Source organism: Conger conger, chromosome 10 (genome assembly GCF_963514075.1).
Source record: "Conger conger chromosome 10, fConCon1.1, whole genome shotgun sequence".
NCBI classification, from domain to species: domain Eukaryota; kingdom Metazoa; phylum Chordata; class Actinopteri; order Anguilliformes; family Congridae; genus Conger; species Conger conger.
Genome location: NC_083769.1, coordinates 2,665,511 through 2,726,458, shown reverse-complemented (window position 1 = coordinate 2,726,458; position 60,948 = coordinate 2,665,511). Strand labels below are relative to the sequence as shown.

The window sequence follows — 60,948 nt, the reverse complement described above, 5'->3', positions numbered from 1 at the left end:
CTACAGTTGTTATTAAAATTGATATTTTGAGAACGAGGCCCCGTTGAAAATGAATGGTGAAAAGTTTGCTTGTCTGTTAGCCAGTGACTCTATAATGTAAGGCATTGCGCAACAGCGAGCCACGCGCCTCACGGAACATACGGATTATACATTGTCAGAGCCATATGGAGCCAAAATGGTGCCTCTTGACATCCAGGAGTGTGAATAGCAGGCAGTGTGTTCTTGGCTATTGTTGGTTGCAACTCACATACGCTAATTCAGTGTTAGTGAATGAAAAAAACAATCGATCACAATGAAAAAAAGTCTTCCTTGTTTTTTTAACTTCGGGCAATGTTGCAGTGGCAAGCTGGAAAGAAAAAATGTAATATGCTCATGCAACCCTACAGCAACCCTTTCACCACATGCAGTGCCATGTAATTCCAATGGAGGGAAGAAGGGTGAAACTGATGTAGGATTAGATGGATGCATTTTAAAATATGGCGGCTGGTCTTAATTTTTCTTTAAGATTCTACATGGAGCACCTGTTAAGATGTGATCATGAACACCACTACGTACCAACATATTTAAATAACTAAACAATGAGCTTACAAGATTTCCATTTTCATCTAAAAATGTAACTTTTGAATGCAATTCACTTATGATTATCTGCTTATATAAGTCCACATAACATATAATGAAATATTAACTGTTTATCGACAGGTTTATACAGCATTTTTAATCATGAAAAAATGGGTTTAAGCAGGTTCATTCCTATGAAAATAATCTATTTGGTTTTTGATTCAAAGAGAATATTTGATTGAATCCTCAGCAGCCTGCCCAGTGGTACATGTTGTTTGAAGTAGACCACCATAGTTACAGTACCCATAGCAGGTATTAATGTATTGTGCGTTGGAAGCCTTGTCAGTGCATTGGTCAATATACTGTTCTTGGTGCTTCTGTGAATTTCCTATCTTTTTCAGCTTTTGCCAATCATTATCTCTCCTTTAAAACATAGTTTTTGGATTTAATTTCCAGTATTTTTTGGCTTTTGCCAACCATTATGACATTATATCTCACTTTAAACATAGTTTTTGTGTTGAATACATTTGGGGTTGAGATAAAAAGATTCAGAATTTCAGCTTTTATTTCCTGCTATTCACACCTAGATGTGTTAAACTACTTAGAACATAGCACCTTTGGTATCAGACCACCCGATGTTTAGGTAGGCAAAAGTATTGGAACAGAGAGTATTTAAATAAATAAGTAAACAACACTTCATATTTGGTAGTATATTCCTTGCTTGCAATAACTGCATCAAGCTGCGACTTATTGACCATCACCAAACTGTTGCATTCTTCTTTTGTCATGGCAGGCTTTTACTGCAGCCTCTTTCAGTTGTAGTTTGTTTCGGGGAGTTTTTGCCTTCAATCTCCTCTTCAGGAGGTGAAATGCATTCTCAAATAGGTTAAGGTCTGGTGATTGACTTGGCCAATCTAAAACCTTCCAGTTTTTCTCCTTAATGAAGTCGATGTTGTGTTGGCAGTGTTTTGAGTCATTGTCTTGCTGATTGTTCCTCCCAATCAGTTTGGACGCATTTCTCTGTAAATTAGCACATAATTTCCCTTTAAACTAATCATTATTCCCAACCTGTTTTCTTTCATTTTCATTGATTGACAAGCAAATTGGAAATCAACATGCAGCTTCTTCACATCATGTCAATGATGAATACAATTTAGAAACATCCGCTTTAATCACTAAACAGTGGCAAAGACTTCCCCTGATTTTCCTTGAGTACCAATTCAAAGATTAATTCATAAAATACTCAGTGACAGTGAATTCAAGCCAGGTGGACCTAGGTGTAGGAATTAAGTCTGTATTTTTATGATTTGAACACTAAATTAGATAATAAAAATGTCATTTGAAATTTGAAGTTGAGATGATTTTAATCTGCTCTATTTTGGAAGTCTAAAAAAACATAGAAATATTGTTATAGATAATCTTTTCAGTTTTCTTCCAAAATAAAACTGTTATTTGTGTATGTATTATCACTTTATTTATGGTATTTGTATTTGTAGTTTTTGTTGTTTTCTTTTTTTACAGTACAGTAGTTGATTGCAGTGCTAACTGTTATGTAATTTGGTAACTGTTGTTCTGTATCCACAGATACCACGTTAATGTTTTTTATTTGTTATTAAAAACACTGTTTTAGATTATTTGTCCTTAACACCAAATGCAGATTGAAAAGGGAGCATTTGTAAAACCTATATGCTTAGTTGTGCTCTGATATATTGTTACATTATGTAAATAAATGAAGATGCAGAAATTAGATGCCAATAGAGCACATTTAGGATGTGGTGGAAACGGGACCAGCTCCGAGCTCGATGGTTTAGCTGGTTGACCAATTCAGACCAGCTCCAAGCTTGATGGTTTAGCTGGTTGACCAGTTCAGACCAGCTCCAAGCTTGATGGTTTAGCTGGTTGACCAGTTCAGACCAGCTCCAAGCTCGATGGTTTAGCTGGTTGACCAATTCAGACCAGCTCCAAGCTTGATGGTTTAGCTGGTTTACCAGTTCAGACCAGCTCCAAGCTCGATGGTTTAGCTGGTTGACCAATTCAGACCAGCTCCAAGCTCGATGGTTTAGCTGGTTGACCAGTTCAGACCAGCTCCAAGCTTGATGGTAACTGGTCAACCAGCTCCAAGCTCGATGGTTTAGCTGGTTGACCAGTTCAGACCAGCTCCGAGCTCGATGGTTTAGCTGGTTGACCAGTTCAGACCAGCTCCGAGCTCGATGGTTTAGCTGGTTGACCAGTTCAGACCAGCTCCAAGCTTGACATGGTTTGAGCAGCTGAAGCTATGTTTTGAAAGTGCTGAGTGACCAGCTCATACCCAGCTACTGTAGACCCGCTTATGACCAGCTCAGTTTTGAAGCTGGTAAAGCTGGCATAGTTGGATTTTACAGCAGGGTAAAAAGTGGTCACCAAGTGTAAATACACTGTGTGCGTAATCTTGGCGTACCCATTCCTTCCATAATTGTGAATGCCTAATGAGGGTGACCCCTGCGACCCTTTCAGGAGTGTTGACATCTCCAGTTCTCCGAAACACATGATGTTGCCAACCGGCTAGCTAAGCTTACACAGAGTCAGAAGGAAACACTTCATAGCTTTGTCAAGCAGACCACATACCTGACCACCAGGGGGCACTAATTCTATAAAAAGTCTACAAACATCGATTTTTATAAGTTTATTCACAATGAAAAAATCCACTTGTAAAATACTTACTTTTATTCAGTGTGTACAGCACCAGACAGATCAACACAGAAAAAACAGTTACCAAACAAAGAGCATTTTGTTCTTTCCCATGGGTTGACATATATGCTCCCTTATGAAAAGGGAATATGCTGAAAGTATATGAATCAAGATACAAATATATTATCAGTATAATTCAAGACTTAGAAATTATGGCCATTTTCAGACAATGCAATGTTTTTTCATAAATAAACTGCCATGAGAAATATTTATGCTTTTATACTGATAATATATTTATAAAATGATCATTTTTACATTTCTGTAACGGATCACAATTTGGACACTACTAAACCATTTTGCTGCATTGTTCACTGGTGAAATAAATTTCACTCTTTGGCTTCTGAAAACCATAACACTAATAACCGTAATACTAAACAACAACAACAGCCATAATAACTCAAAAACAACGACAGCAACATACTAATAATAATATTAATAATACAATAATAATAATAATAATAATAATAATAATAATAACAATAATAAAAATAACAATTCACATTTTCTATTCAAGTTTTCAGCTAAAACATTGCCCATACACTGTTTCCAAAGTGACAGTACATAAAGGGGAGAAGAACATAGGTCAAGTGAGGGTTAGTTTTGGTTCAGGTTTTGGCTTAGCATCTGTCAGGTTTTGGCTTAGTATCTCTCAGGTTTTGGCTTAGCATCTGTCAGGTTTTAGTCAGGTTAGAGCAATCTTTCCTGTGATGTTGGAGCAGGTGGATTTTATTTAGGTTGTGGTTTAGGTTGTGGTTTAGAGGGTACAATCACCCTCTGTTCGAACATTGTTTTCATGGTTCTCTCCACCTGTTTGAGGAAGATCTGGGGAATTCGGCCACACAAGGTGTTAACTGTGTCCAGGAACTTTGATTGCAGTGGTTCAAACAGAGCGTGTGCCATGTTGTCTTCAAAAGGATACTGAAAATAGAGAAATGTGAGTGTCAGCAAGAGGCTCCACAAGTATGCACATGTATTCCAGACCCTAATAGTAAGTACACCTGTTTCAGACCCTGCCAGTATGTGGATTTGTTTCAGACCCTGCCAGTATGTGGATTTGTTCTTTTTTTGACCTCTGCCTGTTTTGACCTACCTGTATTATAAAAAGCCTGACATTTCTCTCCGTTCCTGAGTCTGCACTTCTGTCCTGCAAACCCTGACACTAGTCTGGTTAGAAAAAAAATGGTAAAATGGTAGAAAAAAAAATACATAAATGGTTAAACTTAGCACTGTAAGGGCAATAATAAAAACTTGGAATGGATGCAAACTTCCCAGGAAGAGGACGCAAGTGCACGTTGTCCTCACAGACAGTGAGGAAGGAAGTAACCCAAGGATCACAGTTTAAGAATTGGTTGTGTCATGGGTTCACCGAGTCTCTAAAAGAACCATGAAATGGCATACCAACAAACTCTTTCTCTTTGTTGATGTGGTGCAAAGGTGGTGCAAAGACAGCTCACACTGAGCACAATAAACAAAACCAAGCATCTGGAGTTTGCCAAACCTCATCGGAATTATGACTGGAAGAGAGTGCAATGGTCAGATGAGACCAAAATTGAATGTGTTGTGTGCTATACACACCATCAAAATGAGCAAAAGAGGAATGCATACAAGGAGAAGCTCCTCATATCTACTAATGTTCTAATGTTCACATCAACCATCAGAATGGGGAAAAAATGTGATCTAAGTGACTTTCACCGTGGACAGTGCAGTGGTAGAAAATGGTAGTGGTAGAAAAATGCCTCCATTGCCTCCAATAATTCTGTATGTAAATTATTATGTTTATTGTGGCAGTGGGCTAGATTTGCTCCTTGAGTAAATCATACACTGTGCAAACAGACTATGTTGCTCTGGATAAGATCACCTAACATTACTGCTACTGCTGCTACAACTACCATTACTATTAATATTATTACTATTCTTACTGAAATTATGATTATTACAATTATTTCAGTATTTTATGATAATATGATTTGCTAGATATGAGAAATTCATGTGACATAGCACATGAGAACCTGGCTGGTTTGGAATGACACCCTCCAGTCAGTACTACTGTATGTGTGTGGCTGTACTTTACTCCATCTGAGTGCTCACCTTGTGTACCACTTCATAAATGGCCTTGAAGGCGGGGTGTGTGTCATGGTGGTAAACTCTGCCGATGCCATGGAGGATGGAGACCCCTTCATCCTCCGCTCCCTTGCAGTTGCTGCCGTATGTGCAATGCTCCGGGCGGTAGTTCCACTGGCACGGCACGCTGTAAAGGCACTCTGGAAAACAGTCCCACGCGGGCGCACATCACCGTGACAACCTGGAATTCCAAAACCCTGCCTGAGCAAGAACACTTAATGAAGAGTGACTGAGCTCTAAAGAGATTAGTACTGTCTTCACTTCACTGGGGGAGTTATTGCAGACAATGGACAGAACAGTATAAACTCCTCTGTAAATAAAAAAAGAGAAGTAAAGCAGAGAATAGTATCCAGGAGGGGCTTACATGAACATTAACATTCCAGCATCAATAGAGTCATGTTTAATAATGATGGACAGGCCAGGTTCCATATTATTACTGATAGCATGGTAAGAGGGGTGGCTGATTGGGTATGCAAACATTGACCAAGATGGCTGAGCAACATGAGTACACATGCAGGTGTACTTACTATGTACGTATGACCCTCATATAGTCCTGGCATGGTTTGGGTGAGCTTATAGAAGGCAAGATCAGTACCAATCAGTTGCCTACCAATGCGACTGAGTGATCATATTCACCCCATGTTATTACTTTTTTTAAAGAGAAGGCCTTCTTTTTCAAGATGACCATGCATTTATCCACAGAGCATGAAGTAAACTATGCACCCAGAATTCAGTTCAATCAAGCATCAATGGAATGTTCAGGAATTAGTCTTATTTCAAAAGCATTTTCCACACCTCCATATATGTGTAAATTGATGATTCCCATCTACGCATTCCCATCATGCTTTAAAGTGGTATCAAAGCACTGATATTGTAGTATAATCATTGTCTTTTATATTAACCACCAGCTGTAGTATTTGGTATGTTTTTTAACCAAAGCCAAACCAATGAATTTCAAAATATTTACATCTTCGGATTGCTTCAAAAGTAGTTTTGGTAAAATATAATGTATGAAGTGTACATGAGATGCAATTAATGTTCCAAACAGTACATGGCTGGTCGAACCTGGTCATTAATGGCTCAACAATCAAAACCAGAAATGTATTTCAATCATATTATTTGGATATCAAAGGATTTGACTTCAAAAGGCTCAGAAATTTTTTATGTTTAAAGACACTAATATAGTAAAAAATAAATGATTAGGGGATAACAGCTATAAGTATACCCGGGGTATAACAGCCCCAAAGAGCCAGTCAGATAACCTCCAGCAGACCCTGTACCTGGGTTGTAGTGGAAGATGATGTTGAGAAGGTCCTGGTCTCCCCAGGCAATGAGATCCTTGTACTTCTGGTATAGTGGCTGAAGAAGGTCCTCCCATGACAGCCCAACAGGAGTCATACTGCTCTGTAGGATCAGAAACACAGCTCAAGAGAAGTCATAATGCTCTGTAGGATCAGTAACACAGGCTAGTGAGAGTCATACTGCCCTGTAGGATCAGGAATACAGGCTAGTGAGAGTCATACTGCATTGGAGGATCAGGAACACAGGCTAGTGAGAGTCATACTGCCTTGTAGGATCAGGAACACAGGTTAATGAGAGTCATACTGCTCTGTAGGAACAGTAATAAAGACTAGCAGGAGTCATACTGCTCTGTAGGATCAGTAAAAAAGGTTAGTGAGAGTCAGACTCCTCTGTATGATCATTATCACAGGCTAGTGAGAGTCATACTGCTCTGTAGGATCAGAAACACAGCTCAAGAGAAGTCATAATGCTCTCTAGGATCAGTAACACAGGCTAGTGAGAGTCATACTCCTCTGTAGGATCAGTAACACAGGCTAGTGAGAGTCATTGCATTCAAGCAGTCAACAACAAAAGATGGAGACCAGACAAGGAAAATAGATTTAAAGAGTTTTATTTGCAATAATACGTCTCTGTTTGAATGCGTGTCAGAGTGAATAAGTTTAGGGGTGTTTGAGTGTAAGTGCAAGTGGAGTGTAGAAATCCAAAATAACAAAAGAAAGACCAAGTCCTCACAACCAACAACCAACATCAAAGGCCCAAAGCCACTTATCAAGGGTCATACCCAGGTGCAAACACCCAGGAAAATAGATTCTAATCAACTAATTATCTAATCAACAATACCAGGGGAAGGGAGGGATGGCACGCAACACTGCCACCTGTTGGACAACAAGTACAACCTCAGCTGAGGAAGACTGGGCGTGGTCGTCCCCCTCCCCAACACCAAAACCACAGACCAACGCTGCACCACAGTTCAGACCACACAACCCTGCAACACACTACAGACCACACCTAGGCTACCATGTACTAAACTCCTAGTCAAGCTCTCAACATCCAGACCAGTGGTCACCAACCCCCCCCCCCCCCCCCCCCCGAGGGAGAGAGCAAGAGGGACAGACCGACAGACGAGATGGGAGCTTCAGAGATAGGATCTGCCACTTAATATGAGACACCTGCAGGTTAAAACTCTGCATGGAGTGCAGAAAGGTCAGGGGATTGTGGTCTGTAAACACCACAATCGGCGCTGTACTTGCCCCCACATACATCTCAAAATGTTGTAATGCCCAAATGAGCGCTAATACTTATTTTTCAATGACAGAATAGTTGCCTTGGTAAGAATTGAATTTCCTGGAGAAGTAGGACACTGAGAGGTCAAGCCCGTGCTCATTCTCCTGTAATAACACAGCGGCAGCTCCAATGCCGCTTGCATCAACCTGGATTTTGAAAGGCTTACCAAAACGAGGAGCAGCGAGCACAGGAGCGCTAAAGATGAAAGACTTTACATTTTCAAAACCTTCTTGACAGAGGGGCGACCTATCAAACACCTTGTGTTTTCCAAGGAGATCAGTCAGAGGGGCAACCCCTGTGGAAAGATTTGGGCTAAAGCTGCAATAATAGCCAATCATTACATTACATTATTGGCATTTGGCAGATGGCAGATGCTCTTACCCAGAGCAACATATAGTTGATTAGACTAAGCAGGAGACAATCCTCCTCTGGAGCAATGCAGGGTTAAGGGCCTTGCTCAAGGGCCCAATGGCTGTGCGGATCTTATTGTGGCTACACCGGGATTAGAACCACCAACCTTGGGTGTCCCAGTCATTTACCTTAACCACTACGCTACAGCCTATAATCATTCCTAGGAAATGCATCAGCTCTTTTTGGAAGTCTTTAGCCTACACAGGACGAACTTCACCCAGGCTGACTGTTCGTCCCAGATATGCAACAGTGCAAACTCACACTTCGCAAGATTCACACAACATCCTTTTCCCAGCTGTCACTATAAATTACAACGTCATCAAGGTAAACTGCACAACCTCCCAACCATTCATCAACCATTGGAAGGTAGCTGGAGCATTACAAAGGCCAAAAGCCATCACGGAATAAGAAAATAAACCATCAGCCGTAATAAAAGCACCAATCTCCGTAGCACGGCAATAACCTTTTAATAGATCTAGCTTGGTTACAAAGGTAGCACCATCCAGTTGATAAATACAATCCTCCATCCTAGGTAGGGGATAGCGGGTTTAGTCACTGAGTTTTCCTTCCGGTAATCAGTGCAAAAACGAAAGGATCCATCAGGTTTATTGACAAGTAAGCATGGACTCGCCCAGGGAGACGAAACATGCTCTGCGATTCCATTTTCCAACATATAATTAATTTCACCGGTTAGAGGTTTCCGTTTTCCGTATGGTACTTGGTAAAATCGTTGCTTAATTGGAGCAGTATCTCCCACGTCTATATCATGCATAAGGACAGTGGTTCTAGACCGGGTATCTGATAACAAAGATGGGTGCTAATGAATTGCTTGAAGAACGTCGGAACGCTGAGCAGGAAATAAGTGACTCAACTGAGAACTAAGGGTCTGCAACATTTCCCAATTATTCAACCGACCTTGGAAGACACTTGGAAATCCTCATTTGGAAATCCTCCTCTATGGCAGGCTCAAACACCCCATTTCCAACTTCCTGGTCAGAAACAGAGACAGTTGTGAGCACAGATTTACATTCAACCGTTTTTAAAGTCTCCTCCCCAACCTTCTTTCCTGCCACCACAGGAGAAGAATAATAGAGTTTTAAAAGATTAATGTGACAAAGCTGCACGCGCTTTTTACTACCAGGGGTCTGAATCAAATAGTTTAAATCAGTAAGGCATTTTTCCACCGTATAAGGACCACTAAACTTTGCCTTAAAGGGAGATCCCAAAACAGGCAAGAGTGCCAAAACTTGATCCCCGGCCGAAACCTGGCAGTTTTCAGTGTGCCGATCAAATAAATGCTTCATTTTATCTTGTGAGACAGTAAGATTTTTCTTAGCCAAGACACAGGCTCAATAAAGCCTCAGCTTGAAACCACTCACATAGTCAAGCACATTCGGGGAATGTTCAGCTGTTTTCCAACTATCAGCCAACACCGTTAAAGGGCCACGATTTGGAGAAAAGCCTGGGCCACTTCCCTAATTGCCAAGAGCAACCATGGTAACCCCTCTTCCCAGTCACTTGCCAACTCTACACAATAAGCCCGCAACATAGATGAGATTTAAAATCTTTCCAAGGACCCCTGACTCTCAGGATGGTAAGCTGACCAGATGTTATGTTTGATGTTTAACTGTTTCAAAACATAAGCAAACGTACCAGACATAAAATTAGTACCCTGACAATCTCAGGAATCCCAAAGATAGAAATTAAGTTATTTAAGGCTCGCAACACTGGCTTAGCTCTGATAGAGCGTAGAGGATAAACCATCGGATAACGGGTTCTTTGACACATCAGGGTCAACAAATACTTGCTACCACGACAAGAGAGAGGAAGAGGGCCTACATAGTCCACAAGGAGATGCAAGAATGGCTTTTCCACTACTGGAATAGGGTATAGTGGAGCGGGACGTATTTTATGAGCGGGCTTGCCTGCCAACTGGCAAACCGGACATGTTTACTACAAAAAAATTCCGTAAGATGCGATTTTTTCACACCGAAATGGCCAGCAATATTCTCATGTGAGGTCCCAGCACCATGTCTCTGAACTTTGTAGGGACTACAATTTGATCGATAACTTCCTCTTCCAAGACACTTAACTGAAATTCCCACCTTCTCATTAACAAGCTGTTTTTGATGTAATACCCCAAGGTGCATTCTCTAACTCAGCCACTGGACAGACCATGCTGAACAATGGTTTTAAGGTAATATCACTCTTTTGCTCTGTCATGACCTCCTCTCTGGCAACAGTGTCAGTGGTTCAGAAAACTTAACCTCCTCAGCTTTTAGAGGGGTAGGAGAAGAAACACTGACTGTAACTTTTTTAGCTCCCCTCGCTCCTCTGGCAAAGGTGGAGGGTTAGCCTCGGTGTTCAAATCCACCTTTCACTGTCGCCTGTCACAGCCGACACCAAGCTACGCGAGCTTTGAACTGCAGTCCTTCGAACTGAATCTGTCGTCTGTTGTCTTCTGCGCCGTGATATACCGCCCGCCCAAATACAATAAGGATTTCATAAATGACTTTATGGACTTCCTCTCTGGATTAATGGTGCGATATGATTATATCCTTATATGCGGTGACTTTAATATCCACGTATGCTGCCAATCACACCCACTGTCTCGAGACTTCCTAAACCTCATTGAATCACTCAATTTCACCCAATCCGTTATGGCCCCGACGCACGAAAAAGGACACACTCTCGACCTCGTATTATCTTTTGGATTATCCGTCAATATAACTGATATATGTGCTGCTGGTATTTCTGATCATTCACCTATTGTGTTTTCAACTACAACTCCCTGCCCTGCTGTTTCCTCTCATGTACCCATGCAACGGTCACGCGTGATTACCCCCGACACTGCTGTCCAGTTCTCTGATGCTTTTGCCAGTTTCCCAATCTGTGCGATGGATGCAAACTGTATCACCAATGTAGACGATTTTCTCTCCAAGTTTAATGAGTCATGCACTGATATTTTAAATATTATTGCACCTCTTAAGTCTACACGCAAGAAAACCCTCCCGACACCCTGGCTAAATGATTCCATTTAGCTCTTAGATGCGCATGCAGACGTGCTGAGAGAAAGTGGAGGAAGGATAGGCTGCACGTCTCCCTTCAAATTCTGCGCAACGCTCTGTCCACCTACCAAACAGCTGTCAAAAGTGCAAAAACAACTTACATCTCCAACTTAGTCACAATTAATTGCAATAAACCCCAGGTTCTGTTTAAAGTCCTTAACTCCCTTATCAACCCCTGTGAAACCCCCTCTGTTGTGCCTTCACCTGCCCTATGTGAAAGCTTTCTCAACTTCTTTATTAGTAAAGTCTCTGCCCTCAGACCCCCCTCTCTCTCGCCCCCCCCACCCCCTCCTCTCCCCCCTCACCCCCTACCTGCTGTCTTTGATCAGTTTGTGCCGGTCTCCCTCTCCTCTCTCTCTGATGTCATTAAACACCTGCGACCCACTACCTGCCCCTCTGATGCTCTCCCCTCACGCCTTCTCAAGGAAGTCCCTGACTCTGTCCTCCCTGTCATACTACTGCTGCTAAATGCCTGTCTCAGCATTGGCTGTGTCCCAGCTACCTTCAAGCATGCTGTGGTCCAGCCCCGAATAAAAAAGCCTAGTCTCGACCCCTCTGTCCTTGCAAATTTCAGACCCATCTCCCAATTACCATTTCTCTCAAAAGTCCTGGAGCGCATAGTTCACTCACAACTACAGTCTTTTCTTGAACAACAAAACCTACATGATAAATTCCAGTCTGGCTTTAAACCACGACATAGCACTGAAACAGCCCTTCTCCGTGTCTTCAATGACCTTATCCTGGCCGCCGATGCAGGCAACCCCTCTATCTTGCTGCTCCTTGACCTTACAGCAGCATTCGACACCGTAGACCACACGGTTCTCCTAGCTCGGCTTGAGCATTATGTAGGCATCAGGGGTGTCGCCCTTGACTGGTTTCGGTCATACCTAAATGGCCGGTCTTTCTCCATTGAGATTGGTGACCTCTCCTCCTCTGTGGCCCCCCTCACCTGTGGGGTGCCCCAAGGATCAATTATGGGCCCCGCTCTCTTCTTACTGTACATGTTGCCTCTAGGTCAGATCCTAGCAAAATACAACATCTCTTTTCATTGCTTCGCTGATGATGTGCAGGTCTACCTCCCACTAAAGAAACTCCAAGGGAAAACCTCAATACAGCTCTTACTAGACTGTCTGGCCGACATAAAGTGCTGGATGTCCAATAATTTCCTGACCCTAAATGAGAAAAAAACAGAGGTTATTGTTTTTAACAGTGTCCTCCCGGCCCCCCTCATCGATGCTCTTGGCCCCCTGAGTTCTAATCTCTCGACCTCGGTCAGAAACCTTGGAGTCATTTTTGACAGTGCTTTTAAATTAGAAAAGCAGGTTAGCACTGTCGTAAAAAACAGTTTTTATCACCTCAGACTCCTGGCCAAGACTAAAGCCTACCTCTCCCAGAAAGACCTGGAGAGGGTGATACACGCTTTCGTCACCACCCGCCTTGATTATTGTAATGCACTTTATGCAGGGATCGACCAGTCCCAGCTCCGCCGCTTACACCTAGTGCAAAATGCAGCTGCGCGCCTCCTTACGAGGACAAAGAAACGTGACCACATCAGCCCAGTTCTGTCTGCATTACACTGGCTGCCCGTGCGTTTCCGCATTGATTTTAAATTAGCCTTGACCACTTTTAAAGCGCTGCATGGAACGGCCCCTCTCTATCTCTCTGAGATCCTGCACCACCACACCCCCTCCAGATCCCTTAGATCAGCAGACCAGCTACTGTTGGTGGTGCCCAGAACTAGGCTGAAAACTAGGGGAGACAGAGCTTTCGCGGCTGCTGCGCCCAAGTTGTGGAATAGCCTCCCCCTCCAAGTACGGGCCGCTCAGACCCTAGAGGTTTTTAAATCCCTTTTGAAAACCCACCTGTTCTCCCTGGCCTTCCCCCCCACGTAGCCATCCTTCTTTACTACTTTGTCCTCGTTCGGTCCCTGGCTTCTGTTGTTTTACTGTTTATTGTTTTTAATTGCTTTTAGCCCTTTTATTTTCTCTCCTTTTTAAATTATTATCATATATTGTTTTATATTGTATTCTATTTGGTACTGTTGCACTTTTATCTGCATTTATGCTCCTTATTTTTATTTTCCTCAATCTGTAAAGCACTTTGGTTTCAGCTGTTGCTGCATGTAAATGTGCTATACAAATAAAGTTGACTTGACTTGACTTGACTTGACTATTGAGCCATGAGGCCGAGCAGTGCTTTGCCTGAGCAGTACTAAGCTCCAATTTTGACTCTAGCTGGGTGCGGTCTAGAGCCATAACGCACGTCACTGCACACACACAGAAATCACTGAAGGGTGCTGTTTAGCGAGTTCATTTAACTCCCCAGAAGAAACTGGGTCCAGTATAACAACCACAGGTTGAACGTTTTTCCAGACCTTCCACTCCTTCCACAGGCAAGGAGGGCCGGACAGCAACCACCACATCGTCCCTCACCAGATCAGAGTCCAAATGAATCCTGTGCAGAGGTATACTCATGGGAATTAGAACATGAACATGAAGACAAATAAATAATTATCCATCAAACCAAACCCGACCGCTGCCACCATTTTTGTTACGACCGGCATTCAAGCAGTCAACAACAAAACATGGAGACCAGATAAGGAAAATAGATTTAAAGAATTTGATTTGCAATAATGTGTTTCTGTCTCAATGCGTGTCAGAGTGAATCAGTTTCGGGGTGTTTGAGTGTGAGTGCAAGCAGAGTGTAGAAATGCAAAATAACAAAAGGAAGACCAAGTCCTCACAACCAACAGTCAACGTCAAAGGCCCAGTACAGACTGAGAAATCAATCTCCTGAGCATTTGGGCAAAGCCACTTATCAAGGGTCGTACCCAGGTGCGAACACCCAGGAAAATTGGTTCTAATCAACAATACCAGGGGAAGGGAGGTATGGCATGCAGCACCGCCACCTGCTGGACAACAAGTACAACCTCAGCTGAGGAAGACTGGGCATGGTCGTCACAGTCAGACTCCTCTGTAGGATCAGTCACACTGGCTAGTGAGAGCCATACGGCTCTGTAGGATCAGTCACACAGGTTAATGAGAGTCATACTGCTCTGTAGGATCAGTCACACAGGCTAGTGAGAGTCACACTGCTCTGTAGGATCAGTCACACTGGCCAGTGAGAGTCAGACTCCTCTGTATGATCAGTAACACAGGCTAGTGAGAATCATACTGCTCTAGAGACTAGTGTGCATGAAAACCCCAGTAGATCAGTAATTTCTGATCTCCACCCTGTCTCTTTTTTCCCCATTCTAACGGTTGATGTGAAGATTAACTGAAGCTCCTAACCTGTATCTACATGATTCTATGCATTGCACTGCTGCCACATGATTGGCTGATTAGACAATTGCATGAATAAGTAGGTGTAATAAAGTAAAAATGTTCATAATACCTAATAAAGCGCTTGGTGAGTGTATATCCATTGTTTTTTAGGAAAATGAAAAGTCTTTTACATTTTTAATGACATTTTAACAAAAACTGTTTTTGAACATAATAGATTGGGCCATCTTTTTTCATTGGTTTGAAACTGGGCCTCTATTTGACCTTAGTTGGTCATTAGTGTGTGCAAAGTACGTTGGTCACTTGAGGGTTCCAAAATGGAATGTTATCAATATTACAAATTAACTCATACTAATGGTGATGTTAACGAAAATGTCACTAATAATAATTATTTAATCATGATTCTAAAGCAGTTTCAGAGCAGCTTACAAGAATCTGCTGGTGGACCACTCAAAGATGAATACTTCTGGTATAACTGACATGGCAAAACTGACATGCTTTGTTTTCGTTATGCGTGATCTCTGCTTCTGGTGTAATTCCAGCCATTCATACCAGGAACCAGTTTAGTTGCTGGAGCACTTCTCCTCAGCTGCTTCCCTGAAATGCCCTCACCTTGAAGAGTGTGCCTCTTATCCGGGTCAGATTCATCAGCATAACCCCCGAGTTCAGTCCCGCCGCTCCGAAGAACGGGTGCCGTGCGAAGCGGTTATACCAGCCGCTTTTGGGAATCTCATGGTCTGGAGCCAGGCCGGCCAGCTGAGTGTTGTTGAAGTCTTTCAGGATGCTCCATATGTGGTCCATGGGCCGCAGGAACAGCACATCTGTATCCACGTACAGGAGTGAATCCACATCCTTCAGCAAAACCTGCATTGCAGTATTTAAAACAATTAGCAAGAAAATAATGAACTTAAATACACACACCAAGGAAGTGGTTAATTCAGTTTTCATTTCAGCCTATTCACAAAATTCAATGCAGTTCATGAATTGAATAGAGCACTTAGAACATCACAGGCAGTGGTACACAATCTGCGTACTTTGAACCACTTTGAAGTAATACGCCCCTTCTCGGGGGTAAATATTTTGCCTGAATTATCTAAATTTTTTGTCAACAAAATCCAATGTTTTTTTAATTACATGTCCGACAAGCTTAAAGTATTTTTAGCATTTCCATACGAAGTTGACCTTTTTACGATGAGTATTTTTGAGAACGAGAGCTTTGTTTGATACTCGTGCCAGTCCCCATCTGCACCTGCGCCAAATCCGGCGGTACAGTGACGTAACGTTAAATCACTTCATCGTAAAAGGTCAACTTGGTATGGAAATGCTCAAAATACTTTCAGCTAGTCGGAAATATCATTTTTTTTTAAAACATCGGATTTTGTTGTCAAAATATATAGCTAATTTAGATAAAATATTCTATTCCCGCAATGTTATACTTACCCCTGAGAAGGGGCGTGGATGTGGATGTGACGTGTTGAGGGTCTGGTCTATTGTTTCTTAACAATGAAAAACGACATTTATGCCATAATCAGTTATTTACAACTTCGGATTATTTTTTATTCAGTTTGGTTGTGGAAAGAAATGTAGTTCTGGAGGAGAATGGGGGAGGGGGAATGATTATTTATAGCATCGTAGGCAAGAAATATTGTGACATTCAGCTTAGCTTTACATAGATTTTAGTTTTGTACAATGGACAGGTTGCACACATTAACACTTAAAGGTACAAAATGTTTTTTCGTTAAAACATTGCAAATGCCTTCCTATCATTGAAAAAGGCTCCCTGACATGTTGACTCACCCTCTGCCTGTGTTTATCGTCCTTAAATTCGGGTTTCAAAGTGTACATTTGTAGGGCTGTCAAATGTATCAAAACATTGTACAGCTTTATAGCAATTCAAGCTCATTGGTTGAAAATTGGTTCATTGGTTCCAACTGCCACAGCCAATTGCATGGGGCTTATTCTGAATGTTCGTGTTGCTGTCTAAATTGCACTCCAGACAAGCAATCATTGAAACTCTGTGTACTATTGCTCATTATCCAAGAGAAGACTACATATCTAGTTATAAAACAATACCAGTTATCGGTAGCAACAAGCAAATTAGCTAGAGTTAGCTTGAACAATTTACAAATATCCACTTACGAGAAAATATAGGCATCGCAATTGCACATACGTTGTGCTTCAGGTGTCACGTTTTATGTTTGTCATGTCATGTTCCATGTTTAGTTATTGTCTTAGTTATTTTATTGTCATGTCACGTATTATGTCAGTATAGTGTCGCCACGTTTTTATGTTTTATTCATTTTTACGTTTCATTTTTATGTCATGTTACATTTCATGTTCAGTTCGTGTTACGATGTATTTTCTAGTCTTGTCATGTCATGTTATATTGTTTATTCATGCCAGAGTTTGTTTCTTGTTTTGTCAGTTTAAGTTTGATTCATGTTATGTTTTCTTGTTCATTGTTTAACATACACTTTTTCGTGTCTTTCTGCAAACCTTGCGTTCATGCTTTCTCTCTCTCCCTTGCTGTCGCTCACGCTTCCCTAATTGTTTCATTTTCCTGTGTCTACTTACTAATCTACTAACATTAGACCAGGATTGGGTAATACTAGCCTATTCTAACCATGTGTTCATGTTTACCTTAAGTTTCTTGTGCATGTCATTTTCTAATTTACTAACACTAGGGCAGGATAGGTTTATTACTAACCATTACTAATTAAGTAGTTAACTTGTCAATCCTCCACACCTGATTTCTATTCGCATGCTGTTCTCAAGCTAATTGTCTGCACCTGTCTACACCTGCATATAAACTCAGTGTTCATGTCATGTCTTTGCGAAATTGTTGCCTCCTGTTTGTCAATGCACTTTTTTTTTTTTTATAGATATTTTTTAGGCCTTTTTCAGCTTTATTGGACAGTATATAGTATAGAGAGACAGGAAGAGTGGGAGCGAGAGAGAGGGGAAGACATGCGACAAATGTCAGACGGTCGGATTCGAACCGCCGACGTCGCGGCTCGCAATGAGCATGCGGTCAGTGCTCTACAGGCTGCGCCACCGTTTTGTTGACCACTGCCTGCCTGTACCACAAACTCTTGCCTGCTGTCTTTCACCCTGCGGAGTGGACTACGGTCTGTACTTTGGTTTTGGCTGGATTTACTGTGTATGAACATTGAACAATCCCTTAATAAAGCCCTGACAGGACTTTATAACATCTTTCTTTGTCTGAGTTGTGCATTTTGGGTCTAACCCCCATCAGGTGGATATTTGTACATTCGGGAAACTAACTAGTAATCGCTAATTTGCTTGTTAAAGCAAACTGGTATTGTTTTCTAACTAGATAAGCATAAGCAATAGTATACAGAGTTTCAGAGATCGCTTGTCTGGAGTGCAATTTGGGCAGCTACATGTTCCTGTTGTCTCTTTACGTGTTCAATCATCCGTAAACCTTTATTTCTCTCGAACTGATTTTTCAGTTGCATCGTTTGTGTCATATCTTAGCTATATCACCAGCTAGTTACGCAGCCAAATAACTTGCTTGCTCACAATATAGTTGGTTAGCTGAAGTGAACTATAAATAGTGTTGTGTAGCACACCTAAGTCAAGATCTCATAATGTCACCTGTTCGGTGAACATTTTCTTACTAGAACACTACGAAACGACGGCAGGCTCTGTTGCATTTGTCACTGTCAGCTTTCCAAAACAGTGCACGAGAACACTGAACTGTATTATAATTATTTGTATTATGCTTTATATTCATAGACTGTGGGAAGCATAAACAGTGTTGTGATTTGAGGGTGTCTGCTGCAATTCCTCTCTTTACCATTAGGAGTCTGAAATTACCTATTGTACCTTCAACATGCAAATTCGATGTTGTGCAATTTCTTGCTACAATCCATTTCTGTGCATCTTTTTTCATAAATGGTTTGTGTGTATGCAGAAGCTGTGTTCAGGCAGAATTGAGAATTTTTTCATACAGCCAAAATGCAGAGAAATAAATATACTGCATTCTATTAACGCAGATATTCAGAGGTTTTTTTTTTTTTTTTAAGGTAATACAATTGACTTGTTTTCTGTACAATAACTTACCATCTTGTAAGATAACAGGTTATTCATGTTTGTCTTTGTAGGTCTTTTAAAGTATTTCTATTGCTGACTATTTTCTTATTATTTTCTTGCCTATTTTTATCAGAACACAAGTGAATTTGTGTAAATCGCACATACCCTGCTTTTGCAAAACGCAATATTGTCTACTGTGGCCACTGGTGTGTTTGTATGTCTGTATACCTGTTCCCTGTGAAAATAATTTTTATTCTGCTTTTAATAGAGTAATGTTTTTGTGCGCTCCAATCCATTTCAATACATATTTTTTTGATAAATGATGCCTGTCTAATTGAAATGAGCCTATATCTGCTTGATAATGATTTGACAGGCTTGTGTGCAATATGGGGCAAATCTCACTGATGGCATAATCATAATGTGTTTATGGGCCATGTGTATGTTTTCCCAGTGGTCACAGATTTATATATGCAAAGGTATACAGTATATATATGATTAAAGTGTCTGTTAGTCCAAGAGGTGTTAATTTCCTCCGCTGAATCTTTAATTGCAGTTAATCTGCAATCAATTTATTGACCTTGACTCTGGATTCCACTTATGCAGGTGTTGCTATGGTGGAACAAGGATGTCTCCACCTCACCAATTAACAAGAGAAGTGTGTGGATCACTGGAGCGATCAGCATATTGCCTTGCTATTGAATCAACGGTGGAGGTTTAGGTCCAAACTTTCATATGCTATAAATTCTAATAAGATGCCATTAGAGCATATGATTGTAGACTTTTCTCTTATTTAAGATACATATAGTAAATAACATGGGGAAGGGAGAGAATTCTCACTGGGAGAAAGAGACGCTGGGCCGCACATGGTTTGAAAAGGCTCTTCCATTCCTCAGCATTCTCTGCAGAGAATGTGAGGGGATATATGTTGTACTGAAACCTGGGGGAGAGAAACCGGGGCCATCTTTTTAGCTGAAAAAGACAATACACAATGTTACAACTCATCACTCACAGACCCAGGTAGAACCCATCACTCACAGACCCAGTTACAACCCATCACTCACAGACCCAGTTACAACCCATCACTCACAGACCCAGGTAGAACCCATCACTCACAGACCCAAGTAGAATTCATTACTCACAGACACAGAATTCCTCACTCACAGACCCAGGTAGAACCCATCACTCACAGACCCAGGTAGAACCCATCACTTACAGACACAGTTACAACCAATCACTCACAGACCCAGTTACAACCCATCACTTACAGACCCAGGTAGAATTCATTACTCACAGACACAGAATTCCTCACTCACAGACCCAATTAGAATTCCTCACTCATAGACCCAGTTACAACCCATCACTTACAGACCCAGGTAGAATTCATTACTCACAGACACAGAATTCCTCACTCACAGATCCAATTAGAATTCCTCACTCACAGACCCAGTTACAACCCATCACTCACAGACCCAGGTAGAATTAATCACTCACAGACACAGAATTCATCACTCACAGACCCAATTAGAATTTCTCACTCACAGACCCAGTAAGATTGCATTACTCACTGACCCAGTTAGAATACCACCAATAAATACGCAGTAAAAAGCAGCCATCAAAACAAACGCACCCCTTTGTCCAACACTGCGGCCAGGGTATGCTCTGTGAAGATGTGGAACTTGATTCTCTTGAGACTGAAGAGGAGGGCGGATTTGAGCATGGTGAAGGCCTCGTCTACGCGGTCCCCACATACCACGACGGCCAGGTGCATGGTCTCTCCAGTGACAGGGCCTCTGGGTAAGGCCCGGCCCCATTCAGTCCTCACCCTATCAGGGACACAGAAACCAGACCTGAGTGAAATACCTCATTGTTTTGGATCCAAATACTTTTCTGTGCTCGATTGATGGTTCCTGGTGCAATTCAGCCAAATGAAAGCTTAGGTTTACACATTTTGAAAGTATTTCATAGGTTCCAATACAACAGACAAGCTCAGTAAAGGGTAGGAAAGTGTTTTAATCCAAAGAAATTACACCTTTGACCCAGGTCTGACATAAACATATGAGATGAGCATGTGAAATAAAATCTATCTGTCCTGGCTATGGATATGCTATGTGTATGCATGGAAGCAGTTATATTAACTACTATTGTCCATGGCACACAGTATACTGTATTAACTAGTGACCAGGCTGATTTTAGTCTCTGTAGGAGCACAGAGTTTTATGTTCATTCAACAATCATTTTTATTTTTGTACTGCCGCACTGATATGATGTTGCACTACCAGGTTGATTTCCAATTGCTCTGTTTCAGCTGCTCTGTAGTTTCATTTTTTGCTGTTTCCAGTTTTGAGTAAACATTGTTTATTTATGTGTATCTACTGAACATTGTTTCACCATCTTCCCATTCTGCTGGCACTAAGTAATGGTGCTATGTGGTCCCCTTCACTTGCTTTAAACATTGTGCTGATTTTGAAAACTCAAGTGTGTACAGTACACATACATAGGCTACAAGGCCTTAACCCCTTAAGCCTCCATCTGGTGTTTTTCATGGTGCAATTTTCAATTACTATGGTAACAGGATATACGGTTTGAAAGCGTTAAAACTCAAGGTTCTATCTGAATAACCCATTTTAAGATGCCATTGTTTTGGCGACAGCAGTTACTTATTCTGTAACATGTAGGTAGCAAAACAAGCGTGAGGGGACCTCGCTTTCTCTGCATTTTGTAAATCCATATACTACACAAAATAGGGTAATGTCAGTGTCCTTTTCACAAAAGGGTCCAGCGAACCAAATGCACACTAATGTAGTTATTTTTGGTATGTCCAAAAAATTGGAGATTTACATTTTTCCCAAAAATATACAGTACTGTGCAGAAGTCTTAGGCACCATAGACTTTATTATATATGTGTTTCTTTTTTTGTGTGTGTTAGAATAAAAGAACACATTTGAGATTTCCGCAGAAGAACTGTGGCAAGTTCTCCAACATGCTTGGAACAACCTGCCTGCGAATTGTCTGCAGGACAGCGTTGGCTATCTCAGAGAAGTGATGCAGTTTTAACGCCGGAGGGTGGTCACAAAAAATATTGACTTGATTCAGTTTTTAACTATTCTGCCAAATGACTAAAATGTAATGTAAAATGTATAGTACGTTTATTTAGGACCTTTCATTGAATTATTTTTGAAAGAATCTTATCTGTATAGAATGTTATACAGGTGCCTAAGACTTTTGCACAGTAATGTATTTCATATATTTCAATATCCATCCTATCTCACTGCCCAAAGTAAACACATTGCACCCTCTAGTGTACAAATAGTGAAAAAACATGAATAACGTGTATGTTTTATTTTTATTTATTTATTTATTTGACCTTTATTTATACAGGGGAGTCCCTTGAGAGCAAGCTCTCATTTTCAAGGGTGCCCTGTTTACAAAAAACATATATAAAAGATACAGGTTGCAACAGACAAGATAAGAGCAGACAAAAAACAAGTTATAAAAAACAGATAATAAGTGATAAGACACAAAAAATCAGGTAAAACACGAGCAGTTCTCAGTCATGGTACCCACGAGGAGCACTCTAAAAGAGTCTAGAGAAACAAAATGATCCAATTTTAGAGTGTCCTGGAGCCTATTCCACTTGTCCGGAGCATAGTGAGAAAAAGCAGTCTTTCCATATTCCGTCCTCACGCGCAGAATGAGCAATCTGATGTGTGACTGCGAGCGTGTTCGGCAACTCATAGAGTTGTGAAATACGGTCAAATGATTGACACATTACATTAACGTAGCCTACTCTTTTGCCGTAGGAAAATATATCCACTCACACCTCCCTTTTATCACTAGAGTTGTCTACTATTGTGGACTGGAAACTTGCCATATCCCAGCCATTGTCCCAGCCATATTGGCAGCAGCAGGGAGAATTAGGTCCTCCACAATAGTGTGTGGTTTGCCTGTCTTGGACTGTGCAGTATCCGTTAAACTGCTGGAACAACAGTTTATCCTTTTATCAAAATGGAAATGCTTAACCTCACCTTAGCTACGACTAGCTATGCTACCTAGCTACCTTATCCACAACACTAGACAGCTCTAGTGATAAAAGGCATGTGTGAGTCAGAGTACAGATGCTAGACAGCTCTAGTGATGAAAGGCATGTGTGAGTCAGAGTACAGATGCTAGACAGCTCTAGTGATAAAAGGCATGTGTGAGTCAGAGTACAGATGCTAGACAGCTCTAGTGATAAAAGGCATGTGTGAGTCACAGTACAGATGCTAGACAGCTCTAGTGATGAAAGGCATGTGTGAGTCAGAGTACAGATGCTAGACAGCTCTAGTGATAAAAGGCATGTGTGAGTCAGAGTACAGATGCTAGACAGCTCTAGTGATGAAAGGCATGTGTGAGTCAGAGTACAGATGCTAGACAGCTCTAGTGATGAAAGGCATGTGTGAGTCAGAGTACAGATGCTAGACAGCTCTAGTGATGAAAGGCATGTGTGAGTCAGAGTACAGATGCTAGACAGCTCTAGTGATGAAAGGCATGTGTGAGTCAGAGTACAGATGCTAGACAGCTCTAGTGATAAAAGGCATGTGTGAGTCAGAGTACAGATGCTAGACAGCTCTAGTGATAAAAGGCATGTGTGAGTCACAGTACAGATGCTAGACAGCTCTAGTGATGAAAGGCATGTGTGAGTCAGAGTACAGATGCTAGACAGCTCTAGTGATGAAAGGCATGTGTGAGTCAGAGTACAGATGCTAGACAGCTCTAGTGATGAAAGGCATGTGTGAGTCAGAGTACAGATGCCCACACATTTTCCATGGCTCATCATGGGATAAGCCATGAAAAACTATGCAGATAATGCCTTCATCAAACAACACTGTTTCACTGCATCAACGACATGATAGAAGATGTTTTAAGACAGCTACTACCTTGCATACCAGCCAGTGAGTTCTACACCTTACAATGTGACGAAAGGCTTCATGTACGTATGGTGCTGAAGGCAGTGAGTATATTTAGCAGCAGGCCATACAGATATCCATATTGTGACACCTGGATGTTGTCCTGCCCAGGTGATGTCACCAGTAAACTTAAGTAGCAGCTCCAGGGCTCATTCATAAGATAGGATACTATGCATGTGAATAAGAAAAATAAACATTGGGCAGTATATTATTAGGGCTCCAAGCATTCCTTTTTTTAAATTTCTCTCAGATTGAATCTCATCCATGCCCTGCGTAGCTGTGCTGGCAGGGTAGACTGAAACTATAACATGATGGTTCTCAAATCTGCTTAATCAGCTTCACTTAATCATTTAATGTTCTCAGCTCAACCCTCCGTGTTTTAAATAGATTAGGGCAATGCATCTCATACAAAAAAAAAACACGCAAAAACTGAAATTTAATTTGTGATTCTGTCACAATCCACAATCCATCTGCAATGCCTTGGAAAATAGAATCCTAGGGGCCCTACATTGCACCAGGGCACATTTCAACAGAAAGGCTGAAGTGTTTCCTCCCACTGCTTCCTCGTAGTTAAATTTAACATCTCTCTTGTAGATAAAACTAACTGTGGAGACCCCGCTTTATGACAGAACGAACAGAGGAGCATTGACACTTCTTGGGGAGGGAGACCCAGAGGCAAGTAGGTTATTCTGGTGCACTATAGTGAATGGGTCTTCCGTCTGTACTGCTGACACTTTAATGGCTTTCTGCTGGGCGCTGAAACAGGATCCCCCATCCCCCACAGCAGAGCACACTGAATCATGTCCATATTTCATATGAGCCATTTATTTAATGTAAAAATGTATGTAAAAAAGTGAATCTCTTTGTCAAATGAACAGTAATTACAATTATTTTATAGTTCAAATTTAAAATGTGCTCCTGTCCCTTCACATGTAAACAATGTTTGAGGTCTGCTTTGAAGCCTTGGATGGAATGAGGCAGGAGTATGTTGTGGAAGGTATTGGCTTGGCTGTCAGCTGGTTTGTTTAATGATCCTTCATTTACATCCATACTGTGAGTAACTGCATAATACACAAGCATGAGGGAAAATAGTCTTGGAACAGCCGTGTATGTTTACCTCAAACCCAGCTTCCATGAAAGCCACATAAATCCTGCTAAATGTGCTGTATCTGGTATGCCTTCAGCAATATCCTTTCACTGCACTCAGCACCGCTTTGCATTTGTTTACAATGCAGAGGATGACAAGGAGGCCCTCTGTTAAGAGTTTGCAAGTATGGCTTCCATAGCATTACAGAATAAAGCAAGACCTGCAAGGTCATTAGATTTAACAAATTGGTTGCCATAGCAGCCTATTGGTCCTTCTGTATTTGTATTGCTATGATTTAAACCTGGGGTAAGCAACCCAGGTCCTGGAGTGCCAGTGACTGGTTTTTGTTCCATTTAAAATCATGATCTAGCCTGTAGTTGAGAATATTAGCATTTGATAAAATTATTTGTGAAATATAAAAATTAACTAGGTACAATCATGTGATGCAATCTGATGTCTCAGAGGTTTCTAACATGTGTAAATTAGTGTGTTTTTATTCATTATTCAATGGAATCAACCAAAGTCTTAAGGTTCCACAATTATTGGCACCCCTTCTTTAAAGGTACAATAGGTAAGAGTGTTAAAACATTGTTACAAGACCATTGTTACAAAATCCCTTCCTATCATTGAAAAAGGCTCACTGGCATGTTGACTCACCCTCTGCCTGTGTTTATAGTCCTTAAATTTGGGTTTCAAAATATGCAGTTGACGGGCCGGCACTGTACAGTAATTCAAGCTCATTGGTTGAAAATTGGTTCTAACTGCCACAGCCAATGGCATTTTAAGCTCAGCACATTCACAGCTTGTTTGTTGCTGCAATTCCGAAAATGAATGCATTTAGATGTCCAAAATGAGCTATTGTACCTTTAAGACAACCCCAGGCAAAGACTCATAATTTATGATAAGGTTAGAGAACACAAGAGAGAGACTTTTGACTCTTCCAGCATGCAATCATTGATATCCTTGGATTTGCGCATATGCCACCCTTTTCAGTTCAGACCACAGGTTTTTCATGGGATTGAAGTTCATTTCACTTAACCATTTGTGTTTAGATTTTGATGTATGTTTGGAGTCATTGTCCTGCTGCACTTTGTTGAATTCATTGTGCAATTGATCTGAAATGGTGCCCCTGGACCACTGGCAGCAAAGCATTTCCAAAAAATCAAAGATGCACCTCCATTTTTGACATTAAATGCTTCCCCTTGTATGCATTCAAGTCAAGTAGTCACTTATCTTTATTGTCATTGTATAAAACAACAAAACTGCAAAGCTTGTCCCAGAGCCACACAAAATATGAATAAGAGATAAAATTGAGAAATAATGAAATAATACAGGAAGGTGACAGTAACACAAATTACAACAGTGGTATGCAGAAGAGCATCTCTGAACACACAACGCATCATAATTCTATAGTATAGGCTACAGCAGTAGAAGTCTGAAAAATAAGTCTAATAAATTCCTAATAAAGTGCTCACTGAGTGTACATGGTGGTGATGTCTGGTAACAGGGCCCCGATGATTTTCCCAGCGGCCGTTACTATTCCCTGAAGAGCCTTAGTGTAACTGGTGAACCACACTGACATTCATCAGAAGCTTCTGCGGTAAAATTTCTTTCTTCAGTTTTCTCAGGAAGAAGAACTGTTGAGCTTTCCCAATCACCGAAGCAGTATCAGAGCTGTTGAGCTTTCCCAATCATTCATTCATTCATTCACTATCCTAACCTGCTTATCCTGAACAGGGTTGCAAGAGGGCTGGAGCCTATCCCAGCATACATTGGGTGAAAGGCAGGAATACACCCTGGACAGGTCGCCAGTCCATCGCAGGGCACACACACCATTCACTCACACACTCATACCCACGGGCAATTTAGACTCTCCAATCAGCCTAACCTGCATGTCTTTGGACTGTGGGAGGAAACCGGATTACCCGGAGGAAACCTACGCAGACACGGGGAGAACATGCAAACTCCGCACAGAGAGGCCCCGGCCGACGGGGATTAGAACCCAGGACCTCCTTGCTGTGAGGCGGCAGTGCTACCCTCTGCACCATCCTTGCCCCCCCACTGCACCATCTGTGCCACCACTTTCCCAATCACTGAAGCAGTATTAGAGCTGTTCAGCTTTCCCAATCGCTGAAGCAGTATTAGAGCTGTTCAGCTTTCCCAATCGCTGAAGCAGTATTAGAGCTGTTCAGCTTTCCCAATCGCTGAAGCAGTATTAGAGCTGTTCAGCTTTCCCAATCGCTGAAGCAGTATTAGAGCTGTTCAGCTTTCCCAATCGCTGAAGCAGTATTAGAGCTGTTCAGCTTTCCCAATCGCTGAAGCAGTATTAGAGCTGTTCAGCTTTCCCAATCACTGAAGCAGTATTAGAGCTGTTCAGCTTTCCCAATCACTGAAGGAGTATTAGATCTGTTCAGCTTTCCCAATCATTGAAGCAGTATTAGAGCTGTTCAGCTTTCCCAATCACTGAAGGAGTATTAGAGCTGTTCAACTTTCCCAATCACTGAAGCAGTGCTAGAGCTGTTCAGCTTTCCCAATCACTGAAGCAGTACTGGTGCTTCAGGACAGTTCCTCAGTCACTGAAGCAGAACTGGTGCTTCAGGACAGTTCCTCAGTCACTGTCAGGCCCAGGAACTTAAAGATGGCGACCTTCACCACTGCCACGCCATTTATGTAGAGTGGGGGGTGGTTATGTTATGTATGTACTTTGGCTGTATGGCCAAAACGATCAATTTTGGTCTCATATGACCATAGCAATCTCTTCCAGAAATAATTCCATTAACTCATTAACAATGTGTTTTTGCCTGCAGAACTGCTGCTCACTGGATGTTTTAGATTTTTCATACCATTTTCTGCAAACTCTAGAGACTGCTGTGCGTGATAATCAAACCACCCCGTCTGGTAACAATAATCTTTCTACGGTAAAAGTCACCCATGGTTTTCAGAAAAAAATGGATTATTTAATTAAAAAAGATATGAGAGTAAATGTTTTGAGATAAAGGTATATAGGCTTCCCATATGTTTGAACAGAACAGAGATTATTATCTGTGTTGTTTATTACATTTTTCTCCATTTTTACGACATTGACTGCTCTCCATAAGCTTTGTGATTTTCACGGTCATGAATTTGTTGTAATGCGGTGCTGTAATCACACTGAGAAAGAACAACAGTCCACAGCATGTACAAAGTAATGTATTGTGTCAGTAGTATGCATCACACAATTATTTAAATGCAACAAGAATTCAATATGCTGGATGGCTAGATAGTATGTTTCATAAAACCGATTTGGTAGCAAATGGACAGTACTTAGTGACTGTACTTGGCTTATGGGCAAGATAAATTCATAATCAAATTATTTTCATTACACATGGTCTTTGATTTCATTTAAATTTTTAAATAAAATGAAGCCTTCGTAGGCCCTAATTGTTATTGGCTGATAGCCGTATTAAATTGAAAATGGCTTGTGAAAGACTGAACATGACTAATGTTGAATCAAATAAATCTGTATCGCACTTATCGCACTTAGACTTGTGTTTGATCTGCACTTTGTTGTACAGAGCGTTGTACGTTGCTCTGGATAAGAGCGTCTGCTAAATGCCATGTAATGTAATGTAATGTAATGTATCCAAAATTCACCTTGTAGTAGTGATTGGCAGAGATGGAGTACTGCAACATGGCAAAGATTTATAATAACCTGCTGTAACTGTCGTATCATTTTTAGCACTTCTTCATGCTAACAGATAGCAGCAGCAGAGTCTGTAGGATGCAGCTTAGCTGCTTTGTCCATTGTGTCATGCATGTGTCGTACATGTGCGTGACTCAATCGCAAGCTTAAATGTTAGGTTAAATTGGGCTGTCTTCCTCACTCCCCTGTAGATCCTCTGTGCCCCTCCAGTGAACAAGATAAATAAATATAATATTATCATAAAATCTCCTCAAACAATATTGAGTTACCTTCAGCTGATGGCTGACATAAACCGACAACATTTCAGTATCCAACTGTAAAATGTTACTGGTGCATAAAAAAATACTTAGGAATTTATGGCAGTAAATGTAATTAACTAATTATAGTTACTTAAGTGTATGTTTGCACATTGCACATCTGAAATGGAAAAGGACTACTGCACAGACAGTGAGAATTGAACACTTACCTGGGCTTTGCATGCATGCTGCTCGGTTGTGTTAACAGTTTTACTCCAGGAAAGTTTGAACGTGGCTGCCCTTGTGCCGCTTGCTGAGATGTTTTTTCAGAATCCACAGGCGCTGTGTTTCCCCCTTTAAGGGAAGCTGACCGACCGACCCCGTCTTTTTTTAATGGCCGGTCATCGGTCGCATTCCCTACGAGGAAATACAGAAGGGCCGGGACTGCCATGCAGAGGAAGATGGCTAAAAGCTTGCCGTGCGTTCTCATTGTGATATACATTCCCCGTTTCTGTGAAACTGTGCCTCCCTCACACACGGGGACAGAAAATTAAAGCCAGACCTAACATGATGTTGTTAGTTCTCTCCAGTTGCAGTGTGCCAAGGGACAGCAAGCAACACTGCAAAGATTAATCACCCAGGGTGGGAGGCCGTCTCAGGCACACTGTGACGTTTACAAAAGCCAATTGTGGATGTCTCAACAAGCCTTTTTCATCAAATGTTTGCCACATTATATAAAAAAAGCAAAAAACATGCAAAAAAATGTCAGTTAATGTTTTGAAGGAATGAGTGTCCGGTTGCTTGCTGTGATTATTTCTGTGGAGATCCCTATGTTTCTAAGGGTTTGTAAGCAGTTTCTGCAGTGTTCACGTTACAGTAGACGGTGAAAATACAGTTTAATTCTATGACTTTAGCAAATAATACTGCTAAAGTCATAGAGTTGACAGAAATGGGTAAAGTAAAATTTTACATTTGATTGGTTTCTGCAGTGTTGGTGTTGCTGTGGTCATGTGACACCAGATAACTGTTGCAGATGGCTGCTACTGCTGTGGATGGGCCAGTAGCTCACTGTCAGTCCTCACCGCATACAGATGTGGAAACCCATGTTGCAATCAGCGGGATTAGTTATTTTAGGGGTGTTATGTATTTAATGCCTTATAATGATGTTTCTTGGTGAATTTGTTACAGACGGGATGTAGCAGTTTTGGCTGAAATATGGGATGTCCCAGTTAGAGTGCTTGTCAGTACCTTGAGGAACCAGGTATATCCACTACCAGGTCAAACAGAACCATGCAGATAGTGCCCACACATGCATAGCACTTTAGCTCACTGAGCATGCTTGAAGAACATTTAAACAGGAAGTTCATAAGGTCAGGGGGATTGTTGGAGCACAGCCTTTGCGTCACCGAGTGGAAGGATATGCACGTACTCTACAAATGTTTACTGGCCTGTAGTGTAGTATAATGTGAGGGAACAGGGTCTGTACCTCAGGGCTGTAGTGTAGTATAATGTGAGGGAACAAGGTCTGTAAATCAGGACTGTAGTGTAGTATAATGTGAGGGAACAGGGTCTGTACCTCAGGGCTGTAGTGTAGTATAATGTGAGGGAACAAGGTCTGTACCTCAGGGCTGTACTGTAGTATAATGAGAGGGAACAAGGTCTGTACCTCAGGGCTGTAGTGTACTATAATGTGAGGGAACAGGGTCTGTACCTCAGGGCTGTAGTGTAGTATAATGTGAGGGAACAGGGTCTGGACCTCAGGGCTGTAGTGTAGTATAATGTGAGGGAACAGGGTCTGTACCTCAGGGCTGTACTGTAGTATAATGTGAGGGAACAAGGTCTGTACCTCAGGGCTGTAGTGTACTATAATGTGAGGGAACAGGGTCTGTACCTCAGGACTGTAGTGTAGTATAATGTGAGGGAACAAGGTCTGTAAATCAGGACTGTAGTGTAGTATAATGAGAGGGAACAGGGTCTGTACCTCAGGGCTGTAGTGTAGTATAATGTGAGGGAACAAGGTCAGTAAATCAGGGCTGTAGTGTAGTATAATGTGAGGGAACAGGGTCTGTACCTCAGGGCTGTACTGTAGTATAATGTGAGGGAACAAGGTCTGTACCTCAGGGCTGTAGTGTAGTATAATGTGAGGGAACAAGGTCTGTAACTCAGGACTGTAGTGTAGTATAATGAGAGGGAACAGGGTCTGTACCTCAGGGCTGTAGTGTAGTATAATGTGAGGGAACAGGGTCTGTACCTCAGGGCTGTAGTGTAGTATAATGTGAGGGAACAGGGTCTGTACCTCAGGGCTGTACTGTAGTATAATATGAGGGAACAAGGTCTGTACCTCAGGGCTGTAGTGTAGTATAATGTGAGGGAACAGGGTCTGTACCTCAGGGCTGTACTGTGGTATAATATGAGGGAACAAGGTCTGTAAATCAGGGCTGTAGTGCAGTATAATGTGAGGGAACAGGGTCTGTACCTCAGGGCTGTAGTGTAGTATAATGTGAGGGAACAAGGTCTGTAAATCAGGACTGCAGTGTAGTATAATGTGAGGGAACAAGGTCTGTACCTCAGGGCTGTACTGTAGTATAATGTGAGGGAACAGGGTCTGTACCTCAGGGCTGTAGTGTAGTATAATGGGAGGGAACAAGGTCTGTAAATCAGGACTTTAGTGTAGTATAATGAGAGGGAACAGGGTCTGTACCTCAGGGCTGTACTGTAGTATAATGTGAGGGAACAGGGTCTGTGCCTCAGGGCTGTAGTGTAGTATAATGTGAGGGAACAGGGTCTGTAAATCAGGACTTTAGTGTAGTATAATGAGAGGGAACAGGGTCTGTAAATCAGGACTTTAGTGTAGTATAATGAGAGGGAACAGGGTCTGTAAATCAGGACTGTAGTGTAATATAATGTGAGGGAACAGGGTCTGTACCTCAGGGCTGTAGTGTAGTATAATGTGAGGGAACAAGGTCTGTAAATCAGGACTGTAGTCTAGTATAATGAGAGGGAACAGGGTCTGTACCTCAGGGCTGTAGTGTAGTATAATGTGAGGGAACAAGGTCTGTAAATCAGGACTGTGGTGTAGTATAATAAGAGGGAACATGGTCTGTACCTCAGGGCTGTAGTGCAGTATAATGTGAGGGAACAAGGTCTGTAAATCAGGACTGTAGTGTAGTATAATGAGAGGGAACAGGGTCTGTACCTCGGGGCTGTAGTGTAGTATAATGTGAGGGAACAGGGTCTGTACCTCAGGGCTGTAGTGCAGTATAATGTGAGGGAACAGGGTCTGTACCTCAGGGCTGTAGTGTAGTATAACGTGAGGGAACAGGGTCTGTCCCTCAGGGCTGTAGTGTAGTATAATGTGAGGGAACAGGGTCTGTACCTCAGGACTGTAGTGTAGTATAATGTGAGGGAACAAGGTCTGTAAATCAGGGCTGTAGTATAATGTGAGGGAACAGGGTCTGTACCTCAGGGCTGTAGTGTAGTATAATGTGAGGGAACAGGGTCTGTACCTCAGGGCTGTAGTGTAGTATAATGTGAGGGAACAAGGTATGTAAATCAGGACTGTAGTGTAGTATAATGTGAGGGAACAGGGTCTGTAAATCAGGACTGTAGTGTAGTATAATGAGAGGGAACAAGGTCTGTACCTCAGGGCTGTAGTGTAGTATAATCTGAGATAACAGGGTCTGTACCTAAGGGCTGTAGTGCAGTATAATGTGAGGGAACAGGGTCTGTACCTCAGGGCTGTAGTGTAGTATAATGTGAGGGAACAAGGTCAGTACCTCAGGGCTGTAGTGTAGTATAATGTGAGGGAACAGGGTCTGTACCTCAGGGCTGTAGTGTAGTATAATGTGAGGGAACACGGTCTGTACCTCAGGGCTGTACTGTAGTATAATGTGAGGGAACAAGGTCTGTACCTCAGGGCTGTAGTGTACTATAATGTGAGGGAACAGGGTCTGTACCTCAGGACTGTAGTGAAGTATAATGTGAGGGAACAAGGTCTGTAAGTCAGGACTGTAGTGTAGTATAATGAGAGGGAACAGGGTCTGTACCTCAGGGCTGTAGTGTAGTATAATGTGAGGGAACAAGGTCAGTAAATCAGGGCTGTAGTGTAGTATAATGTGAGGGAACAGGGTCTGAACCTCAGGGCTGTAGTGTAGTATAATATGAGGGAACAAGGTCTGTACCTCAGGGCTGTAGTGTAGTATAATGTGAGGGAACAAGGTCTGTACCTCAGGACTGTAGTGTAGTATAATGAGAGGGAACAGGGTCTGTACCTCAGGGCTGTAGTGTAGTATAATGTGAGGGAACAGGGTCTGTACCTCAGGGCTGTAGTGTAGTATAATGTGAGGGAACAGGGTATGTACCTCAGGGCTGTACTGTAGTATAATATGAGGGAACAAGGTCTGTACCTCAGGGCTGTAGTGTAGTATAATGTGAGGGAACAGGGTCTGTACCTCAGGGCTGTAATGTGGTATAATACGAGGGAACAAGGTCTGTAAATCAGGGCTGTAGTGCAGTATAATGTGAGGGAACAGGGTCTGTACCTCAGGGCTGTAGTGTAGTATAATGTGAGGGAACAAGGTCTGTACCTCAGGGCTGTACTGTAGAATAATGTGAGGGAACAGGGTCTGTGCCTCAGGGCTTTAGTGTAGTATAATGTGAGGGAACAGGGTCTGTAAATCAGGACTTTAGTGTAGTATAATGAGAGGGAACAGGGTCTGTAAATCAGGACATTAGTGTAGTATAATGAGAGGGAACAGGGTCTGTAAATCAGGACTGTAGTGTAATATAATGTGAGGGAACAGGGTCTGTACCTCAGGGCTGTAGTGTAGTATAATGTGAGGGAACAGGGTCTGTACCTCAGGGTTGTAGTGTAGTATAATGTGAGGGAACAAGGTCTGTAAATCAGGACTGTAGTCTAGTATAATGAGAGGGAAAAGGGTCTGTACCTCAGGGCTGTACTGTAGTATAATGTGAGGGAACAGGGTCTGTGCCTCAGGGCTGTAGTGTAGTATAATGTGAGGGAACAGGGTCTGTAAATCAGGACTTTAGTGTAGGATAATGAGAGGGAACAGGGTCTGTAAATCAGGACTTTAGTGTAGTATAATGAGAGGGAACAGGGTCTGTAAATCAGGACTGTAGTGTAATATAATGTGAGGGAAAAGGGTCTGTACCTCAGGGCTGTAGTGTAGTATAATGTGAGGGAACAGGGTCTGTACCTCAGGGTTGTAGTGTAGTATAATGTGAGGGAACAAGGTCTGTAAATCAGGACTGTAGTCTAGTATAATGAGAGGGAACAGGGTCTGTACCTCAGGGCTGTAGTGTAGTATAATGTGAGGGAACAGGGTCTGTACCTCAGGGCTGTACTGTAGCATAATGTGAGGGAACAGGCTCTGTACCTCAGGGCTGTAGTGTAGTATAATGTGAGGGAACAAGGTATGTAAATCAGGACTGTAGTGTAGTATAATGAGAGGGAACAGGGTCTGTAAATCAGGACTGTAGTGTAGTATAATGAGAGGGAACAGGGTCTGTACCTCAGGGCTGTACTGTAGTATAATGTGAGGGAACAGGGTCTGTGCCTCAGGGCTGTAGTGTAGTATAATGTGAGGGAACAGGGTCTGTAAATCAGGACTTTAGTGTAGTATAATGAGAGGGAACAGGGTCTGTAAATCAGGACTTTAGTGTAGTATAATGAGAGGGAACAGGGTCTGTAAATCAGGACTGTAGTGTAATATAATGTGAGGGAACAGGGTCTGTACCTCAGGGCTGTAGTGTAGTATAATGTGAGGGAACAGGGTCTGTACCTCAGGGTTGTAGTGTACTATAATGTGAGGGAACAAGGTCTGTAAATCAGGACTGTAGTCTAGTATAATGAGAGGGAACAGGGTCTGTACCTCAGGGCTGTAGTGTAGTATAATGTGAGGGAACAGGGTCTGTACCTCAGGGCTGTACTGTAGTATAATGTGAGGGAACAGGGTCTGTACCTCAGGGCTGTAGTGTAGTATAATGTGAGGGAACAGGGTCTGTACCTCAGGGCTGTAGTGTAGTATAATGTGAGGGAACAGGGTCTGTACCTCAGGGCTGTACTGTAGTATAATATGAGGGAACAAGGTCTGTACCTCAGGGCTGTAGTGTAGTATAATGTGAGGGAACAGGGTCTGTACCTCAGGGCTGTACTGTGGTATAATATGAGGGAACAAGGTCTGTAAATCAGGGCTGTAGTGCAGTATAATGTGAGGGAACAGGGTCTGTACCTCAGGGCTGTAGTGTAGTATAATGTGAGGGAACAAGGTCTGTACCTCAGGGCTGTAGTGTAGTATAATGTGAGGGAACAGGGTCTGTACCTCAGGGCTGTACTGTAGTATAATATGAGGGAACAAGGTCTGTACCTCAGGGCTGTAGTGTAGTATAATGTGAGGGAACAGGGTCTGTACCTCAGGGCTGTAGTGTAGTATAATGTGAGGGAACAAGGTCTGTAAATCAGGACTGCAGTGTAGTATAATGTGAGGGAACAAGGTCTGTACCTCAGGGCTGTACTGTAGTATAATGTGAGGGAACAGGGTCTGTACCTCAGGGCTGTAGTGTAGTATAATGGGAGGGAACAAGGTCTGTAAATCAGGACTTTAGTGTAGTATAATGAGAGGGAACAGGGTCTGTACCTCAGGGCTGTACTGTAGTATAATGTGAGGGAACAGGGTCTGTGCCTCAGGGCTGTAGTGTAGTATAATGTGAGGGAACAGGGTCTGTAAATCAGGACTTTAGTGTAGTATAATGAGAGGGAACAGGGTCTGTAAATCAGGACTTTAGTGTAGTATAATGAGAGGGAACAGGGTCTGTAAATCAGGACTGTAGTGTAATATAATGTGAGGGAACAGGGTCTGTACCTCAGGGCTGTAGTGTAGTATAATGTGAGGGAACAAGGTCTGTAAATCAGGACTGTAGTCTAGTATAATGAGAGGGAACAGGGTCTGTACCTCAGGGCTGTAGTGTAGTATAATGTGAGGGAACAAGGTCTGTAAATCAGGACTGTGGTGTAGTATAATAAGAGGGAACATGGTCTGTACCTCAGGGCTGTAGTGCAGTATAATGTGAGGGAACAAGGTCTGTAAATCAGGACTGTAGTGTAGTATAATGAGAGGGAACAGGGTCTGTACCTCGGGGCTGTAGTGTAGTATAATGTGAGGGAACAGGGTCTGTACCTCAGGGCTGTAGTGCAGTATAATGTGAGGGAACAGGGTCTGTACCTCAGGGCTGTAGTGTAGTATAACGTGAGGGAACAGGGTCTGTCCCTCAGGGCTGTAGTGTAGTATAATGTGAGGGAACAGGGTCTGTACCTCAGGACTGTAGTGTAGTATAATGTGAGGGAACAAGGTCTGTAAATCAGGGCTGTAGTATAATGTGAGGGAACAGGGTCTGTACCTCAGGGCTGTAGTGTAGTATAATGTGAGGGAACAGGGTCTGTACCTCAGGGCTGTAGTGTAGTATAATGTGAGGGAACAAGGTATGTAAATCAGGACTGTAGTGTAGTATAATGTGAGGGAACAGGGTCTGTAAATCAGGACTGTAGTGTAGTATAATGAGAGGGAACAAGGTCTGTACCTCAGGGCTGTAGTGTAGTATAATCTGAGATAACAGGGTCTGTACCTAAGGGCTGTAGTGCAGTATAATGTGAGGGAACAGGGTCTGTACCTCAGGGCTGTAGTGTAGTATAATGTGAGGGAACAAGGTCAGTACCTCAGGGCTGTAGTGTAGTATAATGTGAGGGAACAGGGTCTGTACCTCAGGGCTGTATTGTAGTATAATGTGAGGGAACACGGTCTGTACCTCAGGGCTGTACTGTAGTATAATGTGAGGGAACAAGGTCTGTACCTCAGGGCTGTAGTGTACTATAATGTGAGGGAACAGGGTCTGTACCTCAGGACTGTAGTGAAGTATAATGTGAGGGAACAAGGTCTGTAAGTCAGGACTGTAGTGTAGTATAATGAGAGGGAACAGGGTCTGTACCTCAGGGCTGTAGTGTAGTATAATGTGAGGGAACAAGGTCAGTAAATCAGGGCTGTAGTGTAGTATAATGTGAGGGAACAGGGTCTGTACCTCAGGGCTGTAGTGTAGTATAATATGAGGGAACAAGGTCTGTACCTCAGGGCTGTAGTGTAGTATAATGTGAGGGAACAAGGTCTGTACCTCAGGACTGTAGTGTAGTATAATGAGAGGGAACAGGGTCTGTACCTCAGGGCTGTAGTGTAGTATAATGTGAGGGAACAGGGTCTGTACCTCAGGGCTGTAGTGTAGTATAATGTGAGGGAACAGGGTATGTACCTCAGGGCTGTACTGTAGTATAATATGAGGGAACAAGGTCTGTACCTCAGGGCTGTAGTGTAGTATAATGTGAGGGAACAGGGTCTGTACCTCAGGGCTGTAATGTGGTATAATATGAGGGAACAAGGTCTGTAAATCAGGGCTGTAGTGCAGTATAATGTGAGGGAACAGGGTCTGTACCTCAGGGCTGTAGTGTAGTATAATGTGAGGGAACAAGGTCTGTACCTCAGGGCTGTACTGTAGAATAATGTGAGGGAACAGGGTCTGTGCCTCAGGGCTTTAGTGTAGTATAATGTGAGGGAACAGGGTCTGTAAATCAGGACTTTAGTGTAGTATAATGAGAGGGAACAGGGTCTGTAAATCAGGACATTAGTGTAGTATAATGAGAGGGAACAGGGTCTGTAAATCAGGACTGTAGTGTAATATAATGTGAGGGAACAGGGTCTGTACCTCAGGGCTGTAGTGTAGTATAATGTGAGGGAACAGGGTCTGTACCTCAGGGTTGTAGTGTAGTATAATGTGAGGGAACAAGGTCTGTAAATCAGGACTGTAGTCTAGTATAATGAGAGGGAAAAGGGTCTGTACCTCAGGGCTGTACTGTAGTATAATGTGAGGGAACAGGGTCTGTGCCTCAGGGCTGTAGTGTAGTATAATGTGAGGGAACAGGGTCTGTAAATCAGGACTTTAGTGTAGGATAATGAGAGGGAACAGGGTCTGTAAATCAGGACTTTAGTGTAGTATAATGAGAGGGAACAGGGTCTGTAAATCAGGACTGTAGTGTAATATAATGTGAGGGAAAAGGGTCTGTACCTCAGGGCTGTAGTGTAGTATAATGTGAGGGAACAGGGTCTGTACCTCAGGGTTGTAGTGTAGTATAATGTGAGGGAACAAGGTCTGTAAATCAGGACTGTAGTCTAGTATAATGAGAGGGAACAGGGTCTGTACCTCAGGGCTGTAGTGTAGTATAATGTGAGGGAACAGGGTCTGTACCTCAGGGCTGTACTGTAGCATAATGTGAGGGAACAGGCTCTGTACCTCAGGGCTGTAGTGTAGTATAATGTGAGGGAACAAGGTATGTAAATCAGGACTGTAGTGTAGTATAATGAGAGGGAACAGGGTCTGTAAATCAGGACTGTAGTGTAGTATAATGAGAGGGAACAGGGTCTGTACCTCAGGGCTGTACTGTAGTATAATGTGAGGGAACAGGGTCTGTGCCTCAGGGCTGTAGTGTAGTATAATGTGAGGGAACAGGGTCTGTAAATCAGGACTTTAGTGTAGTATAATGAGAGGGAACAGGGTCTGTAAATCAGGACTTTAGTGTAGTATAATGAGAGGGAACAGGGTCTGTAAATCAGGACTGAAGTGTAATATAATGTGAGGGAACAGGGTCTGTACCTCAGGGCTGTAGTGTAGTATAATGTGAGGGAACAGGGTCTGTACCTCAGGGTTGTAGTGTACTATAATGTGAGGGAACAAGGTCTGTAATTCAGGACTGTAGTCTAGTATAATGAGAGGGAACAGGGTCTGTACCTCAGGGCTGTAGTGTAGTATAATGTGAGGGAACAGGGTCTGTACCTCAGGGCTGTACTGTAGTATAATGTGAGGGAACAGGGTCTGTACCTCAGGGCTGTAGTGTAGTATAATGTGAGGGAACAAGGTATGTAAATCAGGACTGTAGTGTAGTATAATGAGAGGGAACAGGGTCTGTAAATCAGGACTGTAGTGTAGTGTAATGAGAGGGAACAAGGTCTGTACCTCAGGGCTGTAGTGTAGTATAATGTGAGGGAACAGGGTCTGTACCTCAGGGCTGTAGTGCAGTATAATGTGAGGGAACAGGGTCTGTACCTCAGGGCTGTAGTGTATTATAATGTGAGGGAACAAGGTCTGTAAATCAGGACTGTAGTGTAGTATAATGAGAGGGAACAGGGTCTGTAAATCAGGACTGTACTGTAGTATAATGAGAGGGAACAGGGTCTGTACCTCAGGGCTGTAGTGTAGTATAATGTGAGGGAACAGGGTCTGTACCTCAGGGCTGTAGTGTAGTATAATGTGAGGGAACAGGGTCTGTAAATCAGGACTGTAGTGCAGTATAATGAGAGGGAACAGGGTCTGTACCTCAGGGCTGTAGTGTAGTATAATGTGAGGGAACAGGGTCTGTACCTCAGGGCTGTAGTGTAGTATAATGTGAGTGAACAAGGTCTGTAAATCAGGACTGTAGTGTAGTATAATGTGAGGGAACAGGGTCTGTACCTCAGGGCTGTAGTGTAGTATAATGTGAGGGAACAAGGTCTGTAAATCAGGACTGTGGTGTAGTATAATGAGAGGGAACATGGTCTGTACCTCAGGGCTGTAGTGCAGTATAATGTGAGGGAACAGGGTCTGTAAATCAGGGCTGTAGTGTAGTATAATGTGAGGGAACAGGGTCTGTACCTCAGGGCTGTAGTGTAGTATAATGAGAGGGAACAAGGTCTGTAAATCAGGACTGTAGTGTAGTATAATGAGAGGGAACAGGGTCAGTACCTCAGGGCTGTACTGTAGTATAATGTGAGGGAACAGGGTCTGTGCCTCAGGGCTGTACTGTAGTATAATGTGAGGGAACAAGGTCTGTACCTCAGGGCTGTAGTGTACTATAATGTGAGGGAACAGGGTCTGTAAATCAGGACTGTAGTCTAGTATAATGAGAGGGAACAGGGTCTGTACCTCAGGGCTGTAGTGTAGTATAATGTGAGGGAACAAGGTCTTTAAATCAGGACTGTGGTGTAGTATAATGAGAGGGAACATGGTCTGTACCTGAGGGCTGTAGTGCAGTATAATGTGAGGGAACAGGGTCTGTAAATCAGGACTGTTGTGTAGTATAATGAGAGGGAACAGGGTCTGTACCTCGGGGCTGTAGTGTAGTATAATGTGAGGGAACAGGGTCTGTACCTCAGGGCTGTAGTGCAGTATAATGTGAGGGAACAGGGTCTGTACCTCAGGGCTGTAGTGTAGTATAATGTGAGGGAACAGGGTCTGTAAATCAGGACTGTAGTGTAGTATAATGAGAGGGAACAGGGTCTGTACCTCAGGACTGTAGTGTAGTATAATGAGAGGGAACAGAGTCTGTACCTCAGGGCTGTAGTGCAGTATAATGAGAGGGAACAGGGTCTGTACCTCAGGGCTGTAGTGTAGTATATCGTGAGGGAACAGGGTCTGTACCTCAGGACTGTAGTGTAGTATAACGAGAGGGAACAGGGTCTGTACCTCAGGACTGTAGTGTAGTATAATGAGAGGGAACAGGGTCTGTACCTCAGGGCTGTAGGGTAGTATAATGTGAGGGAACAGGGTCAGTAAATCAGGACTTTAGTGTAGTATAATGAGAGGGAACAGGGTCTGTAAATCAGGACTTTAGTGTAGTATAATGAGAGGGAACAGGGTCTGTAAATCAGGACTGTAGTGTAATATAATGTGAGGGAACAGGGTCTGTACCTCAGGGCTGTAGTGTAGTATAATGTGAGGGAACAGGGTCTGTACCTCAGGGTTGTAGTGCACTATAATGTGAGGGAACAAGGTCTGTAAATCAGGACTGTAGTCTAGTATAATGAGAGGGAACAGGGTCTGTACCTCAGGGCTGTAGTGTAGTATAATGTGAGGGAACAGGGTCTGTACCTCAGGGCTGTACTGTAGTATAATGTGAGGGAACAGGGTCTGTACCTCAGGGCTGTAGTGTAGTATAATGTGAGGGAACAAGGTATGTAAATCAGGACTGTAGTGTAGTATAATGAGAGGGAACAGGGTCTGTAAATCAGGACTGTAGTGTAGTATAATGAGAGGGAACAGGGTCTGTACCTCAGGGCTGTAGTGTAGTATAATGTGAGGGAACAGGGTCTGTACCTCAGGGCTGTAGTGCAGTATAATGTGAGGGAACAGGGTCTGTACCTCAGGGCTGTAGTGTATTATAATGTGAGGGAACAAGGTCTGTAAATCAGGACTGTAGTGTAGTATAATGAGAGGGAACAGGGTCTGTAAATCAGGACTGTACTGTAGTATAATGAGAGGGAACAGGGTCTGTACCTCAGGGCTGTAGTGTAGTATAATGTGAGGGAACAGGGTCTGTACCTCAGGGCTGTAGTGTAGTATAACGTGAGGGAACAGGGTCTGTCCCTCAGGGCTGTACTGTAGTATAATGTGAGGGAACAGGGTCTGTACCTCAGGGCTGTAGTGTAGTATAATGTGAGGGAACAAGGTATGTAAATCAGGACTGTAGTGTAGTATAATGAGAGGGAACAGGGTCTGTAAATCAGGACTGTAGTGTAGTATAATGAGAGGGAACAGGGTCTGTACCTCAGGGCTGTAGTGTAGTATAATGTGAGGGAACAGGGTCTGTACCTCAGGGCTGTAGTGCAGTATAATGTGAGGGAACAGGGTCTGTACCTCAGGGCTGTAGTGTATTATAATGTGAGGGAACAAGGTCTGTAAATCAGGACTGTAGTGTAGTATAATGAGAGGGAACAGGGTCTGTAAATCAGGACTGTACTGTAGTATAATGAGAGGGAACAGGGTCTGTACCTCAGGGCTGTAGTGTAGTATAATGTGAGGGAACAGGGTCTGTACCTCAGGGCTGTAGTGTAGTATAATGTGAGGGAACAGGGTCTGTAAATCAGGACTGTAGTGCAGTATAATGAGAGGGAACAGGGTCTGTACCTCAGGGCTGTAGTGTAGTATAATGTGAGGGAACAGGGTCTGTACCTCAGGGCTGTAGTGTAGTATAATGTGAGGGAACAGGGTCTGTAAATCAGGACTGTAGTGCAGTATAATGAGAGGGAACAGGGTCTGTACCTCAGGGCTGTAGTGTAGTATAATGTGAGGGAACAGGGTCTGTACCTCAGGGCTGTAGTGTAGTATAATGTGAGTGAACAAGGTCTGTAAATCAGGACTGTAGTGTCGTATAATGTGAGGGAACAGGGTCTGTACCTCAGGGCTGTAGTGTAGTATAATGTGAGGGAACAAGGTCTGTAAATCAGGACTGTGGTGTAGTATAATGAGAGGGAACATGGTCTGTACCTCAGGGCTGTAGTGCAGTATAATGTGAGGGAACAGGGTCTGTAAATCAGGGCTGTAGTGTAGTATAATGTGAGGGAACAGGGTCTGTACCTCAGGGCTGTAGTGTAGTATAATGAGAGGGAACAAGGTCTGTAAATCAGGACTGTAGTGTAGTATAATGAGAGGGAACAGGGTCTGTACCTCAGGGCTGTACTGTAGTATAATGTGAGGGAACAGGGTCTGTGCCTCAGGGCTGTAGTGTAGTATAATGAGAGGGAACAAGGTCTGTAAATCAGGACTGTAGTGTAGTATAATGAGAGGGAACAGGGTCTGTACCTCAGGGCTGTACTGTAGTATAATGTGAGGGAACAGGGTCTGTAAATCAGGACTGTAGTGTAGTATAATGAGAGGGAACAGGGTCTGTACCTCAGGACTGTAGTGTAGTATAATGAGAGGGAACAGAGTCTGTACCTCAGGGCTGTAGTGCAGTATAATGAGAGGGAACAGGGTCTGTACCTCAGGGCTGTACTGTAGTATAATGTGAGGGAACAGGGTCTGTAAATCAGGACTGTAGTGTAGTATAATGAGAGGGAACAGGGTCTGTACCTCAGGACTGTAGTGTAGTATAATGAGAGGGAACAGAGTCTGTACCTCAGGGCTGTAGTGCAGTATAATGAGAGGGAACAGGGTCTGTACCTCAGGGCTGTAGTGTAGTATATCGTGAGGGAACAGGGTCTGTACCTCAGGACTGTAGTGTAGTATAACGAGAGGGAACAGGGTCTGTACCTCAGGACTGTAGTGTAGTATAATGAGAGGGAACAGGGTCTGTACCTCAGGGCTGTAGGGTAGTATAATGTGAGGGAACAGGGTCAGTAAATCAGGACTTTAGTGTAGTATAATGAGAGGGAACAGGGTCTGTAAATCAGGACTTTAGTGTAGTATAATGAGAGGGAACAGGGTCTGTAAATCAGGACTGTAGTGTAATATAATGTGAGGGAACAGGGTCTGTACCTCAGGGCTGTAGTGTAGTATAATGTGAGGGAACAGGGTCTGTACCTCAGGGTTGTAGTGCACTATAATGTGAGGGAACAAGGTCTGTAAATCAGGACTGTAGTCTAGTATAATGAGAGGGAACAGGGTCTGTACCTCAGGGCTGTAGTGTAGTATAATGTGAGGGAACAGGGTCTGTACCTCAGGGCTGTACTGTAGTATAATGTGAGGGAACAGGGTCTGTACCTCAGGGCTGTAGTGTAGTATAATGTGAGGGAACAAGGTATGTAAATCAGGACTGTAGTGTAGTATAATGAGAGGGAACAGGGTCTGTAAATCAGGACTGTAGTGTAGTATAATGAGAGGGAACAGGGTCTGTACCTCAGGGCTGTAGTGTAGTATAATGTGAGGGAACAGGGTCTGTACCTCAGGGCTGTAGTGCAGTATAATGTGAGGGAACAGGGTCTGTACCTCAGGGCTGTAGTGTATTATAATGTGAGGGAACAAGGTCTGTAAATCAGGACTGTAGTGTAGTATAATGAGAGGGAACAGGGTCTGTAAATCAGGACTGTACTGTAGTATAATGAGAGGGAACAGGGTCTGTACCTCAGGGCTGTAGTGTAGTATAATGTGAGGGAACAGGGTCTGTACCTCAGGGCTGTAGTGTAGTATAATGTGAGGGAACAGGGTCTGTAAATCAGGACTGTAGTGCAGTATAATGAGAGGGAACAGGGTCTGTACCTCAGGGCTGTAGTGTAGTATAATGTGAGGGAACAGGGTCTGTACCTCAGGGCTGTAGTGTAGTATAATGTGAGGGAACAGGGTCTGTAAATCAGGACTGTAGTGCAGTATAATGAGAGGGAACAGGGTCTGTACCTCAGGGCTGTAGTGTAGTATAATGTGAGGGAACAGGGTCTGTACCTCAGGGCTGTAGTGTAGTATAATGTGAGTGAACAAGGTCTGTAAATCAGGACTGTAGTGTCGTATAATGTGAGGGAACAGGGTCTGTACCTCAGGGCTGTAGTGTAGTATAATGTGAGGGAACAAGGTCTGTAAATCAGGACTGTGGTGTAGTATAATGAGAGGGAACATGGTCTGTACCTCAGGGCTGTAGTGCAGTATAATGTGAGGGAACAGGGTCTGTAAATCAGGGCTGTAGTGTAGTATAATGTGAGGGAACAGGGTCTGTACCTCAGGGCTGTAGTGTAGTATAATGAGAGGGAACAAGGTCTGTAAATCAGGACTGTAGTGTAGTATAATGAGAGGGAACAGGGTCTGTACCTCAGGGCTGTACTGTAGTATAATGTGAGGGAACAGGGTCTGTGCCTCAGGGCTGTACTGTAGTATAATGTGAGGGAACAAGGTCTGTACTTCAGGGCTGTAGTGTACTATAATGTGAGGGAACAGGGTCTGTAAATCAGGACTGTAGTCTAGTATAATGAGAGGGAACAGGGTCTGTACCTCAGGGCTGTAGTGTAGTATAATGTGAGGGAACAAGGTCTTAAAATCAGGACTGTGGTGTAGTATAATGAGAGGGAACATGGTCTGTACCTGAGGGCTGTAGTGCAGTATAATGTGAGGGAACAGGGTCTGTAAATCAGGACTGTAGTGTAGTATAATGTGAGGGAACAGGGTCTGTACCTCAGGGCTGTAGTGCAGTATAATGTGAGGGAACAGGGTCTGTACCTCAGGGCTGTAGTGTAGTATAATGTGAGGGAACAAGGTCTGTAAATCAGGACTGTAGTGTAGTATAATGTGAGGGAACAAGGTCTGTAAATCAGGACTGTAGTGTAGTATAATGAGAGGGAACAGGGTCTGTACCTCAGGACTGTAGTGTAGTATAATGAGAGGGAACAGGGTCTGTACCTCAGGGCTGTAGTGTAGTATAACGTGAGGGAACAGGGTCTGTACCTCAGGACTGTAGTGTAGTATAACGAGAGGGAACAGGGTCTGTACCTCAGGACTGTAGTGTAGTATAATGAGAGGGAACAGGGTCTGTACCTCAGGGCTGTAGGGTAGTATAATGTGAGGGAACAGGGTCAGTAAATCAGGACTTTAGTGTAGTATAATGAGAGGGAACAGGGTCTGTAAATCAGGACTTTAGTGTAGTATAATGAGAGGGAACAGGGTCTGTAAATCAGGACTGTAGTGTAATATAATGTGAGGGAACAGGGTCTGTACCTCAGGGCTGTAGTGTAGTATAATGTGAGGGAACAGGGTCTGTACCTCAGGGTTGTAGTGTACTATAATGTGAGGGAACAAGGTCTGTAAATCAGGACTGTAGTCTAGTATAATGAGAGGGAACAGGGTCTGTACCTCAGGGCTGTAGTGTAGTATAATGTGAGGGAACAGGGTCTGTAAATCAGGACTGTACTGTAGTATAATGTGAGGGAACAGGGTCTGTACCTCAGGGCTGTAGTGTAGTATAATGTGAGGGAACAAGGTCTGTAAATCAGGACTGTAGTGTAGTATAATGAGAGGGAACAGGGTCTGTAAATCAGGACTGTACTGTAGTATAATGAGAGGGAACAGGGTCTGTACCTCAGGGCTGTAGTGTAGTATAATGTGAGGGAACAGGGTCTGTACCTCAGGGCTGTAGTGTAGTATAATGTGAGGGAACAGGGTCTGTAAATCAGGACTGTAGTGCAGTATAATGAGAGGGAACAGGGTCTGTACCTCAGGGCTGTAGTGTAGTATAATGTGAGGGAACAGGGTCTGTACCTCAGGGCTGTAGTGTAGTATAATGTGAGTGAACAAGGTCTGTAAATCAGGACTGTAGTGTAGTATAATGTGAGGGAACAGGGTCTGTACCTCAGGGCTGTAGTGTAGTATAATGTGAGGGAACAAGGTCTGTAAATCAGGACTGTGGTGTAGTATAATGAGAGGGAACATGGTCTGTACCTCAGGGCTGTAGTGCAGTATAATGTGAGGGAACAGGGTCTGTAAATCAGGGCTGTAGTGTAGTATAATGTGAGGGAACAGGGTCTGTACCTCAGGGCTGTAGTGTAGTATAATGAGAGGGAACAAGGTCTGTAAATCAAGACTGTAGTGTAGTATAATGAGAGGGAACAGGGTCTGTACCTCAGGGCTGTACTGTAGTATAATGTGAGGGAACAGGGTCTGTGCCTCAGGGCTGTACTGTAGTATAATGTGAGGGAACAAGGTCTGTACTTCAGGGCTGTAGTGTACTATAATGTGAGGGAACAGGGTCTGTAAATCAGGACTGTAGTCTAGTATAATGAGAGGGAACAGGGTCTGTACCTCAGGGCTGTAGTGTAGTATAATGTGAGGGAACAAGGTCTTTAAATCAGGACTGTGGTGTAGTATAATGAGAGGGAACATGGTCTGTACCTGAGGGCTGTAGTGCAGTATAAGGTGAGGGAACAGGGTCTGTAAATCAGGACTGTAGTGTAGTATAATGTGAGGGAACAGGGTCTGTACCTCAGGGCTGTAGTGCAGTATAATGTGAGGGAACAGGGTCTGTACCTCAGGGCTGTAGTGTAGTATAATGTGAGGGAACAAGGTCTGTAAATCAGGACTGTAGTGTAGTATAATGTGAGGGAACAAGGTCTGTAAATCAGGACTGTAGTGTAGTATAATGAGAGGGAACAGGGTCTGTACCTCAGGACTGTAGTGTAGTATAATGAGAGGGAACAGGGTCTGTACCTCAGGGCTGTAGTGTAGTATAACGTGAGGGAACAGGGTCTGTACCTCAGGACTGTAGTGTAGTATAACGAGAGGGAACAGGGTCTGTACCTCAGGACTGTAGTGTAGTATAATGAGAGGGAACAGGGTCTGTACCTCAGGGCTGTAGGGTAGTATAATGTGAGGGAACAGGGTCAGTAAATCAGGACTTTAGTGTAGTATAATGAGAGGGAACAGGGTCTGTAAATCAGGACTTTAGTGTAGTATAATGAGAGGGAACAGGGTCTGTAAATCAGGACTGTAGTGTAATATAATGTGAGGGAACAGGGTCTGTACCTCAGGGCTGTAGTGTAGTATAATGTGAGGGAACAGGGTCTGTACCTCAGGGTTGTAGTGTACTATAATGTGAGGGAACAAGGTCTGTAAATCAGGACTGTAGTCTAGTATAATGAGAGGGAACAGGGTCTGTACCTCAGGGCTGTAGTGTAGTATAATGTGAGGGAACAGGGTCTGTAAATCAGGACTGTACTGTAGTATAATGTGAGGGAACAGGGTCTGTACCTCAGGGCTGTAGTGTAGTATAATGTGAGGGAACAAGGTCTGTAAATCAGGACTGTAGTGTAGTATAATGAGAGGGAACAGGGTCTGTAAATCAGGACTGTACTGTAGTATAATGAGAGGGAACAGGGTCTGTACCTCAGGGCTGTAGTGTAGTATAATGTGAGGGAACAGGGTCTGTACCTCAGGGCTGTAGTGTAGTATAATGTGAGGGAACAGGGTCTGTAAATCAGGACTGTAGTGCAGTATAATGAGAGGGAACAGGGTCTGTACCTCAGGGCTGTAGTGTAGTATAATGTGAGGGAACAGGGTCTGTACCTCAGGGCTGTAGTGTAGTATAATGTGAGTGAACAAGGTCTGTAAATCAGGACTGTAGTGTAGTATAATGTGAGGGAACAGGGTCTGTACCTCAGGGCTGTAGTGTAGTATAATGAGAGGGAACAAGGTCTGTAAATCAGGACTGTAGTGTAGTATAATGAGAGGGAACAGGGTCTGTACCTCAGGGCTGTACTGTAGTATAATGTGAGGGAACAGGGTCTGTGCCTCAGGGCTGTACTGTAGTATAATGTGAGGGAACAAGGTCTGTACCTCAGGGCTGTAGTGTACTATAATGTGAGGGAACAGGGTCTGTAAATCAGGACTGTTGTCTAGTATAATGAGAGGGAACAGGGTCTGTACCTCAGGGCTGTAGTGTAGTATAATGTGAGGGAACAAGGTCTTTAAATCAGGACTGTGGTGTAGTATAATGAGAGGGAACATGGTCTGTACCTGAGGGCTGTAGTGCAGTATAAGGTGAGGGAACAGGGTCTGTAAATCAGGACTGTAGTGTAGTATAATGTGAGGGAACAGGGTCTGTACCTCAGGGCTGTAGTGCAGTATAATGTGAGGGAAAAGGGTCTGTACCTCAGGGCTGTAGTGTAGTATAATGTGAGGGACCAAGGTCTGTAAATCAGGACTGTAGTGTAGTATAATGTGAGGGAACAAGGTCTTTAAATCAGGACTGTAGTGTAGTATAATGAGAGGGAACAGGGTCTGTACCTCAGGACTGTAGTGTAGTATAATGAGAGGGAACAGGGTCTGTACCTCAGGGCTGTAGTGTAGTATAACGTGAGGGAACAGGGTCTGTACCTCAGGACTGTAGTGTAGTATAACGAGAGGGAACAGGGTCTGTACCTCAGGACTGTAGTGTAGTATAATGAGAGGGAACAGGGTCTGTACCTCAGGGCTGTAGGGTAGTATAATGTGAGGGAACAGGGTCAGTAAATCAGGACTTTAGTGTAGTATAATGAGAGGGAACAGGGTCTGTAAATCAGGACTTTAGTGTAGTATAATGAGAGGGAACAGGGTCTGTAAATCAGGACTGTAGTGTAATATAATGTGAGGGAACAGGGTCTGTACCTCAGGGCTGTAGTGTAGTATAATGTGAGGGAACAGGGTCTGTACCTCAGGGTTGTAGTGTACTATAATGTGAGGGAACAAGGTCTGTAAATCAGGACTGTAGTCTAGTATAATGAGAGGGAACAGGGTCTGTACCTCAGGGCTGTAGTGTAGTATAATGTGAGGGAACAGGGTCTGTTCCTCAGGGCTGTACTGTAGTATAATGTGAGGGAACAGGGTCTGTACCTCAGGGCTGTAGTGTAGTATAATGTGAGGGAACAAGGTATGTAAATCAGGACTGTAGTGTAGTATAATGAGAAAGAACAGGGTCTGTAAATCAGGACTGTAGTGTAGTATAATGAGAGGGAACAGGGTCTGTACCTCAGGGCTGTAGTGTAGTATAATGTGAGAGAACAGGGTCTGTAAATCAGGACTGTACTGTAGTATAATGTGAGGGAACAGGGCCTGTACCTCAGGGCTGTAGTGTAGTATAATGTGAGGGAACAAGGTCTGTAAATCAGGACTGTAGTGTAGTATAATGAGAGGGAACAGGGTCTGTAAATCAGGACTGTACTGTAGTATAATGAGAGGGAACAGGGTCAGTACCTCAGGGCTGTAGTGTAGTATAATGTGAGGGAACAGGGTCTGTACCTCAGGGCTGTAGTGTAGTATAATGTGAGGGAACAGGGTCTGTAAATCAGGACTGTAGTGCAGTATAATGAGAGGGAACAGGGTCTGTACCTCAGGGCTGTAGTGTAGTATAATGTGAGGGAACAGGGTCTGTACCTCAGGGCTGTAGTGTAGTATAATGTGAGTGAACAAGGTCTGTAAATCAGGACTGTAGTGTAGTATAATGTGAGGGAACAGGGTCTGTACCTCAGGGCTGTAGTGTAGTATAATGTGAGGGAACAAGGTCTGTAAATCAGGACTGTGGTGTAGTATAATGAGAGGGAACATGGTCTGTACCTCAGGGCTGTAGTGCAGTATAATGTGAGGGAACAGGGTCTGTAAATCAGGGCTGTAGTGTAGTATAATGTGAGGGAACAGGGTCTGTACCTCAGGGCTGTAGTGTAGTATAATGAGAGGGAACAAGGTCTGTAAATCAGGACTGTAGTGTAGTATAATGAGAGGGAACAGGGTCTGTACCTCAGGGCTGTACTGTAGTATAATGTGAGGGAACAGGGTCTGTGCCTCAGGGCTGTACTGTAGTATAATGTGAGGGAACAAGGTCTGTACCTCAGGGCTGTTGTGTACTATAATGTGAGGGAACAGGGTCTGTAAATCAGGACTGTAGTCTAGTATAATGAGAGGGAACAGGGTCTGTACCTCAGGGCTGTAGTGTAGTATAATGTGAGGGAACAAGGTCTGTAAATCAGGACTGTAGTGTAGTATAATGTGAGGGAACAAGGTCTGTAAATCAGGACTGTAGTGTAGTATAATGAGAGGGAACAGGGTCTGTACCTCAGGACTGTAGTGTAGTATAATGAGAGGGAACAGGGTCTGTACCTCAGGGCTGTAGTGTAGTATAACGTGAGGGAACAGGGTCTGTACCTCAGGACTGTAGTGTAGTATAACGAGAGGGAACAGGGTCTGTACCTCAGGACTGTAGTGTAGTATAATAAGAGGGAACAGGGTCTGTACCTCAGGGCTGTAGGGTAGTATAATGTGAGGGAACAGGGTCAGTAAATCAGGACTTTAGTGTAGTATAATGAGAGGGAACAGGGTCTGTAAATCAGGACTTTAGTGTAGTATAATGAGAGGGAACAGGGTCTGTAAATCAGGACTGTAGTGTAATATAATGTGAGGGAACAGGGTCTGTACCTCAGGGCTGTAGTGTAGTATAATGTGAGGGAACAGGGTCTGTACCTCAGGGTTGTAGTGTACTATAATGTGAGGGAACAAGGTCTGTAAATCAGGACTGTAGTCTAGTATAATGAGAGGGAACAGGGTCTGTACCTCAGGGCTGTAGTGTAGTATAATGTGAGGGAACAGGGTCTGTTCCTCAGGGCTGTACTGTAGTATAATGTGAGGGAACAGGGTCTGTACCTCAGGGCTGTAGTGTAGTATAATGTGAGGGAACAAGGTATGTAAATCAGGACTGTAGTGTAGTATAATGAGAGGGAACAGGGTCTGTAAATCAGGACTGTAGTGTAGTATAATGAGAGGGAACAGGGTCTGTACCTCAGGGCTGTAGTGTAGTATAATGTGAGGGAACAGGGTCTGTAAATCAGGACTGTACTGTAGTATAATGTGAGGGAACAGGGTCTGTACCTCAGGGCTGTAGTGTAGTATAATGTGAGGGAACAAGGTCTGTAAATCAGGACTGTAGTGTAGTATAATGAGAGGGAACAGGGTCTGTAAATCAGGACTGTACTGTAGTATAATGAGAGGGAACAGGGTCTGTACCTCAGGGCTGTAGTGTAGTATAATGTGAGGGAACAGGGTCTGTACCTCAGGGCTGTAGTGTAGTATAATGTGAGGGAACAGGGTCTGTAAATCAGGACTGTAGTGCAGTATAATGAGAGGGAACAGGGTCTGTACCTCAGGGCTGTAGTGTAGTATAATGTGAGGGAACAAGGTCTGTAAATCAGGACTGTAGTGTAGTATAATGAGAGGGAACAGGGTCTGTACCTCAGGACTGTAGTGTAGTATAATGAGAGGGAACAGGGTCTGTACCTCAGGGCTGTAGTGTAGTATAACGTGAGGGAACAGGGTCTGTACCTCAGGACTGTAGTGTAGTATAACGAGAGGGAACAGGGTCTGTACCTCAGGACTGTAGTGTAGTATAATGAGAGGGAACAGGGTCTGTACCTCAGGGCTGTAGGGTAGTATAATGTGAGGGAACAGGGTCAGTAAATCAGGACTTTAGTGTAGTATAATGAGAGGGAACAGGGTCTGTAAATCAGGACTTTAGTGTAGTATAATGAGAGGGAACAGGGTCTGTAAATCAGGACTGTAGTGTAATATAATGTGAGGGAACAGGGTCTGTACCTCAGGGCTGTAGTGTAGTATAATGTGAGGGAACAGGGTCTGTACCTCAGGGTTGTAGTGTACTATAATGTGAGGGAACAAGGTCTGTAAATCAGGACTGTAGTCTAGTATAATGAGAGGGAACAGGGTCTGTACCTCAGGGCTGTAGTGTAGTATAATGTGAGGGAACAGGGTCTGTTCCTCAGGGCTGTACTGTAGTATAATGTGAGGGAACAGGGTCTGTACCTCAGGGCTGTAGTGTAGTATAATGTGAGGGAACAAGGTATGTAAATCAGGACTGTAGTGTAGTATAATGAGAGGGAACAGGGTCTGTAAATCAGGACTGTAGTGTAGTATAATGAGAGGGAACAGGGTCTGTACCTCAGGGCTGTAGTGTAGTATAATGTGAGGGAACAGGGTCTGTAAATCAGGACTGTACTGTAGTATAATGTGAGGGAACAGGGTCTGTACCTCAGGGCTGTAGTGTAGTATAATGTGAGGGAACAAGGTCTGTAAATCAGGACTGTAGTGTAGTATAATGAGAGGGAACAGGGTCTGTAAATCAGGACTGTACTGTAGTATAATGAGAGGGAACAGGGTCTGTACCTCAGGGCTGTAGTGTAGTATAATGTGAGGGAACAGGGTCTGTACCTCAGGGCTGTAGTGTAGTATAATGTGAGGGAACAGGGTCTGTAAATCAGGACTGTAGTGCAGTATAATGAGAGGGAACAGGGTCTGTACCTCAGGGCTGTAGTGTAGTATAATGTGAGGGAACAGGGTCTGTACCTCAGGGCTGTAGTGTAGTATAATGTGAGTGAACAAGGTCTGTAAATCAGGACTGTAGTGTAGAATAATGTGAGGGAACAGGGTCTGTACCTCAGGGCTGTAGTGTAGTATAATGTGAGGGAACAAGGTCTGTAAATCAGGACTGTGGTGTAGTATAATGAGAGGGAACATGGTCTGTACCTCAGGGCTGTAGTGCAGTATAATGTGAGGGAACAGGGTCTGTAAATCAGGGCTGTAGTGTAGTATAATGTGAGGGAACAGGGTCTGTACCTCAGGGCTGTAGTGTAGTATGATGAGAGGGAACAAGGTCTGTAAATCAGGACTGTAGTGTAGTATAATGTGAGGGAACAGGGTCTGTGCCTCAGGGCTGTACTGTAGTATTATGTGAGGGAACAAGGTCTGTACCTCAGGGCTGTTGTGTACTATAATGTGAGGGAACAGGGTCTGTAAATCAGGACTGTAGTCTAGTATAATGAGAGGGAACAGGGTCTGTACCTCAGGGCTGTAGTGTAGTATAATGTGAGGGAACAAGGTCTTTAAATCAGGACTGTGGTGTAGTATAATGAGAGGGAACATGGTCTGTACCTGAGGGCTGTAGTGCAGTATAAGGTGAGGGAACAGGGTCTGTAAATCAGGACTGTAGTGTAGTATAATGAGAGGGAACAGGGTCTGTACCTCGGGGCTGTAGTGTAGTATAATGTGAGGGAACAGGGTCTGTACCTCAGGGCTGTAGTGCAGTATAATGTGAGGGAACAGGGTCTGTACCTCAGGGCTGTAGTGTAGTATAATGTGAGGGAACAAGGTCTGTAAATCAGGACTGTAGTGTAGTATAATGAGAGGGAACAGGGTCTGTACCTCAGGACTGTAGTGTAGTATAATGAGAGGGAACAGAGTCTCTACCTCAGGGCTGTAGTGCAGTATAATGAGAGGGAACAGGGTCTGTACCTCAGGGCTGTAGTGTAGTATAACGTGAGGGAACAGGGTCTGTACCTCAGGACTGTAGTGTAGTATAATGAGAGGGAACAGGGTCTGTACCTCAGGGCTGTAGTGTAGTATAATGTGAGGGAACAAGATCTGTAAATCAGGGCTGTAGTGTAGTAAAATGTGAGGGAACAGGGTCTGTACCTCAGGGCTGTAGTGTAGTATAATGTGAGGGAACAGGGTCTGTAGCTCAGGGCTGTAGTGTAGTATAATGTGAGGGAACAAGGTATGTAAATCAGGACTGTAGTGTAGTATAATGAGAGGGAACAGGGTCTGTAAATCAGGACTGTAGTGTAGTATAATGAGAGGGAACAAGGTCTGTACCTCAGGGCTGTAGTGTACTATAATCTGAGGGAACAGGGTCTGTACCTCAGGGCTGTAGTGCAGTATAATGTGAGGGAACAGGGTCTGTACCTCAGGGCTGTAGTGTAGTATAATGTGAGGGAACAAGGTCTTTAAATCCTGACTGTAGTGTAGTATAATGAGAGGGAACAGGGTCTGTAAATCAGGACTGTAGTGTAGTATAATCTGAGGGAACAGGGTCTGTACCTCAGGGCTGTAGTGCAGTATAATGTGAGGGAACAGGGCCTGTACCTCAGGGCTGTAGTGTCGTATAATGTGAGGGAACAAGGTCTTTAAATAAGGACTGTAGTGTAGTTTAATGAGAGGGAACAGGGTCTGTAAATCAGGGCTGTAGTGTAGTATAATGTGAGGGAACAGGGTCTGTACCTCAGGGCTCTAATGTAGTATAATGTGAGGGAACAAGGTATGTAAATCAGGACTGTAGTCTAGTATAATGAGAGGGAACAGGGTCTGTAAATCAGGACTGTAGTCTAGTATAATGAGAGGGAACAGGGTCTGTACCTCAGGGCTGTAGTGTAGTATAATGTGAGGGAACAGGGTCTGTTCCTCAGGGCTGTACTGTAGTATAATGTGAGGGAACAGGGTCTGTACCTCAGGGCTGTAGTGTAGTATAATGTGAGGGAACAAGGTATGTAAATCAGGACTGTAGTGTAGTATAATGAGAGGGAACAGGGTCTGTAAATCAGGACTGTAGTGTAGTATAATGAGAGGGAACAGGGTCTGTACCTCAGGGCTGTAGTGTAGTATAATGTGAGGGAACAGGGTCTGTAAATCAGGACTGTACTGTAGTATAATGTGAGGGAACAGGGTCTGTACCTCAGGGCTGTAGTGTAGTATAATGTGAGGGAACAAGGTCTGTAAATCAGGACTGTAGTGTAGTATAATGAGAGGGAACAGGGTCTGTAAATCAGGACTGTACTGTAGTATAATGAGAGGGAACAGGGTCTGTACCTCAGGGCTGTAGTGTAGTATAATGTGAGGGAACAGGGTCTGTACATCAGGACTGTAGTGTAGTATAATGTGAGGGAACAAGGTCTGTAAATCAGGACTGTAGTGTAGTATAATGAGAGGGAACAGGGTCTGTACCTCAGGACTGTAGTGTAGTATAATGAGAGGGAACAGAGTCTCTACCTCAGGGCTGTAGTGCAGTATAATGAGAGGGAACAGGGTCTGTACCTCAGGGCTGTAGTGTAGTATAACGTGAGGGAACAGGGTCTGTACCTCAGGACTGTAGTGTAGTATAATGAGAGGGAACAGGGTCTGTACCTCAGGGCTGTAGTGTAGTATAATGTGAGGGAACAAGATCTGTAAATCAGGGCTGTAGTGTAGTATAATGTGAGGGAACAGGGTCTGTACCTCAGGGCTGTAGTGTAGTATAATGTGAGGGAACAGGGTCTGTAGCTCAGGGCTGTAGTGTAGTATAATGTGAGGGAACAAGGTATGTAAATCAGGACTGTAGTGTAGTATAATGAGAGGGAACAGGGTCTGTAAATCAGGACTGTAGTGTAGTATAATGAGAGGGAACAAGGTCTGTACCTCAGGGCTGTAGTGTACTATAATCTGAGGGAACAGGGTCTGTACCTCAGGGCTGTAGTGCAGTATAATGTGAGGGAACAGGGTCTGTACCTCAGGGCTGTAGTGTAGTATAATGTGAGGGAACAAGGTCTTTAAATCCTGACTGTAGTGTAGTATAATGAGAGGGAACAGGGTCTGTAAATCAGGACTGTAGTGTAGTATAATCTGAGGGAACAGGGTCTGTACCTCAGGGCTGTAGTGCAGTATAATGTGAGGGAACAGGGCCTGTACCTCAAGGCTGTAGTGTCGTATAATGTGAGGGAACAAGGTCTTTAAATAAGGACTGTAGTGTAGTTTAATGAGAGGGAACAGGGTCTGTAAATCAGGGCTGTAGTGTAGTATAATGTGAGGGAACAGGGTCTGTACCTCAGGGCTCTAATGTAGTATAATGTGAGGGAACAAGGTATGTAAATCAGGACTGTAGTCTAGTATAATGAGAGGGAACAGGGTCTGTAAATCAGGACTGTAGTCTAGTATAATGAGAGGGAACAGGGTCTGTACCTCAGGGCTGTAGTGTAGTATAATGTGAGGGAACAGGGTCTGTTCCTCAGGGCTGTACTGTAGTATAATGTGAGGGAACAGGGTCTGTACCTCAGGGCTGTAGTGTAGTATAATGTGAGGGAACAAGGTATGTAAATCAGGACTGTAGTGTAGTATAATGAGAGGGAACAGGGTCTGTAAATCAGGACTGTAGTGTAGTATAATGAGAGGGAACAGGGTCTGTACCTCAGGGCTGTAGTGTAGTATAATGTGAGGGAACAGGGTCTGTAAATCAGGACTGTACTGTAGTATAATGTGAGGGAACAGGGTCTGTACCTCAGGGCTGTAGTGTAGTATAATGTGAGGGAACAAGGTCTGTAAATCAGGACTGTAGTGTAGTATAATGAGAGGGAACAGGGTCTGTAAATCAGGACTGTACTGTAGTATAATGAGAGGGAACAGGGTCTGTACCTCAGGGCTGTAGTGTAGTATAATGTGAGGGAACAGGGTCTGTACATCAGGGCTGTAGTGTAGTATAATGTGAGTGAACAAGGTCTGTAAATCAGGACTGTAGTGTAGTATAATGTGAGGGAACAGGGTCTGTACCTCAGGGCTGTAGTGTAGTATAATGTGAGGGAACAAGGTCTGTAAATCAGGACTGTGGTGTAGTATAATGAGAGGGAACATGGTCTGTACCTCAGGGCTGTAGTGCAGTATAATGTGAGGGAACAGGGTCTGTAAATCAGGGCTGTAGTGTAGTATAATGTGAGGGAACAGGGTCTGTACCTCAGGGCTGTAGTGTAGTATAATGAGCGGGAACAAGGTCTGTAAATCAGGACTGTAGTGTAGTATAATGAGAGGGAACAGGGTCTGTACCTCAGGGCTGTACTGTAGTATAATGTGAGGGAACAGGGTCTGTGCCTCAGGGCTGTACTGTAGTATAATGTGAGGGAACAAGGTCTGTACCTCAGGGCTGTTGTGTACTATAATGTGAGGGAACAGGGTCTGTAAATCAGGACTGTAGTCTAGTATAATGAGAGGGAACAGGGTCTGTACCTCAGGGCTGTAGTGTAGTATAATGTGAGGGAACAAGGTCTTTAAATCAGGACTGTGGTGTAGTATAATGAGAGGGAACATGGTCTGTACCTGAGGGCTGTAGTGCAGTATAAGGTGAGGGAACAGGGTCTGTAAATCAGGACTGTAGTGTAGTATAATGAGAGGGAACAGGGTCTGTACCTCGGGGCTGTAGTGTAGTATAATGTGAGGGAACAGGGTCTGTACCTCAGGGCTGTAGTGCAGTATAATGTGAGGGAACAGGGTCTGTACCTCAGGGCTGTAGTGTAGTATAATGTGAGGGAACAAGGTCTGTAAATCAGGACTGTAGTGTAGTATAATGAGAGGGAACAGGGTCTGTACCTCAGGACTGTAGTGTAGTATAATGAGAGGGAACAGAGTCTCTACCTCAGGGCTGTAGTGCAGTATAATGAGAGGGAACAGGGTCTGTACCTCAGGGCTGTAGTGTAGTATAACGTGAGGGAACAGGGTCTGTACCTCAGGACTGTAGTGTAGTATAATGAGAGGGAACAGGGTCTGTACCTCAGGGCTGTAGTGTAGTATAATGTGAGGGAACAAGATCTGTAAATCAGGGCTGTAGTGTAGTATAATGTGAGGGAACAGGGTCTGTACCTCAGGGCTGTAGTGTAGTATAATGTGAGGGAACAGGGTCTGTAGCTCAGGGCTGTAGTGTAGTATAATGTGAGGGAACAAGGTATGTAAATCAGGACTGTAGTGTAGTATAATGAGAGGGAACAGGGTCTGTAAATCAGGACTGTAGTGTAGTATAATGAGAGGGAACAAGGTCTGTACCTCAGGGCTGTAGTGTACTATAATCTGAGGGAACAGGGTCTGTACCTCAGGGCTGTAGTGCAGTATAATGTGAGGGAACAGGGTCTGTACCTCAGGGCTGTAGTGTAGTATAATGTGAGGGAACAAGGTCTTTAAATCCTGACTGTAGTGTAGTATAATGAGAGGGAACAGGGTCTGTAAATCAGGACTGTAGTGTAGTATAATCTGAGGGAACAGGGTCTGTACCTCAGGGCTGTAGTGCAGTATAATGTGAGGGAACAGGGTCTGTACCTCAGGGCTGTAGTGTAGTATAATGTGAGGGAACAAGGTCTTTAAATAAGGACTGTAGTGTAGTATAATGAGAGGGAACAGGGTCTGTAAATCAGGGCTGTAGTGTAGTATAATGTGAGGGAACAGGGTCTGTACCTCAGGGCTGTAATGTAGTATAATGTGAGGGAACAAGGTATGTAAATCAGGACTGTAGTCTAGTATAATGAGAGGGAACAGGGTCTGTACCTCAGGGCTGTAGTGCAGTATAATGTGAGGGAACAGGGTCTGTACCTCAGGGCTGTAGTGTAGTATAATGTGAGGGAACAAGGTCTGTAAATCAGGACTGTAGTGTAGTATAAAGAGAGGGAACAGGGTCTGTACCTCAGGACTGTAGTGTAGTATAATGAGAGGGAACAGGGTCTGTACCTCAGGGCTGTAGTGCAGTATAATGAGAGGGAACAGGGTCTGAACCTCAGGGCTGTAGTGTAGTATAACGTGAGGGAACAGGGTCTGTACCTCAGGACTGTAGTGTAGTATAATGTGAGGGAACAGGGTCTGTACCTCAGGGCTGTAGTGTAGTATAATGAGAGGGAACAAGGTCTGTAAATCAGGACTGTAGTGTAGTATAATGAGAGGGAACAGGGTCTGTACCTCAGGGCTGTACTGTAGTATAATGTGAGGGAACAGGGTCTGTGCCTCAGGGCTGTACTGTAGTATAATGTGAGGGAACAAGGTCTGTACCTCAGGGCTGTAGTGTACTATAATGTGAGGGAACAGGGTCTGTAAATCAGGACTGTAGTCTAGTATAATGAGAGGGAACAGGGTCTGTACCTCAGGGCTGTAGTGTAGTATAATGTGAGGGAACAAGGTCTTTAAATCAGGACTGTGGTGTAGTATAATGAGAGGGAACATGGTCTGTACCTGAGGGCTGTAGTGCAGTATAAGGTGAGGGAACAGGGTCTGTAAATCAGAACTGTAGTGTAGTATAATGAGAGGGAACAGGGTCTGTACCTCGGGGCTGTAGTGTAGTATAATGTGAGGGAACAGGGTCTGTACCTCAGGGCTGTAGTGCAGTATAATGTGAGGGAACAAGGTCTGTAAATCAGGACTGTAGTGTAGTATAAAGAGAGGGAACAGGGTCTGTACCTCAGGACTGTAGTGTAGTATAATGAGAGGGAACAGGGTCTGTACCTCAGGGCTGTAGTGCAGTATAATGAGAGGGAACAGGGTCTGTACCTCAGGGCTGTAGTGTAGTATAACGTGAGGGAACAGGGTCTGTACCTCAGGACTGTAGTGTAGTATAATGAGAGGGAACAGGGTCTGTACCTCAGGGCTGTAGGGTAGTATAATGTGAGGGAACAAGGTCTGTAAATCAGGGCTGTAGTGTAGTATAATGTGAGGGAACAGGGTCTGTACCTCAGGGCTGTAGTGTAGTATAATGTGAGGGAACAGGGTCTGTAGCTCAGGGCTGTAGTGTAGTATAATGTGAGGGAACAAGGTATGTAAATCAGGACTGTAGTGTAGTATAATGAGAGGGAACAGGGTCTGTAAATCAGGACTGTAGTGTAGTATAATGAGAGGGAACAAGGTCTGTACCTCAGGGCTGTAGTGTATTATAATGTGAGGGAACAGGGTCTGTACCTCAGGGCTGTAGTGCAGTATAATGTGAGGGAACAAGGTCTTTAAATCCAGACTGTAGTGTAGTATAATGAGAGGGAACAGGGTCTGTAAATCAGGACTGAAGTGTAGTATAATCTGAGGGAACAGGGTCTGTACCTCAGGGCTGTAGTGCAGTATAATGTGAGGGAACAGGGTCTGTACCTCAGGGCTGTAGTGTAGTATAATGTGAGGGAACAAGGTCTTTAAATCAGGACTGTAGTGTAGTATAATGAGAGGGAACAGGGTCTGTAAATCAGGGCTGTAGTGTAGTATAATGTGAGGGAACAGGGTATGTACCTCAGGGCTGTAGTGTAGTATAATGTGAGGGAACAAGGTATGTAAATCAGGACTGTAGTGTAGTATAATGAGAGGGAACAGGGTCTGTAAATCAGGACTGTAGTGTAGTATAATGAGAGGGAACAGGGTCTGTAAATCAGGGCTGTAGTGTAGTATAATGTGAGGGAACAGGGTCTGTACCTCAGGGCTGTAATGTAGTATAATGTGAGGGAACAAGGTATGTAAATCAGGACTGTAGTCTAGTATAATGAGAGGGAACAGGGTCTGTACCTCAGGGCTGTAGTGCAGTATAATGTGAGGGAACAGGGTCTGTACCTCAGGGCTGTAGTGTACTATAATTTGAGGGAACAAGGTCTGTAAATCAGGACTGTAGTGTAGTATAAAGAGAGGGAACAGGGTCTGTACCTCAGGACTGTAGTGTAGTATAATGAGAGGGAACAGGGTCTGTACCTCAGGGCTGTAGTGCAGTATAATGAGAGGGAACAGGGTCTGTACCTCAGGGCTGTAGTGTAGTATAACGTGAGGGAACAGGGTCTGTACCTCAGGACTGTAGTGTAGTATAATGAGAGGGAACAGGGTCTGTACCTCAGGGCTGTAGGGTAGTATAATGTGAGGGAACAAGGTCTGTAAATCAGGGCTGTAGTGTAGTATAATGTGAGGGAACAGGGTCTGTACCTCAGGGCTGTAGTGTAGTATAATGTGAGGGAACAGGGTCTGTAGCTCAGGGCTGTAGTGTAGTATAATGTGATGGAACAAGGTATGTAAATCAGGACTGTAGTGTAGTATAATGAGAGGGAACAGGGTCTGTAAATCAGGACTGTAGTGTAGTATAATGAGAGGGAACAAGGTCTGTACCTCAGGGCTGTAGTGTAGTATAATGTGAGGGAACAGGGTCTGTACCTCAGGGCTGTAGTGCAGTATAATGTGAGGGAACAAGGTCTTTAAATCCAGACTGTAGTGTAGTATAATGAGAGGGAACAGGGTCTGTAAATCAGGACTGAAGTGTAGTATAATCTGAGGGAACAGGGTCTGTACCTCAGGGCTGTAATGTAGTATAA

At 43.5% G+C, this 60,948-nt stretch overlaps 1 protein-coding gene across 1 annotated transcript; it reads right to left on the bottom strand.

Annotated features, from left to right (window-relative positions):
* Nucleotides 1–3,767: 3,767 nt before the first annotated feature.
* LOC133139290 (glucoside xylosyltransferase 2-like) lies at nt 3,768–29,067 on the bottom strand. Its single transcript, XM_061258727.1, has 7 exons — nt 28,990–29,067; nt 20,436–20,631; nt 19,646–19,777; nt 15,365–15,616; nt 6,687–6,810; nt 5,374–5,546; nt 3,768–4,203 (listed from the first exon to the last, which is right to left on the bottom strand). Exons 1-7 carry the CDS (start codon nt 29,004–29,006, stop codon nt 4,012–4,014), a joined length of 1,086 nt encoding a protein of 361 aa, XP_061114711.1. The 5' UTR covers nt 29,007–29,067; the 3' UTR covers nt 3,768–4,011.
* Between the last annotated feature and the right edge of the window lie 31,881 nt (nt 29,068–60,948).

Excerpts from the sequence above, each read along its gene's own strand:
- LOC133139290 (XM_061258727.1), bottom strand. Across the intron at positions 6,811-15,364 it reads TAAGAGGCACACTCTTCAAG|AGCAGTATGACTCCTGTTGG; the intron begins GTGAGGGCATTT and ends CTGATCCTACAG. Across the intron at positions 4,204-5,373 it reads TTTATGAAGTGGTACACAAG|TATCCTTTTGAAGACAACAT; the intron begins GTGAGCACTCAG and ends CTCTATTTTCAG.